Below are 72,089 nucleotides of genomic sequence, written 5' to 3' on the forward strand. Positions count from 1 at the left end.
GAGGCCTATAAAATACCGCCTCATTTAATATGTAATGTATTGAAATATATAAGTAATTTCTTCTTCACATTATAGGATCTTCTACTCAGATGAATGCATAGATTACAATGAACAATTGCACACTACAGACTGGGGCAAACGTAGGTTTACAGTTGTTAATACATGTAAAACAGTTTATTCTTGTATGTTTCTTTCTGATTGCTGAGAACAGCTTGGCAAGGGGTGTGCTTAAAGGAAGGTGCTGCAGGACTTTAGAAAAACACAAGACACAGCATGGAGAAAAGATGGGTACAGGGGACTCCCAGCCTCTAGGACTGAGGCACAGATCTCTGCAGCCTCATCGTATTTATTCGTTTCTTTACTCATCAAGGAAATTACAGGACCCTGGGTTAAAGTAGCAGAGCACGGATTCTGGCACAGAGGATGATCAACTAATAGTGTCAGGTATGCAGTAAATGGTATAAGGATCAGTTCTTCCTTTAAACAATCTTTTAAAATTATCAACTTTTAGGAATTCTGTGTTCTGGATACTAGTCTTTTAACAATATAAAATTTTGAATAAATGTGTTGACATTCCATTTATTTCTTTATTTATACCTGCATGCCAGTGGTCCTCTAACTGTCCCACCATCATTTCTTGGAAAGTGTACCTTTCTAAATTGAAGTCTGAAACAGTTGTGTGTATATGATTTGTGCAAGGTTTTTTGTGGGATCTCTGTTCTGTTCTATTTATCTGCACGTTTATGCTTTCACAAGTACTATCAATTATGATACGGCATATAAGTGTTGAAATCTTTTGCTGTGGGCCTTGTACACTGGTTGTTTTTTGTCAAAATTGTTCCTGCTATTTTCAGTGTAAAACCCTGCCAAACACTACCTTTACCAGATCAGCTGTAAGATATTTTGATATTTTCTACCCCTAGTTAATTGTGTGATAGACTTCAGTTCTGAAGTGTCTGTACCAAAATGCATGACCATTCTATAATGAGGTAAATTTAGTACAACTCTAAAGATGGATTAATATACAAAATACCTCATCAGTACTCCTGAAATTAATTGAGAACATCATTGAGAAAAATGTGACAAGGAAATGGTCATAGAATAGAGAAAATCATAGAAAAATGGTATCTAAATATAATATTGTGGGTTAAATTGTGCAAAAGAAAATGAATGGTAGTGTAAATACTTGTGAAATCAGTAGAACCTGTGATTGGGGTGCATATTATACCAATGTTCATTTCTCAATTTCACAAATGCACCGTGGTGATATAAAAAGTTCACGTGATGGGAAGCTAAATGAACGTACAATATATGTGATGTTGTTCTAGTAGTCCTTAATGACTTCTATATAAATAAGAAATTTTCCCAAGAGAAGGTTTATTATGAATAGGTTTAACCTATGCAAGTTATATCTTAATAAAATTGAAAAATGAACCAGTTATGATCTAATTTTATTTTACCTTCTCATAAACATTTTCCTATTACAAGATGTTTATGCATAGCTGTATGTAAGTAATTATAAGTGGGTGTAATAAATTATGGGTGGACAGGTAGGAAGTTAACTAGAGTCATATAAAGGTATGCATTAACAGAAGGTGTGCATTAAAGTGGAGGGACACATGGAAGCTCTTTCTGAAGCTTGCTGCTGCCTTTCCCCACCCCTTCTTATTCCTCTCAAGGTGTCTCTCTCTGTGTTCCTAAACTCCCAAGATCCCCCTTTCTTTTTTGCCTCTGTAACTTGTTTCCTGAAGTCCATTGTTTTGATGGCTTACTTCTACCTCTGTTTTTTTCTAAATAAACCTTTTCTAGGCCCTTGTCAGTTTGCTCAGATAGTTAAGAGCATTGTGAAGAGGGTGAGTGCATCTGGGCCCAGAGGAAATGTACCAGTCACTGAATTTTCTCCTCAATCCACAGGTCCTGACTCCCTGGAGCAATAAAATCACTAGGATCTAAAAGACACAGAATTGGGTGTTAGCATCTCTGGCAACACATTCAACTGAAGACAGGTTTCTGAGTTGAAACTTAGAGCAGACTCACAAAACACCAACAGAAACACTGTCTATTGCAAGGTTTTTTCCAACAATAGAAGAAAATGATCCTGGCTCAGGTGATTTTGGGTTTTTTCCTTCTCTTTATTTTTATTGATTTTAATTTGTGTTTACATAGATTCTCGTTTAGCCTCGTATGCATCCCCCCTCTACAGTATTTCCCTCAACATCTCCCGAGTCTCTCCCCGTTGCGCCCTCCCCCCTTCTCTTCTGGTTTATCTCATCCTATCATTTCTTCTCTTGAGAGAGAGAGGGGGCATAGAATAGACAGGAAGGATAAGAGATGAGAAGCATCCACTTGTAGTTGAGACAGTTTAGCTGTTTATTGATTACTTCTCATAATTACCTAGTCCATAAAGAAGGTCTTAATCCAAGCCAGTTACCTTCTGCTCAGGTCAACGATCTTAAACTCAAGTCAGGAACCTTGGGCTTTAAGCCAGCAGCCATGAAATCATTTCAATGATCTTACAGGCTGGCTACCCCACACCAGAACTGGTGAGCATGGGTGCTGAAAGCAGAGACCTGAGAATTTTGAACCTGAATCCACAGGTCTCAGGTTGATGTTATCTCCACTCCTTCACTGCCTAAGTACGCATTTGTGTTTATCCTTTTTTTTCTTAATGGATTGTAGAGGTGTATAAAAAACTATGTCACAGTACACAATCTTGTGATCAGATAAATCCATAGATGACTGCACAATTGCAGACTACAGAGTTTGGCAAATATAAGTTGCAGTTGTTATGTGTGAAACAATTTATTCTTGTATGATTTTTTATGATTGTATTTTTGATATGCACAATTGGAAACCAACTTTTACCCCAACTTGTAACTTACTAGGCATGTGATTATTCAGTTGTATAATAAAATGAAATTTCTTTCACTCTACAGATGCATAATATGAAGTGAAAATGGGAAATAACATTTATTTTACCCATCAAAAGCATATCACAACTTTAAACAGCACAGTGTTGTTTCAGGAATGCCTGACTTTTCACGATGTGGCCGTGAACTTCACCTGGGAGGAGTGGCAGCTCCTGGACCTCAATCAGAAGGACCTGTTCCGGGACGTGATGTTGGAGAACTACAGCAACCTGGTGTCAGTGGGTGAGGACAGCTCCCCTGTGTCACTTATAAGTTGCCTTTTGGTGGCTGTTATCCCTTAGTTGCTTAACTCTTCTGAATAACTACAGTTCTCTGAAAAGGAAGAACCTTAGATTCTTCCATTACCTCAGACAAGAAGATATAACATTCTGCTTCCTGAGACAAAAGGCTTTGTGTTACAGGTGTGAATCATGTTCATTTCTTAAAGTGTAACATTCTTCATTCATCTTGACAGACCACAGCCCACTTCAGTATGTTTAACTCTTCTGTCATTTTTTCCTCTGAGCAGGGCATCAATCCGCCAAACCAGATGCACTTTCCAAGTTGGAGCGAGGGGAAGAAGCATGGACAGTAGGTGATGAACCACAGCAAGTAGTCTGTCCAGGTAAGTGACAAGCACCCAGGGGGTTGGAGGCTTAATGGTTGGAAGTCATACTCTAGTCACAGGACACATCAGACCTTTAACATTGGATGAAGAAACCAAACCACCCCTTCACCTATGGGAATCCTTTTTATTTGTAGAAATTTAGAGGGAAACATATCCCTTTTTTCTCATTGAGTACATAAAATAGGTGTCATTTCTCAAATGACACCTATTTTATGTACATCTTAGTTTTCTTTGTGTACTTTTTTTTAATAGCACTCCATATTTTACTCTCTGGCCATGCCCACTGGGTCTCAGCTTGTGTTACACCCTCTTCCTCTGTGAAATTCCATGTTTTGGGCCACTTTGGAATGACAGAACTATGAATTCATCACAGTTTTGTTACTACTGCCTTGTATGGAGATAGTGATTTTCTTCTATAAAATCCATCCACATGTTGGAAGCTGTGTCGCCATGATAGTCGGGTTTTCATTGTGCATTTATGTCATTTTTCGCCTCCCTTCTCCAGCTTTTTTCATACTCAGTTCTCATCACTGTTAAACCTTTCCTCAGTTCCCATCATTGAACCTATTTCTGTTCCCGTGAAATGGACTCACATTCTGTCGTAACCCTCGTTGTTGTCTAATGTGCGCTTCCTTCCTGTGCATTCTACTCACTGTCATGGCAGCCAGCCTCCAACTTCCCATTTTCTGTGAGAGTGAGAATCACCATCCCTTCATCCTTTTTGAACTTTAGAATTCAACACTAGACTTTTTAAATTTCATGTTCTAGCATCACCTAGGATGTTTGCTACATTCTGAGCTTGTTTTGTTTTACTTATGTTTTTCTGTGTAGCTCTCTTTTATATTCCTGTAACATTTCATATAATGAACATGAATAGACCTTGTTAACATGCCACATGAGGTCTTGCTCAAACTAGTACAACTTATTTGTGCTTCAAGTGCCATCCTTCCCAGGTTTCCTAAATCAGATTTCTTCATGAGATTTTTTTTGCTGCCTTTGTTTTCCTAAAGCTTCTGATTTTACATCAGATTTAAGGGTTTTATTTATTTTAATTCACCTGTGAATCGATTTAGCCCCTTAAATAAATAGCTAATTAGTTTTTACTTTATTCATTTAGTTGTACAACCATCACTGTTATAACAGTCAATTTTTGGACTTTTTCTGTACACATTTTCATGGTGCTTTTTTATATTTATAGTTTTGTAGCAGCTTTCAAAATTGGAAAGAGTGAATTCTCTGAGTCTGTTCTTATCTTTCAAGATCATTTTGAGGCCCTGGCCGGTTGACTCAGAGGTAGAGCATCGCCCCGGCATGTGAAGGTCCTGGGTTCCATTCTTTCTCAGGGCACACAAGAGAAGCATCCATCATCTTCTCCACCCTTCCCCCTTTCCTTTTTCTCTCTCTTTTTCCCTCCCACAGCCAAGGCTCCATTGCAGCATGTGGTCCCGGGTGCTGAGGATTGCTCCCTGGCTTCCACCTCAGGTGTTAGAATTGCTCTAGTTGCAAAGGAGCAATCTCCCAGGGGGGCAGAGCATTGCTCCCTACTGGGCATTCCACGTGGATCCTGGTCAGGCACATGCAGGAGTCTGTCTCTCTGCCTCCTTAATTCCCACTTCAGAAAAGTACAAAAAATATATACAGATCATTTAAACATCTGGGTTTTTCTTCATTTTCAATAAAAAATTTTAAATCAGCTTGTCAATTTCTGCAAAACTAACCAGCTAGTGTTTCAATAGTGATTACATCTGTCTCATTCTGTAGTAATTTTTTCTGCAACATACTCTTCATACTAATCCAGGATTATGAGGTGTTCTTTTGTTTAATTACATCTTTGATTACTTCCAAGATCAGTTTGTTAGTTTTAGAATAAAATATTTTAGCCTTTATTTATTTTTGTATATGTGTGACAGAGACAGAAAGCTAGAGTGACAGATAAAAACATCCAGGCAGAAAGGGAGAGAGATGAGATGCATCAACTCATTGTGCAGCTCCTTAGTTATTTATTGATTGCTTTCTGGAATGTGCCTGGACTTGGAGGCTGCAGCAGAGCAAGTGACTCCTTGCTATGGACATACACCATGGGCTCAAACCAGCTTCCCTGGTGTCATGTCTGTGATACCATTTTCAAGCCAGTGACCTCACTAAAAACATTGGCGTTTTGAACCTAGGTCCTTGGTGTTCCATTTCAACGCTCTATTTCCTCACCACTGTCTTGTCAGGCTAGCCTTTTCTAAATCGCACACCTGTGTGATTTTCTTCTTTGTTATGCAGAAATTGGAATTGTTTTCTTAATTTAATTTATTATTGCTGGAATTTTAAAATAATATTACCTTCCCATCAATTTCTGATAACACTAAGTGCCCGATAATTACTTCCAAGTTTCCTGTCATATAAAATGGCAGCTTCACCTGCAGTGACCTTTGTGATATACTGTCATCTTGATTAGACAGTTTGTCGTCTTCTAAAAGACTTTAATATGTTTCATAACTGTGATTTCTGCCTGTATGATATGATTGCTTTATGGTTTGTTTGTTTTTTTACAATGACAGAGAATCAGAGAGAGGCATAGATAGGGACAGACAGGAACAGAGAGAGATGAGAAGCATCAGTCATCAGTTTTTCATTTCAACACCTTAGTTGTTCATTGATTGCTTTCTTATACGTGTCTTGACCATGGGCTTTCAACAGACCGAGTAACTTCTTGCTCAAGCCAGCGACCTTGGGTCCAAGCTTGTGAGCTTTGCTCAAACCAGGTCTTCTGCATCCCAGTCCAATGTTCTATCCACTGTGCCACTGTGTAGTCAGGCTGTTTTATGTTTTTAAACTTGAGTTTTCACTGACCAGGCGATTATGCAGTGATTAGAGCATCGAACTGGGACACAGAGGACCCAGGTTTGAGAACCCAAGGTTGCCAGCTTGAGCATGGGTTCATCTGGTGTTAGCAAAACTCAACAGCTTTAAACTAAGATTACTGGCTTGAGCAAGGGGTCACTCGATCTGCTATAGTCCCTCGTTCAGTGCATAGATGAGAAAGCAATCACTGAAAAACTACGGTGTTGCAATGAAGAATTGATGCTTCTTATCTCTCTGCCTTCCTGTCTGTCTGTCCCTATATATCCCTTTCTCTGACTCTATCTCTGCTTCTTTAGGAAAAAAACCCAAATAACTTGAATTTTGAGCCTCACCTGTGGTGTCCCACTAGGTAAAGCCCCCACCAGGAACACTAAGGTTGCCAGCTGGTAAACCGCAGGGTTGACTGGTCAACTTGTGCAAGTTGATGCTCCCTGCTCCTCACACGTCTCTGTCTCTCCCTCTTCTCTAAAATGCATTAAGTCTAAAAATAAAATATAAACCTGTGTTTACAGCCTGACCTGTCGTGATTCAATGGATAGAGAAGTGATGTAGAATGCAGAGGTTGCCAATTTGAAGCCCTGGAGTTGCAGGATTAAGGGAGAAGTGGCAAGGAATAAAAAACTAAAGTTAAGCAACTATTAGTCAATACTTTTTGCCTCACACTAGCTCTCATCTCTCTATGTCCTATGAGAGACATATCTTTTTTTTAATCTCAATTTAATAAGAGGAGGGGAAGCAGAGACAGACTCCCACATGCACCCCAAATGGTGATCCATGTGGCAAGCCCACTAGGGGGTGATGCTCTCTACACCTGGAACCCTTGCTCTCTTGTCATCAGAGCCATTTTTTAGTGCCCAAGGTGAAAGTCATGGAGTCATCCTCAGTGCCCCAGGCCAACTTGCTCCAATCGAGCCATGGCTGTAGGAAAGGAGGGAAAGAGAGAATAAAGTGAGAGGGGAAGGTGGATGGATGGAAAAGCAGATGGGCACTTCACCTGTGTACCCTGATCTGGAATGGCACCCAGGATATTCACACACCTGGCTGATGCTGTAACACTGAACCAACCAGCCAGTGTTATTCTTACATTATTATTTATATATCTTCCCATAATAGCAGTTGTAAACCTAATTTTGCCCCACCCATATTTTCTGATAATCTCCACTGTTTAGGTTTCCATTGTATCTTTTTTTACTATTTTTCATAGACTGATTGCCTTTACTTCCTAGCTTCAGGTTTCTTCCTCTAGGTAGTTACTAAACTGGGTGTCCTCAAAATTAATTCAGTTATGATACTATGTACTGAGAACTAGTGTTAGAACCTATGAGTTAAGAATTAAGTTCCACAAGACGTCTTCACTTTTTACGTCAATTTCTGTGTCTGCATTATAACCTGTGCTTCTGACCAGTTGGATAAGTTGGAGGTTCTAAAAACCCTTCCTTGAATTCAGTTAATTTCCAGAGCAGTGCTAATATTTTCTCATTTATTTTAAAGGAGATATATGAATTAGTACGTAAGTCAAGGTCTGAAGTATTCCTGAATACAGGAGTTTCTCTGTCCATGGAACTGAGATGAGCCATACATCAGACAAAAGAATGTATTCACTAACCCAAAAGCTGATCAGATATTAAAATGATTTTCGTAAACCTTGTTGCTCTAGGCCATCTATTCTGTCCTAGAAGACAGTTGATGGGGCTGAAGGTAAACATTCCACACTGTGGTCCTTCTGGTAACTAGTTGCATGCTGAGGCCATGTAGAAACTTGTGCTTAGTCTCCTCAGTAGCATACACCCAGCTTTTTTTGAAATATTCTTTTATGGAGAATAAATATAATCTTCTTACTTCTGAAATTACGAGGGTTATACAAACTCAGTGTCCGGAAAAAATTCACCTTGTCTTCACTAATCCCAATAAAAAGACCAGTGTCCCGACATTCTGTGTCCTGCAATCTTATTCTCATCAGACTAGCACATTCTGTATCCTGGTTGCATCCAGGTTGGTTCTGTATTTAGCCTTGGAATCCATATGGATGCCAGTAGTAGGTCCGCCTGTGTGACTTTTTAGGATTCCATGGCTGGTTGTAGAATTTGTGAATGAATGAGGTGGCCACATTTTCAAAGCAAGAGAACAGCCACGTGAAGGCATTTCTTTTCCCTAGTACCATCTTGAGGATATGTTAAAATCCTGTAGTAATACCCCTCACTAGCATAATCTCAGCAGTTATCAAAAGGAATTGTTTTGGCCCTGGCTGGTGACCCAGTGGATAGTGTTGGCCCAGCATATGCATGCCCCAATTCGATTCCTGGTCAGGGCACACATGAGAAGTAACCATCTGCTTCCCTTCCCCATCCTCTACTCCTTTTGTCCTTTCTCTTTCCCTTTCACAGGCAGTGTCTCAGTTTGTTCCAGCATGGCCCCAGGAGTTCAGGATGACTTTGTCAGTGAGCATTTCCCTGAGATACTAAAAATAGCTCCTTACTTTGACATCGGATTCACATGCGGTTGCCATGTGGATCCATGTCAGAGCACATGCAAGTATATCTCATTTTTTTCATGTCTTACCCTAAAATAAGTAACAGAAAAAAATAATGATGAAACAAGTTTTTAAAACAAAATATGCTTTTATTACTTAGGAAATGTAGAGATTTACAGGCTGTGTCTAGAATGTGGATGACTCTTAAGTTAATTTCCTTTATTTTACAACCCGTGGGGTATCACTAGAATACTTTACAATGTTATAACTAATTTTAATTTCAAACTAAGATTGTGAAAGATTATAGAATAATTTACTGTTCTCTTTCCTAGAATTCAAGAAAGTTAATGTGCCTTTGCAAAGTCCCTTTCAAAGCCCACCCATTGCAAAGAGTGAAGAAGAATACTATGAACATGATATGTTTGCAAATATTGTTAATCAAAGACAAAGCCAGTCTATATTGAGGCAACACTGCGATACGTTGGAGATATATGGAAAACCTTTAAAATCAAAGTTAAGGTTTAAAAACCAAACAGGAAATTTCAATTTAAAGAACTCTGATTTCTTCCATGCTGATGGGACATCTATTCCATGTCATAACCATGAACTAATTTACACTAAAATTGGGTTGCATTCCAGTCCCAAATCCATTGAAAATATGTCTCAGGTCACTCAGCAACAAAGAACTGACAATGAAGAGGAAGCCCTCACATGCACTGAATGTGGGATAACTATTGTCGAGATGGCTCAGCTCACTGATTATCAGAGAGTTCTTAGTGGAGATAAATCTTATAAATGCAGTCTGTGTCAGAAAGCCTTCTCCAGAAAATCCAGTCAGAAAGTTCATACAGGTCTAAATCAGAGTGAATACAATATATGTAATAAAACTTTCAGTAAATCACAGCTGAATATATATCAGAAAACTCATGCAGGAAAGAAACCTTACACATATAATGAATGTAGGAAAGGTTACATTTACAAGTGTCAGCTCAGCAATCCTCAGAGAACTCATACCGGAGAGAAGCCATATGTATGCAGGGAGTGTGAGAAAGGCTTTATAGAGAAGAGAAATCTGATTATACATCAAAGGACTCATACAGGTCAAAAGCCATATGTATGCAGTGAATGTGGGAAAGCCTTTACAGTGAATAGTCAGCTGATTACACATCAAAAGACTCATACCAGAGAGAAACCATATGTATGCAGTGATTGTGGAAAAAGCTTTCCAGGGAAGAGAAATCTGATTATACATCAAAGGACTCATACCAGAGAGAAGCCTTATGTATGCAATGAATGTGGGAAAGGCTGTACAATGAAGAGTCAACTGATTATACATCAAAGGACTCATACTGGAGAGAAGCCATATGTATGCAGTGAGTGTGAAAAAAGCTTTTCAGAGAAGAGAAATATGATTATACATCAAAGGACTCATACTGGAGAAAAGCCTTATGTATGCAGTGAATGTATGAAAGGTTTTACAGTGAAGACTCAACTGATTATACATCAAAGAACTCATACCGGAGAGAAGCCTTATGTATGCACTGACTGTAGGAAAGGCTTTACAGTCAAGAGTCAACTGATAAAACATCAAAGTACTCATACCGGTGACAAGCCTTATGTATGCAGTGACTGTGGGAAAGGCTTTACAGTCAAGAGTCAACTGATAAAACATCAAAGGACTCATACTGGTGACAAGCCTTATGTATGCAGTGACTGTGGGAAAGGCTTTACAGTCAAGAGTCAACTGATAAAACATCAAAGGACTCATACTGGAGAGAAGCCATATGTATGCAGTGAGTGTGGAAAAGGCTTTTTAGAGAAGAGCAATCTGGTTATACATCAAAGGACTCATACTGGAGAGAAGCCATATGTATGTAGTGCATGTGGGAAAGCGTTTACAGTTAAGAGTAACCTGATTATACATCAAAGGACTCATACAGGAGAGAAGCCGTATGTATGCAGTGAATGTGGGAAAGGCTTTATAGTGAAGAGTCGCCTGATTAGACATCAAAGAACTCATACCAGAGAGAAGGCATATGTATGCAGTGAGTGTGGAAAAGGCTTTCCAGAGAAGAGGAATCTGAGTATACATCAAAAGACCCATACTGGAGAGAAGCCTTATGTATGCAGTGACTGTGGGAAGGGCTTTACACTGAATTGTTACCTGATTAGACATCAAAGGACTCATACCAGAGTGAAGCCTTATCTATGCAGTGAATGTGGAAAAGGCTTTACAGTGAAGACTCAATTGATTATACATCAAAGGAATCATACTGGAGAGAAGCCATATGTATGCAGTGAGTGTGGAAAAGGCTTTCCAGAGACGAGGAAGCTGATTCTACATCAAAGGACTCATAGAAGAGAGGGACCTTATGTATGCAGTGAGTATGGGAAAGGCTGTACAATGAAGAGGCAACTGATTGTACATCAAAGGTCTCATACCGGAGAGAAGCCATCTGTATGCCGTGAGTGTGGAAAAGGCTTTCCAGAGAAGAATAATCTGATTAAACACCAGCGGACTCATACAGGAGAGAAGCCATATGTATGTAGTGAGTGTGGAAAAGGCTTTCTAGAGAAGGGGAATCTGATTATACATCAAAGGACTCATACTGGAGAGAAGCCTTATGTATGCAATGAGTGTGGGAAAGGCTTTACACTGAATTGTCACCTGGTTATACATCAGAGGACTCATACCGGTGAGAAGCCATATGTATGCAGTGAGTGTGGAAAAGGCTTTCCAGAGAAGAGGAGTCTGATTAAACACCAGCGGACTCATACAGGAGAGAAGCCATATGTATGCAGTGAGTGTGGAAAAGGCTTTTCACAGAAGGGGAATCTGATTAGACATCAAGGGACTCATACAGGAGAGAAGCACTACGCGTCCAGTGAATGTGGAAAAGATTTCTGAGTGTAGTGCAAACTGATTGTATATTAAAGGACTCATACAGAATAGAATTTCTATGTATGCAGTGTATGTAGGGAAGGTTTTTCTAAGAAGAGTACTCTCACTGGATATCAGCAAGTTCATTTATTTATTTATTTTATTTTTTTTCATTTTTTTCTGAAGCTGGAAACAGGGAGAGACAGTCAGACAGACTCCCGCATGCGCCCGACCGGGATCCACCTGGCACACCCATCATGGGGCGACGCTCTGCCCACCAGGGGGCGATGCTCTGCCCATCCTGGGTGTCGCCATATTGCGACCAGAGCCACTCTATCTAGCGCCTGAGGCAGAGGCCACAGAGCCATCCCCAGCGCCCGGGCCATCTTTGCTCCAATGGAGCCTTGGCTGCGGGAGGGGAAGAGAGAGACAGAGAGGAAAGTGCGGCGGAGGGGTGGAGAAGCAAATGGGCGCTTCTCCTGTGTGCCCTGGCCGGGAATCGAACCCGGGTCCTCCGCACGCTAGGCCGACGCTCTACCGCTGAGCCAACCGGCCAGGGCAGCAAGTTCATTTATTAATAAAACAATTACTCTGCACGAAAAGTGGAAAAGGCTTCCCCATATAGACTATATATACATGTATCCAAGTTCAAGCAGAGGAGCTATGCAGATGCAGTGATTATCATGAAGCCTTTTTAAAAAAAGATTTTAGTGTTTTGAATCACATAGTGATTAGCTGTGCTAGAGTGGAGTCAGAAACTAACTTCTAGCAGTTTCTTATATGTGCCAGAAAAAGCCATACCAGGGCTTTCAAACCAGCATTCTTATTATCTCTGCTTCCTGAATTTCTCATAGTTGTCTCTGCTTCTGTTTTCTGTGTATCCATAAATACCTGTAGGTACTGGGGCTTCAAACTGTACATATGAAACCTTTTATGGAATCAGGAGGCAGTGTTCCCTAGTTCGTCAGTGCACTTTATCTGGTCTCAGAGTAGTTCCTGTCTTAACACCAGGTTCTTGTAACCATCACAACAAGAGAAATTTTTAAAGGCTTTTTTTTTTCAGCAAAAACCTTCATATTTTTCATTCATGGTAACATTCTTTTGGCAGGTATCCTTTTTAGATTATCAGTATTACCTAGTGAAATACACTAAATACATTCATAGGACTCTCTGTCTCCTGTTTCTGGCACAGCTCCTGACACCTTTATCAATTCCTAAGTGACAAAAGAACCAATAGCATCTTTTGTTATATTGAGGTGACTGATTTGAATTTAAAGCTCTACCACACACATCCAGAGGGGCAGGTGTCTAGAAATAGCGTAAATAAATTATACCTATTGAGAAGCCACCAGAAAATAAAGACCCTAGAAGAGGGATTTCATAGAGCTTCTAGGTGGGTGAACACATCCCAGAGGTGGAAGTGTAATGTACCCAAACCACATTGGGAGACAAGCTCCTGTCCTTGGGACCTCCCAGACCTTGAGCTGTATATCACTTCATGTTGCTGTTCACCTATAATTTTTATGATCCCCTTTAATAAAGATAATACATTATTGATTTTGTTTAGTGATGAGGGTCACTCTGGGAAATCAGTTGAACCAGAGGAGGGATTGTTGGAACATCCATTTGAAACCGGATCAAAAGTTGTAGGTGACTTGGAGAGCTACTTGATTTCTTTTGCTTCTGAAGTGACCTGGAAGCAGTGTGTACACTGAGCCATTTCCTATGGGATTTCATACTATTGGGTAACAATGTAAATTTTATGGCACACAGGTGGTGTGTAAATTTTTAATGTGGAGCATCCCTTTACCCGAAGAAACACATGTTGGGTGACCAGGAGTATTGTGAGTGTGGCAGTAGTGAGAGTAGAGAAACCAAAAAGGAGGACTGCACTGCATGTGTTTTAATAGTGGACCTCAATTAATTTTAAACTAGCATCCAGCCCAAAGGTCTTTGGATTCTTTTTTTTTTTTTTTTTTTTTGTGGCAGTGACAGTCAAAGGGAGGGACAGATAGGGACAAACAGGAAGGGAGAGTGATGAAAAACAACTTATTTGTTTCGGTTTCTTAGTTGTCCATTCATTGATTTCTCATATGTGCTTAGACTGAGGGTGGGGGGCTACAGAAGTCCGAGTGACCCCTTGCTCAAACCAGCTACCTTGAGTTTTCAACCCGAGTACTCTACATCCCAATCCTATGCTTTATCTACTGTTCCACCACCTGGTCAGGCAGTCTTTGGCTTTTTATGTGACATACAGACATCCTCAGACCTTATGGAAATGATTCACCCTTGCTTCTCCCGTGTAATATTTATATTGTCAACTATTCTTTTTAACTAAAGTGATGGACAAAATGCATTCCCTGCCATGTTGCCCTTGGATATATTCCAGCCTGTAATAATTTAAGAAGTTCCTCTGTGCTTGTGACCACCCCATGGGAAGAAAAGTATTTGGAGCCTCAAAGACATTTGTTTTATTTCACCTGACAGTTATAACAAATGTGGTCACACCCATCAAGAAGTTTTTAATACATTCTATGACATCATGAAATTTGTTTCAGGCCAGAACTTGGAATTCCAGAATAGAGCCTGAGACATGGCTACACTGTTCTTCTAGTAACAGGCAAGGAAAAATTTGGAGACAGAGCAACGGATTGGAAGTAGTTATGTACTAGTGTTCAGTTTCTAGGTGCTGCCAATGAGGCTTCAGAACCTCGATGTCTTGTGAGCAGGAGTCACTGGATCCTCAGTGAAGGGCCTGTGAGTTTGGTGAAGTAGGAATACATATGAATTGTCATTTGGGGATTTATGTGGATTTAGACTCTGAAGAGCTAGGCATCAGTGTGTTTCTTGATTAAGCCGTATTCTGCAGAGATTAACAACTGAACATTTGAAGGTCAAGGCTTAAGGTCTCCATGTCAATTATGTTTAGGCTTGTTGATGGAAAACTGCCATGTGTGTAGCATGAACCCTGTTTGTCTAAGAAATGAATCTAATTTCATTTGTTTGAGGAGTGTCAATGTACAAGAATTTGGTAAATTTCAGATTGAATTTGATAACACTGGAGTACAAGGTGTGTTTGTGTTTCATGACTTTTTAAAATTTTTTATTTTTAGTGTGGAGAGAAAGAGCGATTCAGAGGAGGGCAGGAGAAGCAGGAAGCATCAACTCCCATATGTGCCTTGACTGGGAAAGCCCAGGGATTCCAAAGTGTAACCTCAGCTTTCCTTGTTGATGCTTTCTCCACTGAGACACCATAGGTCAGGCCTTCAGATCTTAGGAGTCTGAAAGTTTTAGGTTCTATAGCCCTGGAATAGTGGGAGTTTTAAAATATTTTTTTTATCTTTCAGGAAAGTTTCCTTTTCGACATTTTTTTTAAATGAGAGTAGGGATGTTAGAAAGATATACTTCTACGTTCACCACACCAGGATTCACTGTTTGTTGCAATAGTGAAGAGGATAGTTTCCTTAATTTTTCTTTCACACAGATTATTGTTGGTGTACAAAAATGCCTCTGATTTCTGAGTATTAATTTTTTATCCTGCCACCTTGCTGAATCATTTATTGGGTGCAGTATTTTTTTCACTGCGACTTTAGAATTTCCTATGTACAGTATCACATCATCAAGAAATAATGATAGTTTTACTTTTTTTTTCCAATTTGGATGTGTTTCATTTATTCTTGTCTGGTTGCTGATCTCCACATAGACTTCCAGAACTATGTTGAATAAGAGTGGTGAAAGGGGAAAACGCTGTCTTGTTCTGATCTTAAGGGAATTGCTTTTTAATTTTGCCCATTGAGTATGATGTTGACTGAGTCTGTGATAGATGGCCTTTATCATGTTGAGGTATGTTCCCTATATTCTCACTTTGCTGAGAGTTTTGATCATAAGTGGGTGCTGGATTTTATCAAATGCTTTTTCTGCATCTATTGATATTATCATGTGGTTTTCTCCTTCCTTTTGTTTATGGGATGAATGACATTGATTGATTTGCAAATATTGTAACACCCTTGCCTCTACAGAATAAATCACACTTGATCATGATGTATGATTTTTTTCATATATTATTGGATCTGGTTTACTAATATTTTGTTGAGAATTTTAGCATTAAATTCATCAGAGATATTAGTCTGTAGTTTTCTTTCTTTGTGTTGGCTTTGCCTGTTTTTGAATCAGAATTATGCTCGCCTCATAAAAGCAGCTTGTAAGTTTTTGCTCCACTTGAATTTTTTGAAAAAGCTTGAGAACAATAGGAGTTAGTTCTTTGAATGTTGGGTAGAATTTGCCTATGAAGCCATTTGGCCCAGGGCTTTTGTTTGTTGGGAGTTTTTTGATAACTGTTTTAATCTCATTTGTTGAAATCCATCTATTTAGGTTTTCTGATTCTTCCAGATTGATTTTTGAAAGATTTTTCAAAGAATTTGTCCATTTCTCTTAGGTTGTCTAATTTTTTGTCATACACGTCTTCATAGTACTTTCTTACAACTCTTTGTATTTCTGCTGTGTCCATTGTTACTTTTCCACTCTCATTTCTAATTTTATTTATTTGAGTCCTCTTTTTTTTCTTGGTGAGTCTGGCTAAGGGTTCATTGATCTTGTTTACCTTTTCAAAGAACCAGCTCTTAGTTTCATTCATCTTCTGTATTGTTTTTTTTAGACTCTGTCATTTATTTTTATTCTAATCTTTATTATTTCCTTCCTTCTACTTACTCTGGGCTTTACTTGCCATGTTTTTTCTAGTTCTTTTAGTTGCAGGGTTAAGATGTTTATTTGAGCTTTTTCTAGCTCCATAAGGTATACCTGTAATGCTATAAACTTTTTTCTCAGGACTGCTTTTGCTGTGTCCCACAGATTTTAAATTGTTGTATGCTCATTTTCATTTGTTTCAAGGGTATTTTTTATTTCTTTTGTGATCTCAGTGTTAAACCATTTGTTATTTAATAACATGTTGCTTAGTTTCAAATTGTTTGAGTGTTGTTCAGTTTTTCTATTGTAGTTTTCTAGTTTCATGCCATTTTGGTCAGAGAAGATGCTTGATATGATTTCAGTCTTTTAAAATTTGTTGTGACTCATTTTATGCCCTAATATTTGGTCTATCCTAGAGAATATACCGTGAGAACTTGAAAAGAATGTATGTTTTGCTGCTTTAGGGTGAAAGGTTCTGAAGATACCTATTAAATCCAATTCATCTAGTGTGAACCTTAATTCTGCTGTTTGTTTGTTAATTTTCTTTCTTGAGGATTTATCTAGTGATGTTAGTGGGATAGTGAAATCCCTACTATTATAATATTGCTGTTGATCTCATCCTTTATGTTCATCAAAGTCTGCTTTATATACTTAGGTGCTGTTATATTAGGTGCATAGACATTTGTAATGGTTATCTCTTCCTGTTGGATGGATTGCTCCCTTTATCATTATGTAGTGATCTTTTTATTCCTTACTATGGTCTTTTTTTTTTTTTTAGTCTGTTTTGTCACAGATAATTATTGCTACCTCAGTATTTTATTTAATTTTTTTATTTTCTTTGTTCATTTTAGAGAGGAGAGAGAGAGGAAAGAGAGAAAGGGGGAGGAGCAGGAAGCATCAACTCTCATATGTGCTTTGACCAGACAAGTGCGGGGTTTTGAACTGGCGTCCTCAGTGTTTCAGGTTGATGCTTTATCCTCTGTGCCACCTTAGGTCAGGCTACCTCCAGATTTTTAAATTTGTTTTCATTGGTAGGATATATTTTTTCATTTTTTTACTTTCAGTCTATGTGTATATTTGTTTTAGGTGGGCCTCTTTTAGACAGCATATGTACAGGTCCTGTTTTTTTTTTTTTATCCATTCAGCTACCCTGTGTCTTTAGATTGGAGCATTTAATCCATTTACATTTAAGGTTATTGATACGTAGTTTATTGCCATTTTTTTCTTTAAATCTACATTCCTCTTTTACTAGGTCCCCCCCCCTGCTTTGTTCTGTCTATAGCAGGCTTCTTCACATTTCTTGTAGGACTGATTTGGTTTGATTAAATCCTTGAGGTTTGGTTTTGTTTTTTGTTTTTTTGTTTTTTGTCTGGAAAGCTTTGTATTTCTCCTTCAATTTTTTTTTCTTTATTCATTTTTAGAGAGGAGAGAGAGAGGGAAATAGAGAGAGACAGAGAGAGAGAAGGGGGGAGGAGCTGGAAGCATCAACTCCCATATGTGCCTTGACCAGGCAAGCCCAGGGTTTCGAACCGGCGACCTCAGCATTTCCAGGTCGATGCGTTATCCACTGCGCCACCACAGGTCAGGCTCTCCTTCAATTTTAAACAATAGCCTTGCTGGATAAACAATTCATGGTTGTAGGTTCTTGTTCTGTATACCACTGAATATTTACCATTTCCTTCTGGCATTAAGTGTTTCTGTTGAAAAGTTGTATATCATCCTTATAGGGTTTCTGTTGTAGGAGATTGACTATTTTTCTCATACAACTTGTAGTATTCTTTCTTTATCTTTTAGCTTTGGTATTTTGATTATGATGTATCTTGGTGTGGGTCTCTTGGTTCTTTTTTAATGTTTTTTTCCTGCTTTTTGAACCTGTGTGACTCTTTCCTGCAACAATATAGTGAAATTTTCATCTATAATTTCTTCAAACAGGTTCTCTATTTCTTGGTCTTTATCTTCTCCTTCAGGAACCACCTTATGCAGATATTGTTTCTCTTCATGTTACCACAGAGCTCTGTTACAGTTTTCTCAGACTTTTTGATCCTCTTTTATTTTTGCTGTTCTGCTTTTGTGGTTTCACTTATCTTGACTTTTAAGTCACTGATTTGATCATCTGCTTCATCCAGCATCCTGCTTTTAATTCCTTCTAGTGTAGTCTTCATTTCTGATATTATGTTTGTCATTTCTGGTTCTTCTTTATGATTTCTGTGTACTTTTTGATTCTTACGGTTTCTTTATTTAAGTGTTCATTAAGTCCATCCATTGTTGCTTTAAAATCCTTAAGCATCCTAACAATTATTATTTTATACTTTGCATACGTAACTTCATTACTTTCATGTCATCCAGATCTTTTTCTGGGGATTTGTCTTGTTGATTCATATGACTTAAGTTTTTCTGTCTTTTTATTGTTTCTGTTTGTGGCTTGCAGGCTTGTTTCAGTTGTGGTCTCCTTACCTACTACAGCCACTCTGAAGTCTTGATTTGTTTTTTTTCAGTTTACTTTACTCAGCAGTGGGCTTGTTTACTGATCTCAGCAGAGGGCTTATTTGAAATTGTATCCAGGAACACAATGAGTGTGACCTCTGGGAATCTGAAGGTGGGTTTTGCCTGCTGCTCTCCAGGGCCTGGTGCATTCTCAGCTTCAGTAGGGGGAGGTGTATCTCAGATCTTTCTGGAGATCTGAGTTACTGCCCCTACACCCCACTTCCTGCTTTCAGCTCTTTTGCGCTGATTGGAGGTGGAGAGCTTTCTTGAGGTGGCTCACCCAGAACTACTTTAGGCTTCTGTTGTGTGAAGGGATCAACCCCTCCCTCAGCTATGGCCGCCTCCGCACTGAATGAGTCAGCTTTTGAGATCATCCAAGGCATTCCACTGCCAATCACCGTCTGTTTCTCTCTACATTCCTAGTGAAAGATTAGCCAGTCCTCTCAACCCTCCTTGCCCCTGGGGCCCCAGGCAAGTGGCTGTGATATTTCCTGCTCTCCTTTTAAGGAAGGCACTTCCCACACGGAGAACTTTGCTCTTCTCTCCTCTCAATGCTTTTTGTCTCCTCCAGTCCCTTGATTTCTAGGCTGGGTCTCCGGTTCTGAGACTGAGGGTTTCTGTCTCAGGGTCTCTCTCTTTAATGACAGCCCTACTGGACTCTCAGCCTCCCTTTACTTCTGGAAGCAGGGGAGCCCCCACCATGCCCTAACACTCCCTACCAGGATTAGTGTATATTCTTCTTTGCTTCTTGGTTTTTGAGACCTGTTCTTTTGGTCCAAAGTTGATTTTTCACAATGATTCTTCCTAAATTAATTTGTAATCGAGTTTGGTGGTGTGAGCTATAAGTCTCTGCATCTGCCTACTTTGCTGCCATCTTGGAATCCCCAAGATTCTTTGATAAAAGGAAGAACAAATGAAAGAAGAAAGGTCAGGAAACTATTTCTGCCAATGGATCTTGTTTCCAATACAGGATTTGGGGACATTTTGCTAGAAGCTGCCTTGTTCCCCCCAAATATCATCCTCAGCCTCCTTTTCAAGCCTGAGTAGCTCCTAAGTCTCTGAATCAGTGCTCTCACTGTAGGAGAGGGAAACATTGGGCAAATGAATGTAAATCTGAATATAGTGCCAAAGGACAGGTGATTCAGAGAGACCACGGTGGCAATAGTGGTGGTGGCTGGGTCAGGCCCTAACAGGTGGCAGCTGCAGCTGAGGGTCAGGTGATTCGGGGAGGTAGACAAAAAAGCCTTTCCTGCCTGCGTCATCTAAGTTTGCTGCTGGGCTAGAGATAAGATGGAGAGGTCTTGGCGTTGTCAGTTTGGGCTGCCAGTTGCAGCAGCTATTAGAATTTGAGAATGAATAGAAGACTTAGGTATTTGGAAAGTTGCAGTTTTTCTTGTTATTGTCTAATTTTATTTGATATTTTAGCTACACTATCATATTGTCCCCTATTCTTTGTCTGAAAATTGAGGTGGGAGACACCTGTTGAATGTAGCTAAACAAAATTTATGTGGCTGCTTTGAGATTTTTCTGGAGATAATATTGTCTATTCTCATCCTCCTTCTGTCTCTCTCAAAAATGGCCTTACTAAAATCAAGCACGCATCTTTCTAACATGGTTCTCTGAAATCCCAGGTTTGTCTCTAATTTGTCTGATTCTTGTTTGTGTTTAATCTTTGTTTAATGTTGTCTAAAATGTTATTTTTTTAAAACCTGAATTAAGTTCTTGCATGCAAAAATTGGAAATGTCGGCTCTAATATTAAAAAAAAAAAAGAATAAAATGGTGGATTCTAAGACTTGCTAATTTCCCAAACAGCTGCAAACTGCAAGCTGCTCCAAGGTGCAAACTGCTGCAAACCGTCAAGCAGGGTGAACTTGATTAACAAAAGTGTAAAATTTTTTTTTTGCAATGGGAAAATAATTAAAGTCATACTGGATTTTTTCAGCCTTAGTGTACTCCCTTGATTGCCTGTTAATTAATGGGGTAGAAATGTTTTTAAAAATATAGAAATCTTATTTGGAAAAGCATTTACTATTTCTTGTTAAAATTTAAATAAAGACAGGTATTTCCTTACAATCCTCAGGGTCAAGGTATTATAAAGTGTACCCAGCAAATGCTTAAAGTTTAATTGTAAAAAATATAAAAAGGAGAGCATATCCTGAAAGTCCTGCAACTTTACTTTATCATGCTTTTTATTTTAAAACCATTTTTGAATGCTTTTGTTCAGGGCCATTCAGCAACCGAAAGACTCTGGAATTCTACAAGGAGTGCCAAACCTATTTCTCCTGCAAACTCCTACCATCCTTCATTTGATCCAGTTAATAACGCTGTCCTGTCTTTCCCATAGCTCCAGATATACAAAGAAAGTTTATATAGGTGGAGGAGGGCCCTCAAACCCCACAGCCAGATCTTCTGATCATGACTTTTAAGTTCTATAATGACCAAGAGGAACAGGAAAAGGAAGACAGAGCCCAAAGAGATCAGGCAAAATACCAGCTTTTGGCATACACCCTTAAAAACTCCCAACGCCCCTATAGACCCTCATAAGCCTCCATCAGAACCTTGTTTCATTAGTGGAAAGGAAGGTCATTGGGTTAAAGCCTGGCTTATCGGCCTCCACCAGGGCCATGCCCTTGCTGTGAAAAAAAGAGACACAGGAAGGTAGGCTGTCCCCTCACTCCTCCAAGGGAGGGTTCAGTCTCTTCCAGCCTATTCCAGCCACCTGTGTCCTAAACTTGCCCAGCCTGCTGAGACTTGCTACTGAAGACTAAAGGTGCCCAGGGCCATTAGCCCCTTCTCACATCACCACAGACGAGCCTAGGATAATTTTGCAAGTAGCAGGTAAGGCAATCACAGTTCTTACAGACATGAGGTCCACTTACTCTCCCTTTCCTGAATATTCGGGTTGTGCCCATCCCTCAAAGATCTCTGTTATGGGTGTTGATGGCATTATTTTTTTCTCCCCATTTGCCATGGATCCACTGCCTTGTTTAATACATGCAGGCATCCCCAAACTACGGCCCACGGGCCGCATGTGGCCCCCTGAAACCATGTATACAGCTCCCGCTGCACTTCCAGAAAGGGGCACCTCTTTCACTGGTGGTCAGTGAGAGGAGCACTGTATGTGGCGGCCCCCCAACGGTCTGAGGGACAGTGAACTGGCCCCCTGTGTAAAAAGTTTGGGGACCCCTGAAGTGTCTCCTGCCTCAATGCCCCATGGGGCTGGGACATTCTCCTAATTTACATCACCTCCCTCTCTCTCTCTTTCTCTCTTTCCTTTTTGCCCACTTCTGTTACAAATTTACCTCTTACCCCCAGCAGTGTATCCCAAGGTTCTCCTCACCACCACATGGCTGGAAAGTTCCAGGGAAGGGCCTGTTGGGTTTATCTCTCCGTATTAAAGGAAACAGAAGCTTCATCTAAATACATGCTGCAGATGGCCCTTTCAGTCTACTTGAATCATTGCCAGCTAGAAGCAGTGGTCACTGGGACTTGGATTCTAGCTGTAGAGTGTGGAATGTGACCACAGTTCCAGTGCGTTGCAGACTTTTCCTGAATGTATGTGACTTTTGCTCCTTGGGACAGTTCTCAGACTGAAGTGGGGTTGGGTTATATTTATAAATAATGTAGAGCAGTGATGGTGTCAACATGGACCTGGTAAAATTACATTAACATATTAAGGACATACAAAACTACAAAGATTTTATTTTAGATCTTGCTGTATTAGCTAAGACATTGCTTGATAATCTAATAGGCATAATTCACTTCATAGTATTGAGACACTTGTTTTTTTTATTTTTATTTTTTTATTTTTTTACAGAGGCAGAGATAGACAGGGACAGACAGACAGGAACGGAGAGAGATGAGAAGCATCAATCATCAGTTTCTCATTGCGCGTTGCGACTTCTTAGTTGTTCATTGATTGCGTTCTCACATGTGCCTTGACCGCGGGCCTTCAGCAGACCGAGTAACCCCCTGCTGGAGCCAGCGACCTTGGGTCCAAGCTGGTGAGCTCTTTGCTCAAGCCAGATGAGCCCGCGCTCAAGCTGGCGACCTCGGGGTCTCGAACCTGGGTCCTTCCGCATCCCAGTCCGACGCTCCATCCACTGCGCCACCGCCTGGTCAGGCGAGACACTTGTTTTATTATCAGTTAGTAATGGCTATTTTAACTTTGTTGTTTATTTTATATTTTTCCAGTTTTTCTCTGAATCGGAACATGGAAATCAGATGAGTATAAATCCCAATACATGAATCAAAGTTTAAAATAATATAAAAGGGTGATATATCTGGGACCAAAAAATGAACAGGGTTTTGCAGTTAGATTTTGAGGGAACAGAGGTGCTGGGAACTGGCTTTTCCCCAACTCCCCATGTTGCTTACAAAAATGCTAAGCCTTCCCCACACCTCCATGTGATGATTGGCTTTCTCCCACCCTCATATTCTCCAGAAAAGACTGCAAGCAAATTTCCTCTTTATCTAAAGTTAGGATGTTAAGTATTGGTGGGGGGTTTTTGCACTCAGTAATTCTAAGGTTGCCTTGGAAACTATAATCAGAAAAGTCATTGAATTGCTAATGGCCCACTTTGCCCTGTAAATAAAGGAAAATGTGGTTTCTTGAGGCAAACTTGTTTTTCTGCTACAGCGGTGTTTCTGCCAGCAGTATTTACAGAGCACTCCCGAACCCATCTTTTAATTCTTTAAGTCTATTTTCTTTAATTCTGCATTGTTCTTGCTCGGGACCTGAATATACTCATCACATGGATCTGCAACAATTCACCTGGCACCTTCCGTCTAGAGCTGATGCTTCAACAACATGAGCTGTTTTTAGCTCCTGAGGCTGATATACTCAGACCAACCAAGCTACCTCGGCACTAGGGCTGATGTACGAATGAACTGAACTAAAGGCTGAATTGAGCCACATGCTGCAAAAGAGGAATTGAGAGAGCAGAGAGAGAGGATGGTGCAGAGAAGCAAATAGTTACTTCTCTTGTAGCCCTGACCAGGAATCAAACCTAGGATGTCCCTATACATGGTCGATGCTCTACTGAGCCAACCACTCAGGGCCTCTTTGATATTTTTGTTCAGGTTTTTGAACATAAGTAAATACAAGCATTCTTCTAAATTCTACTTATTAGTGAAACTACTTCATTAAAATAATTTTTTTTCCTGACCTGTGGTGGCACAGTGGATAAAGCGATGACCTGGAATGGTGAGGTCACTGGTTCAAAACCCTAGGCTTACCCGGTGAAGGCACATATGTGTGTTGATGCTTCCTGATCATCCCACCTTCTCTCTCTTTCTCTCTCTCTGCCCTTTCTATAAATGAACAAAATCTTTTAAAGAATAAATTTTTAGACAAACTTAATAAATTAAAATCAACGGTGTGCATTTAAGAGTCTGCCATTGCTCACCGGTTGCCTCAGTGGTAGAGTGTCAGCCTGGTGTGTAGATGTCCCAGGTTCAATTTCCTTCAGGGCACACAGGAGAAAAGCCTATCAGATTATCTCCCCACTCCCCTCGCAGTTGCTTCTCTCTCTCTCTCTCTCTTTCTCTCTTTTTCTCTTTCTCCCCATTTTGCAGCCATCGATCCATTGGATTGAGTTGGTCTTGGGTGCAGAGGATGGCTCTATGGCATCCACCTAAGGTGCTAAGAAACGCTTGGTTGATGAGCAAGAGAGTAGTGCCCCAGATGGGCAGAGCATTCCACCCTAGTGGCTTTCTGGGTATTTTCTGGTGAGGGTGCATGCAGGAGACTGTCTCTGCCTCCTCTCCTCTCAGTAAATAGAACAAAAAAACAATGAGCCTATTTTCCTAACTGATGTACTCTTTGCATTGTCTATGTCAAATAAAAATTTCTTTTTCTATCCTTATCACTGTTTTAGGAATTCTACAGCTGTGTTCTTTTATCAATCACTTCATTGTGCTAAATAGTAAATTTCTCGTAACAATGTTGACCACTTTTGATACATTCACTTGCCATCTGATTATCTTTGAAAGTGTCTGTTCAAGATCCTTTCATGTTTTTAAAATTGTGGACTTTTAGAAATTTTATGATGTGGATACCAGTCTTCCTTCCGCACTTTCCACAGAGATAAAGAAGGAGGAATAAACAAGAACAGGTAGAAAGGGAGAGAGATGAGAAGCATCAATTCTTCCTTGTGGCATTTTCGTTGTTCATTGATTGCTTTCTCATATGTGTCTTCACTGGGGGGCTACAGCACAGTGAGTGACCCTTTGCTCAAGCCAGAGCTAGCTTGCCCTCAAGCCTGTGACCTTCATCTTCAAGCCAGTGTCTTTTGGCTCAAGCCAACAACCCCACACTCAAGACTGGTGAGTCAGCACTCAATTCAACTACCTCAGGAACTTGAACCTGAGTTCTCTGCATCCCAGTCCAATTCAAATTGCACTGCCCCACCGCCTGGCCAGGCTGAATACCAGTGTTTAAACAGATAAAACTTGTGAGGTATGTGTTGAGATTCCTTGTACGTATTAATATTTACTTACTCATGCATGCCAATGGTCCTCTAAGTGTTCCAACATCATTTGTTGGAAAGAATATGCGTTCACAGTCAAAGCCTTTGTTTCTTTCTCAAACAGTTGAGTGTATTTGATTTGTGCAGGTCTTTTAGTGGGATCTCTATTATGTTCCATTTATCTATATTATGCTTTCACAAATATTGCCAATACAAATACTACATATAAGTTTTAAAATCTTTTGATATAAACCCTGTAGGCTGGTTATTTTTAGTTAGAATTTGTTCTTCCTATATTAAGTGTAGAAACCCAGCAAATATTATCTTTACCAAAAAAATCAATGGTAAGACATTTTATATTGTCTACCCCTAATTAGTGGTGTGGTAAGAGACTTCAATTTTGAGGTGTCTGTTCTAAAAAATATTGCCAGTATTTAACAGGAGGAACTTAGTACAACCCAAAAGATGGATTAAGATGCAAAATACCTCATCATTACTCCTTAAATTAATTGATGACATAAATGGGAAAAATACATCAGAGAAATGGTCACAAAACAGAGAAAATCGAGAAAATATGATGTCTTAAACTGATATTGTATTGTGGGTTGAGTACTACAACTTTGGAAAAATCAGTGGAAAATTTTGTGAACTTAGAGATTTCTCAGTTTGACAGATGTACCATAGTTATATAAAATGTTCACATGATAGGAACTTGAAGTATCCTGCTTGAGAGCAGACTCCTCTGGCTGTGCACACCCTCACCAGCTTGAGTGTGGATGGCCTGCTTTGCATGGAATTATACACATGACCCCACGGTCGCTAACTTGAGCCCAACATCACTGGCATGTGCAGGATTTCACTAGCTCCACTGAAGGCTTCCCCACCCGTCAAGGTCCATATGAGAAAGCAATCAATGAACAACCTAAACCACCCAAATCTCTCCCTTCCTCTGTCTCTTTTGTCAATTAAGAAAAAAGCTGGAAAGAAACAATTGTGATCTAATATTATTTTCCTTCTCATAAAAAATTTCTGTATTATAACATTTATGTATATCTACATGTAATTAATAGTAAGTGGGTATAGAAAAATTACGGGTGAAATAGTAGGATGATAACTCAAGTTGCCAAAAAACTATGCATTAAAAAATTGTATGGCCATGCTCAGGTGGTTAGAGCATTGTTCTGAATTGCCAGTGTTGCCAATTGCGACCCCAAGTCAGAGCATATACAGGAACAGATTGGTGTTCCTGTCACTCTCTCCTTCCTCTCTCTCTAAAATACACTAATAAAATAAACAGTATAGAAAATAGGTATACATTTATGAGGGGTACACATGATGGCACTATTTTTAGCATGCCGGCTTTTTCTACCCCCTTCTTATACCTTTCAAGATTTATGTCTCTTTGTCCTAAGCTCCAAGGTCCCATGTTTTCCTCTGTAACTTGTTACTGAAAGTTATTTGACAGCTCACTTCTTTGACCTCTGTTTTTCCCTTAATAAATGTCTTAGAAAGAAAGGGGTATACTTGAAAAACATATTTATGTTTGTTTCTAATATTATAAAAATTTTACAACTCAAATAATTAATTTATGGTTCATTTATATTATAATGCCCTCATTTTCCAAATCTTTAAAAATTTTGTTCACTGATTACAAACAGTAAGTGGGGGCGAGAAGAAATACCAGTTCTTGTCTGACATATTATTTATGCATTTATTGGTTGATTCTCCACCAGAACTCAAACTCAAAACCTTGATGAAACAGGATGACGCTCAAACAATCTGAGCTATCCATCCTAAGCTCATTATTCAAATTCTTACTTTCTTCCATGATTTGTTAGAACCTTTCTTTTTGGAATTAAGGGTCTTTTTTTATTTTTACACCACTAAAGATATAATTATGCCGACATCTTTTGTTGAAAACGTGTTGCAACTCTGAGTTGATGCTTCTCATCCCTCTCTTTTTTTGTCTGGCAGTCCCTGTCTGTCCTTTTATTGCTCACTTTAAAAAAAAGTACATACATATTAAATTTTAATGTCCTATACATACTGATTCACCTTAAATCCTAGGTAGTTTATATTATAATTTTGCAATGATACTTGGAGTCATTTAAAAATTAAACCATACCCTACAAAAAATTTTAAATTATACTTCATTTTTACAGCTTTACATCTATAATTTATATTGATATATAACATTTATTATACATAGTAATTTTGAAAGTTATTGACGTTTAGTAAGTTTACACTTCTGACATGAAAATCCAGTTTCTAGAAAACTTCATGACCTCATACATAAAGTAATTAAGTGGTTGTAGTATTTTTGTTATGTTTTATAGATCTTTTCTATATTTGAAATACAATCCTTTACCAAATACTTGTGTAAATATTTTCTTCCAAACTCAGGCTCTAGGCTGCAACTATGAGTTGATGCTTCTCATCTCTATCCCTTTCTGTCTGTTTGTCCCTGTCTGTACTTTTTTATTGCTGACCAAAAAAAGTACAAATGTATTAAATTATAATTTAGTAAAATTTTTTATATTTTTTATGATTCATCCTTTATTTTCTTTCCCCACAGCTCTGCATAAGTCAGGTTCAAAAAGTTTCTCCCATTTACTTTGATAAGTTTTATATTTTCACTTTTTACACTTTGATCTGTGATCTATTTTGACTTAATTTTTGTTTAGGGCTTGAGTTACGGGTCTTAATTTATACATGTGCCACTAGAGATACAAATATGGTTTGTATCTTTTGGTTAAAAAGACGTACTACTCTGGCTCCCAGGTATTCTGGAGGAAACAGGTGACTGCCTGTCTTTAGTTTGAGTAGCGTTGGGGTCAAATAGCATCTAAGGGTCTGTAGACAGCAACTACCATGTCCCGACTGTCCTAGTCTTTGCGGGTCACATACTATGTAACAGATGAAGGCATTTAGTATAATCGTGGTGTCAGGATCAGGTTCGGGATATAAAGGACTCAGGATGGTCCTCATGTGAGGATGGCTGGTCCCGCTGTGGGAATAATAAGGGTGTGTGGTCAGTGTCTGAGGTGCAGACGGTGTCGTCAGGTTGCAGTTTTGAAGGCCCAGGCCCCCAGGGTGGTGATGGGCATGAGGTTCCAACCTCTGCAGTTGGGATAGAAAGGAATCCATAGCCTTGCACCGCTTGAGTATACATGACAGTTTTCCCTATTGTTAAACTTCTGTTGTTTGCACTTGGGCTTCTTATGAATAATGCTGCTGTGAAAATTCTTATACGTACATTCTGGGTCAGATATACCTTTATTGGCTAGGGCAGTAGTCCCCAATTTTGGTGGGGGCCAAGGACTGGTTTAATGTCAGGAAATATTTTCACAGACCGGCCTTTAGGGTGGGACAGATAAATGTATCACGTGACCGAGACAAGCATCAAGACTGAGTCTTAGACGGATGTAACGGAATCTGGTCATTTTTCAAAAATAAAACATCGTTCAGACTTAAATATAAATAAAACAAATAATGTAAGTTATTTATTCTTTCTCTGCGGACCAGTACCAAATGGCCCACAGATTGGTACTGGTCCGTGGCCTGGGGGTTGGAGACCACTGGGCTAGGGGATAGATATAGCTTAGATAAAATGTCAGAAAAGGTGGTCAAGCCCAGGGCAAGCAGTTAGATGCCCTCTGTGTTTTAGCCTTTCATACAGGGGCCACCTAACTGCAGTGCAGAGCACACCCATTGGTCATTTTTGGTTGACACTTTTGCACTGCAAAGGCAGAACTGATTCCCACAACCCTATACCTATGGTCCTCAATGCCAAAAATATATATGTGTTCCTTTGCAGAAAATATTTGCAAACACCTGCTCTTAGCTTTTAATATGTAGCAACAGACACTTTTTTTTTTTAATTTATTCATTTTAGAGAGAGAGAGAGAGAGAGAGAGAGAGAGAGAGAAGGTGGGGAGGAGCTGGAAGCATCAACTCCCATATGTGCCTTGACCAGGCAAGCCCAGGGTTTCGAACCGGCGACCTCAGCATTTCCAGGTCGACGCTTTATCCACTGTGCCACCACAGGTCAGGCCCAACAGACACTTTTTAATTTCATTACCCACACATGTTCTTATTTGCTGACATAATCTTCATTTTATTTATTATCCATCCCCGACAAAGTGACCTATATGAAGTGTATAAATTAAGTCCTGCTGTCTCTTAGTCAAACATGGTGGCCTCAGTTCACATCGATATTGCAATGTAGGAGTTCCAGGCTGGGGATGTCAACCTGGTAATTGGATAATCTGAAAATACCACCAGGCAGCAGAGGGAGAAGATCTAACTGTTTATTACTTATGAAGCGTGCTGGTGCCCCAGGGGGGAACCACCACTAAGTAGCTCACTGCCTCCTCTTTCTGTACCTCCTTGGGAGCTGAAAGCCACAGTAATAACAGCAGAAAACACTGGCTTGTATATTGGAAAGTCTTATTTTTCCTCATACACTTTCTCGGAACTTCTAGGGACCAGGCTGTGTTTCTTCAACACTCACCCTCTAAACTCACAGGTCTCCAAACCTTACATTTTAGCCTTTTGTTTTTTATGGAAAAGGGATGAAGGTCTTATTATTTTCCATAACTGCTTCCTGCTACTTAGGGTCAGTGAAGTATTTATGGGGCAGGGGATAAACGAGAGTCCTCAGACCCGGACTGGTTGGACAATGTCCTTAGGTAGTCACTTGCTGGGGAAGTCGTTGGTATTGGTGTTGGTGTGCAGCCTGGAGGAGGAAAATGTAATGGTGGTTTCTGTACCCGGCGGACTGAGTCAAACTCTATATACAACCTCTGGTGCACAGGGTGCAGAAGCAGCCTGCAGGAATGAACACTTCAGTGACAATTATAAGGGAGGTTAGGACAGAAGAAGTGGCTACTTCTCCTGAACCTGTCCCAATTCCCAAAATTATTTTGAGGGTTTACCAAGAGAGGGATGAGCTGCACTGCCCTTCTGTGCCAGAGTTGCTGAATCCCTGGAATGGGTACACTGGTTGTTGAGGGCTACATCACCATTGGGAGAGAGGTATGTTAAAGCACAGGCTCCCGCCCAGGTAGTAGGAAGGCCAACGTACCGTCCTCCCCGCAGAGGAACAACATTCCCTGTTGTGTCAGGCAGGAAGGGAGATGAATTGAGAAGAGGTGAGAAAGAGGGTAGGGAGGTGTGCTTTTTTCTTGGGGTTCTGCTGTCCAGACTGATAATGTAGATGCTATTCTTGCTCCAATAAGGGGAGAGAGATGGGTAGTTGCTTGTTGGGTGCAGTGAAAATGAGGGGGACACCAGAGTGGGAGGTGATCCAGGAATAAAGGGAGAGGGAGGGATAAGAGGAATTAAAAGAAGGGGCTTGTAATGTAGGAAAGGAAGGAAACTGGACTGGATGGAGTAAGCAGCCGTTTATCTCAGGAGGGACCTGGTGTCTATTTGCTGAGACAACGGTGTGGTTGTTAACTGTAGAGTGACAGTGATGTTGCATGTTGTGTTGGCAGAGGCCACCTGGAGTGTTCCTGATGTTTTGGTGAAGCATCAGGGGGCTTGACTTACCCTGTGCTCTCCATATGGAGCACTTTCAGGATTTTATTTATAATTTTTTCATGCATTTAATTGGTCTAAATCTATTTTTAAAGATTTTATTTATTTATTTTTAGAGACAGAGAAAGAGAGAGAAGGCAAAGAAGAGCAGGCAGCATCAACTCCCATGTGTGCCTCAACCAGGCAAGCCCAGGGTTTCAAACCAGAGACCTCAGCATTCTAGGTTGATGCTTTGTCTGCTGCACTGTCACAAGTGAGGAATCATTCTCAATCTTTATACTGTATTTAATTGTGCCTAATTTTTTTGTATCACATAATCATACATTTTTTATGTCAGGCTTCTTTTGCTTAATTTGAATGTGATGGGCGATTTTTTCCTTTTTATTTTTTATTTTTTTATTTTTATTTATTCATTCTTAGAGAGGAAGAGAGAGAGACAGAGAGGAAGAGAGAGAGACAGAGAGGGAGAGAGAAAGAAGGGGGGAGGAGCCAGAAGCATCAACTCCCATATGTGCCTTGACCAGGCAAGCCCAGGGTTTCGAACCGGCGACCTCAGCATTTCCAGGTCGACGCTTTATCCAGTGCGCCACCACAGGTCAGGCGATTTTTTCCTTTTTTAATGTGTGTGTATATGTAATAAATGTCAGGTAAACTTATTCTGTAATGCTTACACAGTAAATATTTTGGAATTGCAAGCCATGAAAGACTTATTCCATGTGCTTCACAAAGGAAGGTGTTTTTTGGTCTGAACAGGCAGTGGTGCAGTGGCTGTATCATCTACCTGAGCCTGAGGACTCAGGTTTAAAACCCTGAGATTGCTGGCTTGAGCACAGGGTAGTCAGCTTCAGGGTGGGATCATAGACCTGAGCCCAAGGTTTGAGGAAGGCGTCACCGGCTCAGCTGAATCGCCCTAGTCGAGACACATATGAGAATGATATCAGTGAACAACAAAAAGTGCTGCAGCTACAAGTTCATGCTTCTCATCTCCCTTTTTGTTTGTCTGTTTGTCTTTCTCACTTAAAAAAAGTGTTTTTCTTTTACCAGCCTTTAGAAATATTAAAGGAGACAAGGTGGTATTTTTCCCGTAGCATGCCGTAGTCTGAGTGCATGGCAGTTGTTCCTACCGATAACTGAACTTGTGTTGTTTGCAGTCCAGGTGGTTAGGATCCAGCTGCCATGAAAATTCTTGTACTTCTGTTTCAGCAGTGCACTTTTTGTGTGTGTGTTTCGGGGAGTTTTATGGGGAAAAATACATAATTTAGACATTTAGCTGAGGGTGACAGTGCTGTATGTTAGTGTGTTTATAACTTCAGTCTGAACAGATGATACGGAAATGTTTTCCACAGTAAATGAACCCTTTACATTTCCTCCAGCTACAGACCATTAGTGTACAGTGTGGTTTATGTGCCTGTTAAAATCTCTTCATAGATTATCACTTTGAGGAATTTTCTCATGTCGTTTTTATTTATATTTATTTTCTTATTTCCTGATTTGGGGGAGAGGACAGGAGAGAGCGAGAGACAGAAATATCATTCAGTTCCTGTGTGAGCCCTTACGAGGGATCAAACTGCCAACCCTGTGCATCGAGACGACACTGACCAGCCAGGCTCTCTAGCCAGGGCCCAATTCTTATTTTTATTTAAAAACTTTTATTCATTGATCTGTGAGAGGGAAACATTGATTCATTGTTTCTCCCATCCCTGCATTCACTTGGTGATTCCTATGTGTGCTGTGACTGGAAATCAAACCTGAAATCCTGCCCTGGCTCATTGACTCAGTTGTGAAGTGTTGGCCCATAGTGTATATGACCTGGGATTGATTACCCAACAGGGCACAGAGGAGCAATGCCCAATTGGTAAGCCACCCCTGCCGCTCTCGCTCGCGATCTCTCTCTTACCTCATACAGCCATGGCTTGATTGGAGCCAGTTGGTTCCAGGCACCCATGATGGCTTTATGGCCTCCACCTCAGACTCTAAAAGTTGCTGAGCCACAGAAAAACAACCCAGATGGGCAAAGCATGGCCCCCTAGGAGGGTTGCCAGGTGGATTCCTTTTGTGTCACATACAGAAGTCTGTTACTCCCTCCTGTTCTGTCACTGAAAAACAAGCCTGCAACCTTGGCATATCAGGACAGTGCTACAACCTGCTGAGGTATTTGGCCTTGTTTCAGGTATCTGAAAGTTGTTTTTTTTGTTGTTGTTGTTTTTCTGAAGCTGGAAACGGGGAGAGACAGTCAGACAGACTCCCGCATGCGCCCGACCGGGATCCACCCGGCACGCCCACCAGGGGCAACGCTCTGCCCACCAGGGGGCGATGCTCTGCCCCTCCGGGGCGTCGCTTTGCCGTGACCAGAGCCACTCCAGCGCCTGGGGCAGAGGCCAAGGAGCCATCCCCAGCACCCGGGCCATCCTTGCTCCAATGGAGCCTTGGCTGCGGGAGGGGAAGAGAGAGACAGAGAGGAAGGAGGGGGTGGGGGGTGGAGAAGCAAATGGGCGCTTATGTGCCCTGGCTGGGAATCGAACCCGGGTCCCCCTCACGCCAGGCTGACGCTCTACCGCTGAGCCAACCGGCCAGGGCGTATCTGAAAGTTTTATGTACTGCTCCATTTAGAGCCATCTGCAAAATGATGTTTCTCTGTGTCTCAGACAGGTTTTCATCTTCTTCTTGTCCGCCCACTTCTAGCATGGAAGTCTTATTGTCCCAGAACCATTTTTATTTAAAAAGCCATTCTTATCCCCTTCCCTGCAGAACTTCCATTGCCATCACATGCTGTCTATGCATGAGTCTGTGCACAGGCATTTTTTTATACATACCTTTGTCTGGTTTGTCTATTGTACTGTCTTAATTATAATGACTTGAAGCTCTCACTAACTGATAGAAAAACTCTCTCAACTTTAAAAAAAATGTAAATAGATACCAGTTTCGGATTTTTGTTGGTATTTCACTGGGTCTATATATACATTTGGGAGACTTGACATATTTATTTATTTATTTATTTATTTAGACAGAGTGCAGAAGAGAGAGAAGAGAGAAACATCAACTTGTTCCACTTAGTTGTGCACCCAGTGATTGCTTTTCATATGTTACATGTCCCTCCTGGAGCTCTTGTGGTGACCTAAGGATTGAGCTGGCAACTTCAGGACTGAACCGGCGACACGGCTGCTCCAGGGAGTCATTCTATTCACTGAACCACCAGCCAGGGTGTAGACATGACATCTTTACAATGCTTTCACAGTCAAGTTTTCCATTTATTTCAGGCTGTTAACATTTCCCTCCAGCTCTTCCTGGCTAGCTCGGTGAGTTAGAGATCAACCCGAAGCACCAGAGGTTGCTGAATCAATGTCCAGGCGGGGCACATACAAGAACTGATCGATGTTCGTGACTCTCTCTCTGTCTCTCTCTCTCTGTCTCTCTGTTTCTAACTCTCTTTTGGCTAAAATCCATAAAAAAATTTAGAGTTTCTTCTCTTTCTTTTTTTTTAACCCAAAATGTATTTATTTAATATAGTCACCACAAGGGCTCAACCAGAGACTTAATTAAAAAAATAAAACAAAAATGACACCACTGCTGAAGATACAGAGTCCTATACAGAAATCAAGGTAAGGACAGACCATCTAAGGAAAAAAAAGCACAGGGACAGAGACCAGACAGCCCGGGTCAGGTATCGTGTGGAGACCTACTTGTTTTGCGTTGGTTTCTTGCAGGTACTTCTTAAAGGCTGTGGGGCTTTTCAGAGCTCGGCAGCTTGTGTGTTCACTGGGCTGTCAGGGTTGGGTTCTCCTAGCAGGCTCTGGATGGAAAGCGGGATGGTCCTCACGTCATACAGGGCAGACCACTTGTTCTTTAGGATATCCAGGCAGAAGTTACCCTGGGTGTCCACATTGGGGTGGTAGCAGGGCGTGAGAAACTTTACTGTGGGTGCGCTGTATGGGTAGCCCCTGGGGAACGCTAGAAGGAGCTTACATCTCAAGTCTTCATACTGTGCCAGCTGCTCCATGGATTGTGCCCACCCATTTGAAAAGGTTGTCTGATTCTGGGAAGGCAGAAATTCCTTTGTCACCAGACTTCATGAGGCTCATCACCTCCTGCTATGTGAACTCTTGCACCCAGGGCCCTGGAGCAGCGACTCCATTGGACTCGGTGGGCTCTTTTCTGAGTTTCAGCAATGCTGGCAGCAGCTGGGTCAGGGTTCTTTGAGCAGTGCTGACAAATACACAGGAAGTCCAGGAGCATGACTGTAACTGCATATTTTTTTTAGTAAAAAATGATTTAAAAAATTTATTTTTTGTGACAGAAAGAGGGACAAATAAGGTCAGACTGGATGGAAGATGAGAGGCATCAATTCTTTGTTGCGGCACCTTAGTTTCATTGGTTGATTTCTCATATGTGCCCTGATTGGGGCGGGGGGAGCTACAGCAGACAGAGTGACCCCTTGCTCAAACCAATGACCGTGGCCTCAGGTGATTTTTTGCTCAAACCAGAGGAGCCTGCATGCAAACTGGCAACCTCGGGGTTTTGAACCTGGGTTTTCCATGTCCCAGTCAGACACTACATTCACTGCACCACTGCACTACCACCTGGTCAGGCTGATTTTAAAATTTTTTAAATTTTATTTAATAAAAGCATTGTCCAACAGTGTGGATGTCCTGGGTTTGATTCCAGGCCACCACACAGAAGAAGCATGCATCCACTTCTTCACCCTTTCCCCTCTATTCACTCTCATTCTCTCTCTTTCTCTCCCACAGCCAAGGCTCCACTGGAGCAAAGTAGCCCAGTTGCTGCTGAGGAAGGCTCCATGACCTTTATTTCAGGTGCTAGAATGGCTCCAGTGCAACTGAACAATGCCCCCAATGGGCAGAGCATCTCCCCCTAGTGGGCTTGCCGAGTAGATCCCAGTTGGGTGCATGTGGGATTCTGTCCCTCTGCTTTCCCACTTCTTAGTCCAGGGGGAAAATTTTTTTTCCTATTGAATTAATAGTGATAGGAAGGAAGAAAGAAATAAAAAAAAAAAAAGATATATATTTTGTTCCACTTATTTTTGCATTCTTTGGTTGCTTGTGTGTGTTCTGACCAGGAATAAAACCCACAACCATGTCTTCTCTGAAAGATGCTCTAACCAACTTAGCTAACTGACCAGGGCTTGGATGAGTATTTGAAATGTTTTTCCAGCCTAACCAGACCATCAGCCTAGGATGCAGAGGATCCAGGTTTGAGTCCCCGAGGGCGCCAGCATAATCTCAGGCTCATCTGGTATGAGCAGGGCTCTCAAGCTTGATCCCAAAGTCGCTGGTTTGACCAAGAGGTTACTGATCTGCTGCTGTTCCCCAGTCAGGGCACATGAAAAACCAATCAATGAACAACTAAGGTGCCACAACAAAGAATTGATGCTTCTCATCTCTCTCCCTTCCTGTCTGTCTATCCCTATGTGTTTATTTCTCTGTTTCTGTGGGAAAAAAATTTCCATTGATTTGAGAGAGAGGAAGAGAAATACAGAGCAGGAGAGAAGCCATTTTGTCATTGTTCCACTTAGTTCCATTTTAGTTGTGCACTCACTGCTAGCTTCTCATATATGCTCAGTGTGATGTAATAATGCTCTATCCACATAGCTACCCAGCCATGCCTTAACATAATTTTATTTTAAATTATATCTTTCTTTCTGTAATCATGGGAATTGTGTACTTTGACACAACTGTTAGTTTTCATCCTTTATTGTGCTCTCTGAGAACTCTGGCTAATTTGGGTTTAGGAAGATTATTTCCCATATGCTTTTATAAGTTTTATACTTTCTCATATTATACTTAAAACTGTGATCTATTCAGACTTAATTTTTCTTTATGACTAGAGTTAAGGGTCTTAATTTATTATCCTGCCACTAGGTATACAATTATCCCAGCATTTTCTGATAAAAGACTTAACCTGTTGGCTTATTTTGGTACCTTAATGAAAAAGTAATTGATGGTAATGCATTTAGATTCTCAATTCTGGTGATGCCTTTCTCATTGCTGCAGAAAAATGAAGCCTCACTTTACTGGCTTTACTTTCACTGCCTTTCCTCAAGATCTGGTACCAATGTCAATTGTAGATTATCTAGGCTGCTCTTCCTCTCTGGTTGGTAATTGCCAGACTCACTCGGTACCCATTTCTCCAAATCTCTTTCTAGTCTAAAAAATTTTAAGAATATTCCTGCTAGCAGTTTCCATTTGGTGTTCCTTTACAGCAGGGGTCCCCAAACTACGGCCCGCAGGCCGCATGTGGCCCCCTGAGGCCATTTATCTGGCCCCCCGCCGCACTTCCAGAAGAGGCATCTCTTTCATTGGTGGTGAGAGGAGCATAGTTCCCGTTGAAATACTGGTCAGATTGATGATTTAAATTTACTTATTTTCAATATTGTATTTGTTCCTATTTTGTTTTTTTACTTTAAAATAAGATATGTGCAGTGTGCATAGGGATTTGTTCATAGTTTTTTTTATAGTCCGGCCCTCCAATGGTCTGAGGGACAGTGAACTGGCCCCCTGTGTAAAAAGTTTGGGGACCCCTGCTTTACAGCAATGGTCCCCTTCTCCCAGGCTGCGGACTGGTACCGGTTCGTGGGCCATTTGGTACCGGTCCGCAGAGGAAAAAATAAATAACTTACATTATTTCCGTTTTATTTATATTTATGTCTGAACGATATTTTATTTTTTTTTATTTATTTTTTTATTTATTTTATTTTTTATTTTTTAGAGAGACAGAGAATGAGTCACAGAGAAGGATAGACAGGGACAGACAGGAACGGAGAGAGATGAGAAGCATCAATCATTAGTTTTTCATTGCGCGTTGCAACACCTTAGTTGTTCATTGATTGCTTTCTCATATGTGCCTTGACCGCGGGCCTTCAGCAGACCGAGTAACCCCTTGCTGGAGCCATGGACCTTGGGTTCAAGCCAGTGGGCCTTTCCTCAAACCAGATGAGCCCGCACTCAAGCTGGTGACCTCGGGGTCGCGAACCCGGGTCTTCTGCATCCCAGTCCGACGCTCTATCCACTGCGCCACCGCCTGGTCAGGCGATATTTTATTTTTTAAAAATGACCAGATTTCCTCTGTTACATCCATCTAAGAATCACTCTTGATGCTTGTTTCGGTTACATAATACATTTATCCATCCCACTCTAAAGGCCGGTCTGTGAAAATATTTTCTGACATTAAACTGGTCTGTGGCCCACAAAATGTTGGGGACCACTGCTTTACAGGATGTATGACCTCGACTCTGTAGAGTATCATTCTCCTCTGTTACACAACCTCTAAACTCTTGACCATTTCAAAAATTTTAAAAGAACTAACTTTTTAAAAATACAAACTTCAAACAAACTGCTGTGGCCTTGTATTTCTGCTGAACCACTGAACAAAGCTCACTTCTTATTTTGCCTCTGGAAGCTACAGTCTCTGAAAATACACTCGTTTCCACAAACAGTCATAGTGCCAAGAAAACGGAGAGTTTGAGGACCGTCCCACCATCCAGCCACCTCAGATGACAAGCCCCAATATTGCAGCTTTTTTTACATCTAGTTTAAATTTCCCCAAATGGCGGCCTCCAATGCGGCTTTTCTGAGCCAGGGAGTATTGACAGGTCGCCTTCAAAAGAAGTGCAGGAAATGCAGGAAATCGCCTCTGTCTCTTCTAACGCTTCAGTTCCTCGTTGGCCACAGTAACAGGCTTATATCGGGATGACGCTTTCAGGCGCCAAGTTAGTTTGTGGAAGTGTGAATTTTATATTCCTCGTGGGCTCCAGAAAACCAGATCAGTGTGTTCTCCTTTGAAATGTTCCGAAATGTTTTATTTGGTAGGAGATTGTGTCTGATATCTCAGAGTAACTGACAAAACAGAGTAGAAGTGGTGCAGTGTGGACCCCTGGAATTATGGTGGTGGGAGGAGTCGTGTGGAAGAAGCTCCAATGTATTGCCAAGGAAGAAGGTGACTGCCTGTGGTTTGCGTACTGTTGGGCAAATAAGCTTTACAAATGTTTAAGTTTTCTTGCTTATATTTTGCATTGGCCTGGGCAGCAATTGTGTGTAGTCTGTGGAAGGCTGTGGTGTTTGCCCTCAGGGTGGCAGATTGTAAACTGCAGATTGCCTTTTTGTCAGAGGGGACATTGTATTTCTAATGTTTTCTGGAAAAGGGTTTTTCCCCCCCTTAGCCACCCACCATGGCTGTCATGTACATCATCCTATGCTCAAGGCAGTGACCACGGGGTTTGGAACCTTGGTTCTCAGCATCCCAGGCTAATGCTCTATCCACTGCATGACCGCTTGGTCAGGTATTTTTTCAATATTTTATGTATTTATTTTAGAAATAGGGGAGAGAAGGAGATGAAAGGCAGAGTGTAGGACCCAGAAGCATCAACTTGTAGTTGCTCCTTATATGTGCCTTGACTGGGCAAGCCTGGGGCTTCAAACCAGCACCCTGAGCATTCCGGTTTGATGCTCTATCCACAGCGTCACTACAGGTCAAGCCTGATGAGGTTTATAAGAAATTTATTGAAGCATCTGCCAACAGATGGGCTGAGTGCAAAATGTCATCAGCATTGAGTGCCAGGGAATTTAAGCTTTTATAGATTCAGTGAGGAATGCTAGCAAGATTAATTTTGGTGGGGAATTTTGGGACGGGGTGGTAAGAGGGGATCACTTAATGAGAAAATTGCCCTAGTGGGGGTGTGGGTTAGGTAGTGAGGAGAAGTGAAATATCATTTTTTTCCCAGGTGGAAAATTAAGGAAACGCCCTTGTGCCAGATTACTTAAATCTGACTAGTAGCCTGACCAGGTGGTGGCGCAGTGGATAGAGCGTCGGACTGGGATGTGAAAGACCCAGGTTCGAGACCCCGAGCTCACCAGCTTGAGCGAGGGCTCATCTGGTTTGAGCAAAAGCTCACCAGCTTGAGCCCAAGGTCACTGGCTCAAGCAAGGGGTTACTTGGTCTGCTGAAGGCCCGCAGTCAAGGCACATATGAGAGAGCAATCAATGAACAACTAAGGTGTTGCAACGCGCAATGAAGGACTGATGATTGATGCTTCTCATCTCTCTGTTCCTGTCTGTCCCTGTCTATCCCTCTCTCTGACTCACTCTCTGTCTCTGTAAAAAATAAGTAAATAAATCTGACTAGTAGAGGATTTTTGGTAAGGGGCCCCAGATCCAAACGTAACAGGTATAGAGCTACTTTTTGAAGGAAAAGAAACTAAATTATTCTAGAAGCTAGTATTTTTTGAATTGTTAGATTTCTGTAAGGTGCAGAAGTTTTGTGCAAGGGGAAGAAACAAAAAGAGAAGGACTGATGAAGTAAACAGATTAAAAAAAAAAAGGAGGGGGGACTGTTCTAAAACCTTAAATAAGCAGAAAGCAGAGAAGATTTAGATGAGCGTCCCCATATACCTCAAGAGAAAAAGACAAAAAAGAGGCTGGAATGTTGACACATCTCACCTACTGCTGAAAGCTTGTAAATTCTTGTAGGACAAAATCTGCTTTCTGCTATTTTTCTTCACTAACTCATGCTGCTGTTGTTTTTCAGAAAGTCATGACCGAGAACACAGACCAGGATGTGCTAATCTGAGCACACTAGAGGCACCAATCCCCATGTCAGCAGATGCGGGGGGCAGCAGCCCCTAGTTCCTGTAGTTAATAGTCCATCCAGTCCCTCTCAGTTGAAGCTACACTATCCACTGTGCCATCGCCTGGTCAGGCTTAAAAAACCATTCTTACCTTTTTCTCTGCAGAGCCTGCTGTGCCATCAGGTCTCTATCTGTGCAGGAGTCTGCTCATCAGCATTCTATTTACTTCCTGTGACTTATTTGTCTATAGTACTATTATTGTACTGTTATAATTAAATAACATTAAGTCTCATAACTGATAGAGCATGTATTTCCATTTTGTTATTAAAGCTGTGTATAGCTGTTAGTTTAGGAATCGAATCTGGGACTCCTGCACGCCAGGCTAACACTTTACCACTGAGCCAACTGGCCAGGGCCATTAAAAGATATTTCTAAATTTTCTAGTGTTTGCCATTCCTTTGTTTAGAGATATATATACATTAATTACATGCCTTCAGGAGGGGAGGGGTAGTTTCCATTGTGCTAGGGGATAAAATACCTGCAAATGGCTCATCAAATAAGAAAAGGATTTTTTCAATCTTTCTCTTTTTGCACTTGCCTAGCTATTTAAACCTCCTTTCTTAGAGATGTGTGTGTGGGGGGGAGAGGATGGGAATCTAAATCTCCTTTCCCTCTTCATTTACATTACAATGCTATTGGCCATCCTGAGTTGGTGCTAAAAACACAAGTATAAAAATCACATCTACAAAATCTCTCTGTACGCCTAGCTCAAATTAATAAAATGTTCTTTAAGCTTCCTAAATTATTAATATTAATTCTGTAGCTTTTGGCACCTTACTACATTCCCCCTGGTTTTATATCCTAAGTGAAATTTTTTACTTAATGATAGATGTGAGGCTGTTGAGTAGGAGTATTAGCTTATAACATGTAGTAGATATTTAGCAGACAGCATTAATAGCAATACAGTTCACTAAAGAAACATGTTACTGATTAATTCCCTATAAACTGCACAAATCTTTTGCAACTTACCTAAAATGAACTGGCTTTTGTTTTTCCCTAGTTTTTCTTTCTCACAAGGTCTGATTAAAAGAGAGTTCTTAGTTTTTTCATTCTTTAGCCATACGTACACCAACCAGCTTCCAATTTGTGCTTGTAGTAGGGCTGTGAAGGCAAACCTTTTTATGAAAACCACCCACTTTTGCAGTGCTGATCAACCTGGTCTCTCCTGCCCATTAATGGGCATTCCAGCTTTCATAGTGGGCCAATTGCGGTGCTGTTTGGTTGCTCCACTACGAAAGCTCAAATGCCCCCTAGTGGGCGGGAGGGACCAAGTTGACAAGCACTGCAAAAGTGTGTGGTTTTTATAAAGAAGTTCACCATCATGGGAGTAGGGCATGCCTTCTGCCTTGGCAGCAGTGGTAGTGGTCAGGATCATGGTGTGTGGACCTGTCCATGTGGGAGTCAGTCCTTGGGTGATGTACTGGATCACCTGGCAATGCTGAAAGCGCCTCTCAGACAGTCTTTTGAACAGTTTGTTGAGTAATCTGCAAACCCTGCCAGTACTTAAGGAAGGAGTGGTTACATTTTCTTTACGATTTGATTTATGCATTTTATTTGCCCTGAACTTTTTTGGGCCTGTGGGCAATGTAACTTCAAATTAGTTTCTAATTAATATTGGGTTTCCTTCCTACCAGCTTTGAGACTGTGGACACAAATGTAGGCCCAATACTAGAATGGGCAGCTAAACCTGGAAAGAATTTTATATAGTAATTTTCTAACAATTGTCACTGTACCTTATTTTTAGAAGGAAAAACTTTTATCTATTTGTTAATTATTTTATTAAAGTCAATTTCTAAATATGTATCTGGGAAAGACCCTTTTCCCCCTGTTTCTTTTTACAATTTTCTTATTTGCTTTGTATTTTCTTGGACACAAATTAAATACTCAGATATTATGCCATCTGTAATAAATCCTAAGTCTGGCTTTTCTAATTATTCTTTTTCTGTTGGAAATAAGGGTCCCATAGCCCCACTGGTTTGGGGTGGCATCTTCCTACTGATTTGTTTGAATTCCTATGTTCCAATTTTTAGGCAGACTAGAAAAATATAAAATAAACAAAATTAAAATAGCTAATGCTAACAAATATTATAACAAGTGTCATAATATACAATAAAATGACCAAAGCCTACTAGATTATTAAACGTCTTAACCAACATAACAGGATTCAAAATAAAAATTTTACACCCTTAAGTGTCCTTAACATGTTAATGTAATTTTACTAAGTCTGTGTTGACCCCATTACTGCTTCATATTATTTGTAAATGTAACCCAATTCCTACTTAAGTCTGAGAAATGTCCCAAAGAGCAGAAGTCACACATATTCAGAAAAAGTCCACAAAGCACTGGAATGGTGGTCACATTTCTACACTGTAATTGGAGTCTAAGTCCCAATGACTATTGCTTCCAGCTGAAATTAGGAGCAGGTCCCAGCCTAAAATAGGCATGGGCATTGAGAATAGAGGAATAAAGGAGACACTATACATTAAACAAAGCAGCAGAAAATAGGATTATCAGTACCCACAATAGAGATCTTCAAGGGATAAATATAACTCGAATATTAGGCAAGATATAGTCAATGGCCCTTGTGTTTACAAGAAATGAGATCAGTTTACCTGCTACTTGGGAGAAATACCCTAGGCTTATTCATGGTGACATGAATTGGGGCCAATGACCCTGGGCACCTTTAACCTTCATTGTCAAGTCCCAGTAACCTGGACATGGTCAGGTCTCAGGTGGCTGAATTAGGGCTGGAAGAGACTGAACCCTTCTTTGTAAAAGCAAAGGGCAGCTTACCTTCCAGTGTCCCTTTTTTTCACAGCAAAGGCATGTCCCTGGTGGGGGCTGAGAAGCCTGGCAGGCCTCAGCTCAATGACCTTCCTTTCCATCTTGAAGCAGAGCACTGATGGAGTCCTATGAAGCCCCTTTGGGGCGTTGGAGCCTTTAAGGGCATATTCTAAGAGCTAGTATTTTTCTGATCTCTTTTGGGTTCTATTTGCCTTTTTTGTCTTTTTCTTGGTTATTATAGACCTTAAAAGTCATGCTCAGAAGATTCTGCTGAAGGGCTCAAGGGTTCATATCTGTCTATATAAACTTTTGGAAAAAAAACAAAACCAGCATTATTAGCTGGATCAAATAAAAGAGGTTAAAGTTTGCAAGAGGAACAGATTCGGTGTCTCATTTAGGATTCCAGAGTTTCTCTGCTGCTGAATAAGTCAGCATATAGTATTTTAAAAGACATTTTTAAGCAAAGAGCATGATAAAAATAGATTTGCTGGAGTTCCAGGATATGACTCCCTTTCTTATATTACCTAGCAATGAACAATATTGTTTCAAAATGATAATAAACAACATTATATAAAAAGACATTAATAATCATATTTTTAATATCAAAACTAAGATTTTAATATTACAGGGCTATGAGACAGCAAATAAAAGGAATTAACAAAAGACCTTTGAAATAATATATATATATATATATATACATACACATATATTTCTAACATGGGAAATACTTTTTCACACATTAGTGGGGAATAATAAGTCATTATTCCTAACCCAGTGGTCGGAAAACTTATTAGTTAATAGAGCCAATTATTAACAATACAATAACTGAAATTTCTTTTGAGAGCCAAATTTAAAATTTTAAATTATATAGGTAGGCATATTTCCTACTGAGGCAGATCCCACATATGGCACTCTATTGGAGAGCTATACCCAAAGGAGCAAAAGGCCTTATGTGGTCCACAAGCTGTTTACGAGCGGCAGTTTGCCAACCAGGGTTCTTAGAAAAGGGGGAAAAAGAAGAGGCATCCAATGGGCCTGTCCCTTTTTATGAAACCCTAGGCCTAGCTGAACCCTAGCCTGGCCAAGCACAGGATGGCAGCAGCAGCGAGGATCTGGGCTTGGTTGCAAGGTAGCGCCTAATCTACCCAGGGCTCCCGTTCCCTTTTCTCTCACCGCTGTTTTAGGAACGCAGCTGCCACAGGAGAGGTGACGCAGGCAGGCGGCTGTTTGGACCTGGAATTTTCAAGAACTAAGCTGACTTATTTCCTCCCCACCCCTGGCCGCTGTCTAGCTTTATTTTTTACAACAAATGCAACAAATTAAAATATAATTTTTACAAATTTACCTTCCTAACAGTGGGCTGCTTTAGTCCACATGAGGTTTCCAATTTTCCTGCAATATCCTGAAAATTCTTTTTATAATTTTTACTATTATAGCTAAAGTAGTGGGTCTCCCCCATGACTCCCATGCCTGCCTCATTCGATAACAATTATGCCACACAAAGGAACTGAGAGACTTGGAGGGGACCCAACACCTGCCTTACCCTGTGGGAGAGAGTTGGAACCTTTCTATAATTTTTACACTAGTGGAGGGCTACAAGCCTCCTCCCCTTAACTCACGGAGGGCCTGTCTTTGATAATTCTATATTTTATGCTACTATTATTCATATTTCTATTATTATTTCTGGAGCTTCAATTTAAATAAAGAAACTGACAAGTAGCAAGGTCTACACCCATGTTTTGTTAATTTCTAAATCCTTTTTGTTTTCTGTAAGATTTTTCTAAAGCAAAGTTCTAATTTTTAATACTATTCCTACCCTGTATTTTCGAAATGGGCAAAATTTCTTTTGGTCAGTAGGTGGATATCTGAACCTAGTTTTTACTCTATACTTTTTCTAGCTACCTTACCATTACTCCAGCCCCCTCGCCCTCCCCCCCTGCTGTTCCACACACAGCATGTCCCAGCCCTGCCTTCTGCTTTTCTCTTACTCAAACTGTTTACTTGCCAGCCCTTCAGCTCCAGAGGCTGGAGAAACACTTTCAATTTGGGGGCTCCACTTTTCTCTCACCCCCTTGGCTACTTGTAATATTGGACATCTAATTTTCTAATGCCCTTCTTTCTTACAACAGGCACACTGATTCTTTCCTAGCAGAGTCCTAGTTTTTCTTGAATTGTTTCCTTTCTCTCCTTCTCTATTTCACTCCTTTGGGGGTTCCTTATCCTTAAAAGAGTTTGTCTCTTGGAGTGCTGCTACTATTGCTTTAGTTATTCTTTTTTTTCTGTTTTTGACTCAAATTTGGCTTGACTAAGAAGCCGTGGCACCTGCTCTGTATCAAGTATGTTTTAAACCACTGTGGCAGATTCATTGTTAAACTTAGCTATTGATCAATGTATTATAGAGGTATTAATTATTACATAAGACAAAGGGAAGAAGCCAACAGAAAAGAATAATTTTTTCAGGAGAGAAGTCTAACAGGGTGTCCTGAAGCCAGAGGTCCTGAATCCAAGAAAAGATATGTAGTGGAGCAGGGGACAGGAGTCCAAACCATGAAATGCTACAAGAAATTTCTCAAAGGAACAAAGAAAATCTACAGTATACACTAATCACCATTTAATATTACTTTCTAGTCAGAAACTTCCAATTTTTGACACAAAAACTCATGCCAGACCTTAAAAACAGACACATTTATACATTAAACAAAGACTTTATATACAAATATTAATCGACTTACAACCTATGCAACTTATGACCATTCAACTTTACTACCATAATTGCTACCCACTCCTGCTCCACGTCTGTCAGTGCAAGCATTGCTCAGTTGGGTGCATGACAGTGCAAACCAGCTTCCAGCAGCACTACCGTCTTTGCGTGCACCATTCCAACTGTTATCCCATACTCAGTACAGCAGTTTGTGTTTTGTGTCTTGGATACTTTTCATCAAACCCCTCCCAAGCTGTCTATCAAGAGGAAATTGTGTTTCTAAATATTAAACCAGTTGTACTGGTAATGCAGTGTTTTACTTAAACCTGGTGAATATAAAAATAAGAAACAAAATGGTGTAGAGATGATACAAATGGCATAAAATTAACAAAGAAAATTATGATATATACTAATGAAAGAAAATTATGATAAAATATGACTTAAAGATTTTTATAACATCAGCCTGACCAGGCGGTGGCGCAGCGGGTAGAGCATCGGACTGGGATGTGGAAGGACCCAGGTTCGAGACCCTGAGGTCTCCAGCTTGAGCGTGGGCTCATCTGGTTTGAGCAAAGCTCACCAGCTTTGACCCCAGGTCGCTGGCTCAAGCAGTGGGTTGCTCGGTCTGCTGAAGGCCCACAGTCAAGGCACATATGAGAAAGCAATCAATGAACAATTAAGGTGTCACAACGAAAAAACTAATAATTGATGCTTCTCATCTCTCTGTTCCTGCCTGTCTGTCCCTATCTATCCCTCTCTCTGACTCTCTCTCTGTCTCTGTAAAATAAATAAATAAACAAAAAAATTAGAGAATGATGTCAGAGTAATGGCGGGATAGGAAGCGATACCAATAAATCTCCCCCAAAACTCAACAAGATCTTCAACCAGAAACAGAAAAACCTATCCTTGGAGCCTCCAGATGTTTCGCAATACACCCGAAGGTATGATCAAGCGAAAAATTGGCTAAATATATAACCAAACCCTGAAGGAAATAGGGAGTAAAAAATGCTCCACCTTCCTCACTAACCTAAATAGGGCGGCTTTCACTGGAAACTGAGAATACAGAAACTAAGGCGGGCAAAGGGGATGAATAGATCCAGGCTGCGGCACAAACGGCCGAACCAGGCTGTGGCACGGAGATCCAAGCAGAGGAAAAATTGTTCCTGTGACAACCCGGGCAATACAGCTAACACTCGCGCCAAACCCAGACAAAGAAAGACAAGCGGGGCAGCCATTTTCCCCGATCTCCTGGTAGGCGTGCACAGATAGTGGGTGAAAGGTTCCTTCCAAAGCCCCAGGAGTGTGCGCCATGTTGTCCCACAGAGAGGCAGAGTCAGAGGCATTTGTGTGGGCTGAAAGTGGAATCTCTGGGCCACCCCAGTGCTCTGGGGGAGCCACGCACGGGGAGGGAGCGAGAACTAATTCCAACGCTGGAACTTTTCCGTGTGGGAGGAGGTTTCACTCAGAGGGTGTGGCCACTGGTCTGATATCCTGGTCTGCATGTGCAGATAGTGAGCAAGAGATTCCTCCGAGTGCCTCGGCAGTGTGCGCCTGTGTTACCCCACAGAGAGGCAGAGTCAGGGGCCTTTGTGTGGGCCAAAAGCGGAATCTCGGGCCGCCCCAGTGCCCTGAGGGAACCGCGCACGGGAAGGGAGTGAGAACTAATTCCAACGCTGGAACTTGTCCATGCGGGAGGGGTTTCACTCAGAGGGTGAGGCGGCTGGCCTGATATCCTGGTCAGCGCACACGGAGAGTGGGCAAAATGGATTGTAATACATGAGAATGTTTTATATTTTTAACGTTATGATTTTTTTATTAAAGATTTGTCTGTGAGCCATACAAAGTCATTTAAGAATGACTCCCTAAGAGTCATTCTTAGTAGGGAAGAGTCTAAGCTGTTTACAGTACATCTTGACTTTGATGTAGTGTTTCTTTTCAACATGAAGCATTTATTTAGAAACTAATTAATAGAATAGCTATGGTCCTTTATTTTATAGATACCTGTTTTCACATGTGATCAGGATATTAAACCAAAAATATATATTATAGGGTATACAATATATAACATTTATTAACATTTATAATGCCCTGGTGGGCGTCCCGGGTGGATCCTGGTCGGGCGCATGCGGGAGTCTGTCTGACTGTCTTTCCCCATTTCCAGCTTCAGAAAAAAAAAAACAAAAACAAAACAAAAAAAACAATCACCTGGGGCTTCTGGGGATGGGGGGGGAGAGGAGAGGACCACAGTAACAGGAAGAGAGTGTAATCTAGGAGGCATAGGGAGAAACATTTTGGGAGATAGCCACCCTAACCCCTGGGAAGAGTCACTCCCCAAAGCTGAAGTGAATATTTCCCCTGGAAACAGCAATACCAGCAAAGGGAAGCAGGAGAGCAGCCAAACAAGCTCCCCCGCGGCATTCAGAGCAGAGTCGCATAGAAGGAGGGAGCTTTTGAGTCTACAGTAGTGAGTCTTAGGGTCCGAGCTGCAATGCCCCCACCCACGCAGCTGAGGGCGCACCGGAGAGCGGGCGGCAGTGGGAGACAAAAGCGCGGTTCTGCTGGCAGGAGCGGAAGCTGGCTGGCCACCACTGGGCTCAGGTGTGAGCTAAATCTTGCCTGGCTGGGGGGAAGGGGGTGTGCAAAAGCGGTCAAGCTCAGCTGCCGGCAGCCTGTAATCCAGCCTCCGGGAGAAGGGTGGGAACCCCGGAAAGGGTGGAGACCAGCCCCGGAGCAAGGGCAGAGGAGCACAGCCCTGCCCCGCCCATGCAACTCAGGCTTTTGGTCTGACTTGGTAGCTGGCTCCTCCCACGGGGGTGGAGCCAAAAGCCCAGAAGAGGCGGAGTTCCGCTATGGAGCTGAGCTTGGGCACTCAGCCCTGCCCAGCAGTAGAGCCAAGGCTAGCAGCTGTTCCTTGAGTGGGATCCTCCTGCAAGGGCAGGGCGAAAGCTCGGAAACAGGTGGAGACCCGCAGCTGAGCAAAGGTGCTCGCCAGTGCCCTCAGAACCGAGCATAACGCCACACATGGGGGCGGGGCAAAGGCCAAGGCCACCAACCCTTGTGCACCCAAGCACGTGATCACAGCCACTCCCGTGAAGAGAAAATGCGGAGGCAGAGAAATACAACACAAATAAACCAAGAGAAATCCCCAGAAAAGGACCTAAGTGAATCAGATATAACCAAATTACCAGATGCAGAGTTTAAAATAACGATTGTTAGGATGCTCAAAGATATTAGAACAACCATGGATGGCCATTACGAAAACCTAAATAAAGAGATAACAAATATAAAAAAGGACATTGAAATAATAAAAACAACTGACCTTAAATATTGTCACTATAATAAAAATTGTAATTATGTGAAATGATACCTATGTGAATTAACACATTGCAGTAATGATTTAGAATACGCACATGCATTGAATCAACACAAAGTACCCTTTAAATTTACACTATATTAATAGAAACATAATATGTCTAGTAAAAAATAAAAACAGAAAAGAGTGCAGATAGAAATCGTGGCTAAAGTGATTTTAAAAAATAATAATAATAAAAAAAAAACAATAATACCAAAAAAATTTTTCAGAAAAACAAAAGAAAGCCAATCCAAACAACAGGGGAAAAAAGAGGTTACCGAGTAGCAATATGGAGCATGAAAACATATACACACAATGCACAAAACTAAGAGTCAGCTCCTTGAAGAATTCAACACAGTAGACAAACTACTAACTAGATTGCTAAGAACTAAAGAAAAAAGACAAGATCACAAATAAAAGATGGGATATTACAACTGTTTATAACTGAATGTACAGAAATTACAGCCATGATTCTAAATAGAATGAGTATTTTTATGTCTAAATATTGAACAATCTAGCCTGACCTGTGGTGGTGCAGTGGATAAAGTGTCAACCTGAAACATCGAGGTTGCCAGTTCAAAACCTTGCACTTGTCTGGTCAAGGCACATATAAGAGTTGATGCTTCCTGCTCCTCCCCCTTTTCTCTCTCTCTCTCTCTCTCTCTCTTCTCTCTAAAATAAATAAATGTTGGACAATCTATAAGAAATAAATTCCTAGAAAAACACATCTGTAAAGCCAGTAGCCATGGCCACTATCACAGCCGCTAGACCCATGCAGGTTCGCATTAGATTTGGACACGTTCACATTAGATTTGGATAGATGGTAATGAAACAATGGAGCCAAGAACTGGTGGACTATTAGCTTTAATCCTAGCTTGCACCCAGCGGGCAAGTAAAAACACACACTGGGCTCCAAAACCCACTCATTCAGTGCTCACAAAGCCACTGACTTATCCGAGTTTCCTAGAATCAAAAGTTTCTAGCTCACCAGACTTATTCATCTCTGTTCCCCATCTCCTTCCTTCTCCCTACACAAACTCGACACAAACTGGCTTGTCCCTCAGCACTCCACCATCTAGGCTGCTTCTCCTGGCCTCCTCCACGTGGCCTTCTCTGCTCTCCTCTCCAATGTTAATACCAGAAATGAAGAGAGAGCAAGCTCCAGGTCTGCCCCCATTTTATAATGTTGAAATCAAAACCTTTAATCAAATATATAAAATAGGAAAGTCTCTAATACAAAGTCACTTACCTGAGGCATAATGGGATTGTACCACCCACATCAAAAAGGGTGGGAAAAGCTTAGTCCTAAAACCAAGGCCCAGGCTACAAGGATCCTGCCTGCCCACAGCCCACCCTCAACACACATTAATATCACCTGGGCGACATGCTTCTATGTGGCCAGCGCCATCTTTAACTAAGTGAGCATAATATATTTTATCTACCCAACAGTGTCTTTATGTAAACTTGCGGAATTGAGGTACGGGTAGTTTACAACATTTGATGTCCAACGTGGGGCTTCAGTGTTTTGTGTCACCTGACAGAGACACCCCGAATCGAAGGGTCTTTCCAAGGAGCTGCCCGACCCCACTTGAGTCTTGAGGAGAGGCACCACCTGAGATATTTTCAGGACTCCCGGTTTTCCTGTGGGTCCAGACAGTTCTTCAGTAGATGCCTTCCAGTTCCCAAATTTGATAGTTTGGACAATTCGGCAGGGAAATCAAGGAGGTAGGTGAAGCAACTCTTTTGCTTTATTGAATTCTAGCTTTCCTCTGAATTCTTGCTTTCACTTTTCTGTTTGAAACTCTTACTGGTCAAATTTGTTTGGGACTAGGTTGTAGGTAAGGTAGATTTGTGGCATTGCTAATTTTTAACTCCAGAAATATGTAGGTGGGGTAAATCTTTTGTTTTGCTGATTTAAAACTCTGAAAATTTGTAGGTAAAGCAAGTCTTTTGCTTTACTAATTTGTAACTTCAGAAGTGTGTAAGTGGAACAGATCTTCTGCCTTGCTGATTTGAAGCTCCGGAGGTATAGGTAGAGCCACTCTTCTACTTGCTATTTGGAACTAGTCTGTCTGGATCTGGGACTCTCCAAAGACTGAGATGTTGGTAAGAAGTCTGTTGTTCCTGCCTTAGAATTCTCTGGGATGCATCTGGTTGTACTCTGGAAAGCAGGCTTCTGGAGATGTCCATTTCTGTTTGCAGATTCAGTCGTACTCTAGAAAGAAAATTAGTGGGAACTGAGTTGACCAGGTCCACCAGTTCTCTCTCGGGCTTTCATAGAGGTCTATTTTTGTTTGCACATTTGTACATTTGTTCATGCTCTAGGAAGACAATGAAGGGGGACTGAGTTGAGACCCCAAATTTCCAGAGGCATCTAATTGTGTTATACTCTCAGAGAAAGACCTAAGTGGGTATATTTGATGGTGGCACATTACATTTGATGGTGCCCTCGGGAAGAAACCTGAGTAGGGACTGAGTTGATACGGAGCTGATCGGTTCTGTCTCAGGATTTTCAGGGACATCTTTGTATTAGTTAAGATCTCATTCTTTGCTTTCATTGTTTGTCTGAAACCCCTGAGTTTGAGTCTCAAGTCCTTTCAGGGACCTGACATGTGTGCACCTAAAAGGCCACTAGGAGGAAACCTTCCCTCATCTATGAAGCTCTGTCTTTGTTTGTCAAAAAAATATTTGTTATAATTATAATTTAAATAAAGCACACTAATTTAAATTTGTTAATTTATGATTTGTATACAGCTAGTGCTCATCTTATGACCATGATTGGTTCTGACAAACTGGTCATAACATGATTTGGTCATAAGTTGAGTAGGCTTTATGTACAGTACTGTGAAATGATGTTATAAAAATCTTTTTTTTTTAATTTTTTTTTCATAATTTTATTTTTTTAATGGGGCGACATCAATAAATCAGGATACATATATTCAAAGATAACAAGTCCAGGTTTTCTTGTCTCTCAATTATGTTGCATAACCATCACCCAAAGTCAGATTGTCCTCTGTCATCTTCTATCTAGTTTTCTTTGTGCCCTTCCCCCTCCCCTTTCCCTCTCCCTTTCCCCCCTCCCCCCGTAACCACCACACTCTTATCAATGTCTCTTAGTTTCACTTTTATGTCCCACCTACGTATGGAATAATGCAGTTCCTGTTTTTATCTGATTTACTTATTTCACTTCATATAATGTTATCAAGATCCCACCATTTTGCTGTAAATGATCCGATGTCATCGTTTCTTATGGCTGAGTAGTATTCCATAGTGTATATGTGCCACATCTTCTTTATCCAGTCATCTATTGACGGGCTTTTTGATTGTTTCCATGTCCTGGCCACTGTGAACAATGCTGCAATGAACATGGGGCTGCATGTGTCTTTACGTATCAATGTTTCTAAGTTTTTGGGGTATATACCCAGTAGAGGGATTGCTGGGTCATAAGGTAGTTCTATTTTCAGTTTTTTGAGGAACCATCATACTTTCTTCCATAATGGTTGTACTACTTTACATTCCCACCAACAGTGGATGAGGGTTCCTTTTTCTCCACAGCCTCTCCAACATTTGCTATTACCTGTCTTGTTAATAATAGCTAATCTAACAGGTGTGAGGTGGTATCTCCTTGCAGTTTTGATTTGCATTTCTCTAATAACTAAAGAAGATGAGCATCTTTTCATATATCTGTTGGCCATTTGTACTTCTTCCTGGGAGAAGTGTCTGGTCATGTCCTCTTTCAATTTTTTTATTGGATTGTTTGTTTGTTTGTTGTTGAGTTTTATGAGTTCTTTGTATATTTTGGATATTAGGCCCTTATCTGAACATGAATGTTATAATATATTTAGAAAATAGTTTTGTTTTAAAGAATATTTTACTGATTTTTTTACTGGGAATGGCTAAGGGGACACTGAATCAAGAAGACATAACAATTCTTAATATATATGCACCAAACCAAAAATATATGAGAGCCATCCCCAGCACCCAGGCCATCTTTGCTCCAATGGAGCCTTGGCGGTGAGAGGGTAAGAGAGAGACAGAGAGGAAGGAGGGGGCAAGGGTGGAGAAGCAAATGGGCGCTTCTCCTATGTGCCCTGGCCGGGAATCGAACCCGAGTCCCCCGCCCGCCAGGCCGACGCTCTACCACTGTGCCAACCGGCCAGGGTCAGGTGATTGTTTTTGAGAGAGATGTTCTGCACAGTCCCTTTAAGAAGGATCCTGGGTCTGAGAAATCAGACTCTCTCACAAACAGTATCCTGACTTGTTTCCAGCTAAATACTATCCTTACGCCTCTTCTAGGCTCTGGGGCTGCAGGCTGGGGCTTTGTTCCTGGAGCTCAGGACCCTTTCCCCTCTGCTAAACTCACTTCCCGCCACGCGAGTCTCTCCCTCCTGCCATTCGCTCCGAGGAGCTGGGCAGCCCTCTCCACGTTTCTGCCTTTTCTACCAGTCTTGGTGTGGCTTCTTCAGTATTCCTTGGTTGAAGAGTCCTCTTAGTTTAGTCCAAAGTTGGTTTTTCCAGATGATAGTTCATAAAATTAGTTTGTAATCCACTTTGGTTCTGGGAGGTAGATTCTGGTACTCAGCCTACTCCAGCGCCATCTTGTCTCTCCAAGGTCAGTTGTTTTAACAACTTTGAAATATATTATTCAGTATTGTTAATTATAGTAGCCATAGTGTACATTAGCTTCCCATAATGTATTTGTGTTATATCTAGAAGATTATACTCTCTGATTGTCATCTCCTCATTTTTGCCACTCACTGCCCAAGACATCCACTGTTTCTACTGTCCTTTTTATCATATAGGCTTTTGTTTTAGGTTGACATATAATTTTTTTAAATGAGATCATACACTCTATCTCATCTCTGACTTATTTCACTTAGTGTAATACACTTACAGTTTATATATCTTGGTACACAAAGCAGAGTTTTCTTGAATTGTTAAATAATACATCTTTTATTTTGTTTCTTTATATGTTACATATTATTTAGTCATTGATCTGTTGTTGGACACTTAGGTTATTATTGATTTTTTTTTGTTTTTTTCTGAAGTGAGAATCAGGAAGGCAGAGAGACAGACTCCCATACACCCCCTACTAGGATCCACCGGGCATGCCCACTAGGGGGCAGTGCTTTGCCTATCTGGGGTGGTGACCTGTTGCAACTGAAGCCATTCTAGTGCCTGAGGCGGAGGCTAGTGAGCCATCCTCAGTGCATGGGCCAAATTTGCTCCAGTGGAGTCTTGGCTGCTGGAGGGGAACAGGGAGATAGAAAGTAGAAGAGGAAGAGTGGAGAAGAAGATGGGTGGTTCTCTTGTGTGCCCTGGCTGGAAATCAAACCCAAGACTTACACACGCTGGGTCAGTGCTCTACCACTGAGCCAAATGGCCACAGCAGGTTGTTTTTTATGATTTGGAGTTTGACATAGTGTAACTTTATTTTTTAAGTGAGAGGTCGAGAAATAAAGAGACAGACACCCACATGCGCCTTGATGGGGATTCACTGGCAACCCCTATCCAGGACCTTTGCTTTGCCCTTCTGGATCCATGCTCTCAACTGAGCTATTTTTGTTTTTTTGTTTGTTTTTTTTTTTTTAATTTTTTATTTATTTATTTATTTTTAAAGAGGCAGAGATAGACAGGGACAGACAGACAGGAACGGAGAGAGATGAGAAGCATCAATCATCAGTTTCTCGTTGCGCGTTGCGACTTCTTAGTTGTTCATTGATTGCTTTCTCACATGTGCCTTGACCGCGGGCCTTCAGCAGACCGAGTAACCCCCTGCTGGAGCCAGCGACCTTGGGTCCAAGCTGGTGAGCTCTTTGCTCAAGCCATATGAGCCCGCGCTCAAGCTGGCCACCTTGGGGTCTCGAACCTGGGTCCTTCCGCATCCCAGTCCGACGCTCTATCCACTGCGCCACCACCTGGTCAGGCTCAACTGAGCTATTTTTAGTGCCTGAGGCAGAGGCTGGACAGAGTCATCATCAGCGCCCAGGGCTGATATGGTCAAACCAAGCAATCCGTGGCTGAGGGAGAGGGGTGGCTGGGGTGGGAAAAAAGCAGCCAGTCGCCTCTCCTGTGTTCCTTGACTAGGAATTAATCCCAGGACTTCCACATGCTGGGTCAACACTCTACCAGAGAGGCAACTGACCAGGGCCACAATATTATTTTCATTAACTTATAGTTTATTATATAGATGATGGTATTTCATCATGTCTTGTATGGTAAAATGAACTTGCACCATTTGATGTTCTAAAATGTTTGTATTTTGTGGGTTTACATAATATGAACCCACAAAATATAAAATGAATATATTAACATTCATTTTAGAGAGGAGAGGTCAATCATTGAAAGAGCAGCTTTTTTCCTTGGATTGAGATCCCTTCTGGGCTCTCAGCCTCACCACCCTCTCTGTTCCTGTAAACAGTGGAGATTCAAGCACTCCCTACCAGGTTTGTTGTGGCTTCTTCTTTGCTCCTTGGTTTTTGAGAGCTGTTCTTGTAGTCCAGATTCGGTTTTTCATGCTGATTGTTCATAAATTAGTTTATAATCCAGTTCGGTGGTTTGAGCTGGGAGTCTGTGCATCTGCCTACTCCACTGCCATCTTCAGGTCTCATTATTTTTTAAGACAGAAATATTTTATTTACTGATTTATTAGAGGAGAGAGAAAGAAAATGGGGGAAGAAAAGGAAGCAGCAGCCCATAGTAGCTGCTTTTTCTATGTGCCTAGACCAGGAAGCCCAGGGCTGAAATCAGTGTAAGGTATTTTTCCCCGCTGAGGAAGAAGGAAGGGCATAGCCACAAAGTGTGGATAAGCAAAAGATTTATTTAGTACAGTGCTTCCTGTACTAAATCTCATTATATTAAGGTCATTATATACCCTTAATTCCAAACTGGAATACAAATCAATTTAGGAAAAATCAGCATGAAAAACCAACTGTGAACTGCAAGAACAGCTCTCAAAAACCAAGGAGCAAAGAAGAAGCCATAATCCTGGTAGGGAGCACCTGAATCTCCTCTGCTTACAGGAATGGAGGGGGGGGTGAGGCTGAGAGCCCAGAGAGGATCTTACATAGGGAAAAGAGCAGAAACTACTGCTCACAGCCACGTACCTGGCGACCAGGGAGCGCAGTGTGTTGAAAAGAACAGCTTATCTCCCAAGTGGAAAGGACAGGGAGAGGGACAGACTGTGAGGGGCTAAGGAATGCAGAAAATGAACTAAAAAAGCTGACTCATCGTGCTGGAGGCTGCCATAGCTGGGGGAGGGACTGAACCTTTCACAAAACAGAGCTGAATTGCTTCCGGATCAGAGATCTCCGGACATCTATCCAGCTCTAATCAGCGCAACAAGACACAGCTGAAAACAAGAAGTGGGGAGGAGGGGCAGTAACTCAGGTCTCCATGGAGATCTGAGATACACCTCCCCCTACTGAAGCTGAGAAAACACCCTGCCTCAGTGAGATTAGCTGGCTAAAGAGGCCTTCAGAGTCTCAGGTTAAACCTATCACATTCCTGGATACAGTTTCAAGGAAGCCCCCTGCTGAGATCAGTAAACAAGACTATCACCTGTTAAGAAAACAAACAAATCAAGACTTCAAAGCTGCCCAAATCCAAAAGTGGATTACAGATAACAGCTGATACCAACCCAAGAAGACCTAGAAATAACACAACTGAAAACTGGAGGCAGACAACACCAAGCCTAGACTCAACCAACTCTACAAATAAAACATGAGAAGACAAAAAAGTGCAATCCAAATGAAACCACAAGTGACACCTTCAGGAGATGAACTGAATGATATGGAAATAATCAAACTTCCAGATGTGGAGTTCAAAATAATGATTGTAAGGATGCTTAGGGATCTTAGAACAACAATGGATGGTGACTATGAACACCTAAATAAAGAAATAGCAAGTATAGGCCCTGGCCGGTTGGCTCAGCAGTAGAGCGTCGGCCTGGTGTGCGGGGGACCTGGGTTCGATTCTCGGCCAGGGCACATAGGAGAAGCGCCCATTTGCTTCTCCACCCCGCCCCCCTCCTTCCTTTCTGTCTCTCTCTTCCCCTCCTGCAGCCAAGGCTCCATTGGAGCAAAGATGGCCCAGGCACTGGGGATGGCTCCTTGGCCTCTGCCCCAGGCGCTAGAGTGGCTCTGGTCGCAGCAGAGCGACCCCCCGAAGGGGCAGAGCATTGCCCCCTGGTGGGCAGAGCGTGGCCCCTGGTGGGCGTGCCGGGTGGATCCCGGTCGGGCGCATGCGGGAGTCTGTCTGACTGTCTCTCCCCGCTTCCGGCTTCAGAAAAAAAAAGAAAAAGAAAAAGAAATAGCAAGTATAAAAAAGAATCAGTTGGAGATGACAAATACAATATCAGAAATAAAGACCACAATGGAAGGAATTAAAAACAGGATAGATAGAGCAGAGGATCGAATCAGTGAATTAGAGGACAACTGGAACGAAGGCATGAAAACAGAGAAGAAAAGAGAAAAGAGACTCAAAAAGTCAGAGGAAACCCTTAGAGAACTCTGTGACAACATGAAGAGAAATAACATCCGCATCATAGGGGTTCCTGAAGAAGAAGAAAAAGAACAAGGAATAGAGATGTTGTTCAATCATATCATATCTGAAAACTTCCCTAAGTTAATGCAAGAGAAACTCTCACAAGTCCAAGAAGCACAGAGGACTCCATTAAAGAGAAACCCAAAGAAACCTACACCAAGACACATCATAATTAAAATACCAAAGCTAAGCGATAAAGAGAAAATATTAAAAGCTGCAAGAGAAAAAAAAGTTATCACCTACAAAGGAGCCCCCATAAGGATGACATCTGACTTCTCAACAGAAACACTTGAGGCCAGAAGGGAATGGCAAGAAATATTCAAAGTAATGCAGAACAAGAACCTACAACCAAGACTACTTTATCCAGCAAGGCTATTGTTTAAAATCGAAGGAGAAATAAAAAGCTTCCCAGACAAAAAACAACTCAAGGAATTCATTACAACCAAACCAATGCTGCAGGAAATGTTAAGGGGCCTGTTGTAAACAGATCAAAGTGGGAAAAGAATATAGCCAAAAAGGAATACACCTTTAAAGAAGAAAATGGCAATAAACAACTACATATCAATAATAACCTTAAATGTAAATGGATTAAATGATTCAATCAAAAGACATAGGGTAGCTGCATGGATAAGAAAACAGGACCCATACATATGTTGTCTACAAGAGACACACCTTAGAACAAAAGACACACATAGATTGAAGGTAAAAGGATGGAAAAAAATATTTCATGCAAACGGAAATGAAAAAAAAGCTGGGGTAGCAATACTTATATCAGGCAAATTGGACGTTAAAACAAAGGATATAGTAAGAGATAAAAAAAGGCCACTACATAATGATAAAGGGAGTAATCCAACAGGAATATATAATAAATATTATAAATATCTATGCACCTAATATAGGAGCACCCAAATATATAAAGCAGACTTTGATGGATTTAAAGGGCGAGATCCACAGCAATACTATAATAGTAGGGGATTTCAATACCCCACTAACATCACTAGATAGATCCTCAAGAAAGAAAATTAACAAAGAAACAGCAGACTTATTGGAAACACTAGATCAACTCGATTTAATAGATATCTTCAGAACCTTTCACCCTAAAGCAGCACAATATACATTCTTTTCAAGTGCTCATGGTACATTCTCTAGGATAGACCACATGTTAGGGCACAAAAGTGCTCTCAACAAATTTAAGAAGACTGAAATCATATCAAGCACTTTCTCCGATCACAACGGCATGAAACTAGAAATGAATCACAACAGAAAAGCTCAAAAATTCTCAAACACATGAAAACTAAATAGCAGGGTGTTAAATAATGAATGAATTAAGAATGAGATCAAAGAAGAAATAAAAAAATTCCTAGAAACGAATGATAATGAGCATACAACAACTCAAAATTTATGGGACACAGCAAAAGCAGTACTGAGAGGAAAGATCATAGCACTACAGGCACACTTTAAGAAGCTAGAAAAAGCTCAAATAAACAACTTAACCCTGCATCTAAAAGAACTAGACAAAGAACAGCAAGTAGAGCCCAAATGTAGTAGAAGGAAGGAAATAATAAAGAGCAGAATAGGAAGAGACAAGATGGCGCTGGAGTAGGCGAACGTACCAGCATCTACCTCCCAGAACCAATGTGGATTACAAACTAATTTTATGAACTATCAACTGGAAAAACCAACTTTGGACTAAACTAAAAGGACTCTTCAACCCAGGAACGCTGAAGAAGCCACCCAGAGACTGGTAGGAAAAGCGGAAACGCGGAGAGGGCTGCCCAGCTTCTCCGAGCGAACGGCAGCAGGGAGAGACTCGCGTGGCGGGAAGTGAGTTTAGCAGAGGGGAAAGGGCCCTGAGCCCCAGGAACAAAGCCCCAGCCTGCAGCCCCAGAGCCCAGAAGAAGCATAAGGACAGTATTTAGCTTGAAACAAGTCAGGATACTGTTTGTGAGAGAGTCTGATTTCTCAGACCCAGGATCCTTTTTAAAGGGACCACGCAGAACATCTCTCTCACAAACACTCACCCGGGGCTCCTGGAGACGGAGGGAGAGGGGAGAGAACCACAGTAACAGGAAGAGAGTGCAATCTAGGAGGCATAGGGAGAAACATTTTTGGGAGATAGCCACTCTAACCCCTGGGACGAGTCACTCCCCAAAGCTGAAGTGAATATTTCCCCCGGAAACAGCAATACCAGCAAAGGGAAGCAGGAGAGCAGCCAAACAAGCTCCCCTGCGGCATTCAGAGCAGAGTCGCATAGAAGGAGGGAGCTTTCGGGTCTACGGTAGTGAGTCTTAGGGTCCGAGCTGCAACGCCCCCACCCACACGGCTGAGGGCGCACTGGAGAGCAGGCGGCAGCGGGAGACAAAAGCGCAGTTCTGCTGGCAGGGGCGGAAGCCGGCTGGCCACCAGTGGGCTCAGGTGTGAGCTCAATCTTGCCCGGCTAGGGAGAAGCGGGCGTGCAAAAGCGGCTAAGCTCAGCTGCCGGCAGACTGTAATCCAGCCTCCGGGAGAAGGGCGGGAAACCCAGAAAGGGTAGAAACCAGCCCCAGAGCAAGGGCAGAGGAGCACATCCCTGCCCCGCCTGTGCAACCCAGGCTTGCGGTCTGACTTGGTAGCAGGCTCCTCCCACGGGGGTGGAGCCAAAAGCCCAGAAGAGGCGGAGTTCCGCTACGAAGCTGAGCTTGGGCACGCAGCCTTTCCTGGTGGTAGAGCCAAGGCTAGCAGCTGTTCCTTGAGTGGGATCATCCTGCAAGGGCAGGGCGAAAGCTCGGAAACAGGTGGAGACCCGCAGCTGAGCAAAGGTGCTCGCCAGTGCCCTCAGGACCGAGCATAACATCACACACGGGGGCGGGGCAAAGGCCAAGGCCACCAACCCTTGTGCACCCGAGCACGTGATCACAGCCACTCTCGTGAAGAGAAAATGCGGAGGCAGAGAAATACAACACAAATAAACCAAGAGAAATCCCCAGAAAAGGACCTAAGTGAATCAGATATAACCAAATTACCAGATGCAGAGTTTAAAATAACGATTGTTAGGATGCTCAAAGATATTAGAACCACCATAGATGGCCATTACGAAAACCTAAATAAAGAGATAACAAATATAAAAAAGGACATTGAAATAATAAAGAATCAGACAGAAATGACAAATACAATATCTGAAATAAAGAATACAATGGAAGGAATTAAAAGCAGGATGGATGAAGCAGAGAATCGAATCAGTGAGTTAGAGGACACAATAAATAAAGGCATGGAAGCAGAGCAGAAAAAAGAAAAGAGACTCAAAAAGTCTGAGGAAACTTTAAGAGAGCTCTGTGACAACATGAAGAGAAATAACATCCGCATCATAGGGGTTCCTGAAGAAGAAGAGAAAGAACAAGGGATAGAGACTTTGTTCAAACATATTATAGCGGAAAACTTCCCCCAATTAAGGCAGGAAAATATTTCACATGTTCAGGAAGCACAGAGAACTCCATTAAGGAGAAATCCAAAGAAACCAACACCAAGACACAGCATAATTAAATTACCAAAGCTAAATGATAAAGAGAAAATATTAAAAGCTGCTAGAGAAAAAAAGACAATCACCTACAAAGGAGCCCCCATAAGGATGACTTCTGACTTCTCAACAGAAACACTTGAGGCCAGAAGGGAATGGCAAGAAATATTCAAAGTAATGCAGAACAAGAACCTACAACCAAGACTACTTTATCCAGCAAGGCTATCATTTAAAATTGAAGGAGAAATAAAAAGCTTTACAGACAAAAAAAAACTAAAGGATTTCACTACAACAAAACCAAGGCTGCAAGAAATGCTAAGGGACCTGTTGTAAACAGATCAAAGGAAAAAAAGAATATAGCAAAAGAGAAAAACAGTTTTAAAGAAAAAAAATGGCAATAAACAATTACATATCAGTAATAACCTTAAATGTTAATGGATTAAATGATCCGATCAAGAGACATAGGGTAGCTGCGTGGATAAGAAAACAGGACCCATACATATGCTGTCTACAAGAGACACACCTTAAATCAAAAGATGCACACAGACTGAAGATAAAAGGATGGAAAAAAAATATTTCACGCAAATGGAAATGAAAAAAAAGCTGGGGTAGCAATACTTATATCAGACAAAATGGACTTTAGAACAAAGACCATAGTTAGAGATAAAGAAGGTCACTACATAATGATAAAGGGAGCAATACAAAAGGAAGATATAACCATTATAAATATCTACGCACCTAATATAGGAGCACCTAAATATATAAAGCAGACTTTGATAGACTTAAAGGGCGAGATCAACAGCAATACTATAATAGTAGGAGATTTCAATACCCCATTAACATCATTAGATAGGTCCTCAAGAAAGAAAATTAGCCTGACCTGTGGTGGTGCAGTGGATAAAGCGTCGACCTGGAAATGCTGAGGTCGCCAGTTCGAAACCCTGGGCTTGCCTAGTCAAGGCACATATGGGAGTTTATGCTTCCAGCTCCTTCCCCCTACTCTTTCTCTGTCTCTCTCCTCTCTAAAAATGAATAAATAAAATAAAATTAAAAAAAAAAGCTGTGAAAAGAAAGAAAATTAACAAAGAAACAGCAGACTTAAAGGACATATTAGATGAACTCGATTTAATAGATATCTTCAGAACCTTTCACCCTAAAAGAGCAGAATATACATTCTTTTCAAGCGCTCATGGGACATTCTCTAGAATAGACCACATGTTAGGGCACAAAAGCGGGCTCAACAAATTTAAGAAGATTGAAATCATATCGAACACTTTCTCTGATCACAATGGCATTAAACTAGAAATCAACCACAATAGAAAAATTGAAAAACATTCAAACACTTGGAAACTAAATAGCATGTTATTAAACAATGAATGGGTTAACATTGAGATCAAAGAAGAAATTTAAAAATTCCTAAAAACAAACGATAATGAGCATACATCAACTCAAAATTTATGGGACACAGCAAAAGCAGTCCTGAGAGGGAAGTTTATAGCATTACAGGCATACCTCAAGAAGCTAGAAAAAGCTCAAATTAACAACTTAACCCTGCATCTAAAAGAACTAGAAAAAGAACAGCAAGTAAAGCCCAGAGCTAGTAGAAGGAAGGAAATAATAAAGATCAGAGCAGAAATAAGTGACATAGAGGCTAAAGAAACAATACAGAGGATCAATGAAACCAGGAGCTGGTTCTTTGAAAAGGTAAACAAGATTGATGAACTTTTTTTTTTTTTTTTTTTTTTCATTTTTCTGAAGCTGGAAACAGGGAGAGACAGTCAGACAGACTCCCGCATGCGCCCGACCGGGATCCACCCGGCACGCCCACCAGGGGCGACGCTCTGCCCACCAGGGGGCGATGCTCTGCCCATCCTGGGCGTCGCCATGTTGCGACCAGAGCCACTCTAGCGCCTGAGGCAGAGGCCACAGAGCCATCCCCAGCGCCCGGGCCATCTTTGCTCCAATGGAGCCTTGGCTGCGGGAGGGGAAGAGAGAGACAGAGAGGAAAGCGTGGCGGAGGGGTGGAGAAGCAAATGGGCGCTTCTCCTGTGTACCCTGGCCGGGAATCGAACCCGGGTCCTCCGCACGCTAGGCCGACGCTCTACCGCTGAGCCAACCGGCCAGGGCTCGATGAACCTTTAACAAGACTCACCAAGACAAAAAGAGAGAGGACTCAAATAAATAAAATTAGAAACGAGAGTGGAGAAATAACAACTGACACAACAGAAATACAAAATATTGTAAGAAAATACTATGAAGAACTGTACGCCAAAAAACTAGACAACCTAGATGAAATGGACAAATTCCTTGAATCATATAATCTTCCAAAAATCAATCTGGAAGAATCAGAAAACCTAAACAGACCAATTACAACAAATGAGATTGAAACAGCTATCAAAAAACTCCCAAAAAAGAAAAGTCCTGGGCCTGATGGCTTCACAAGTGAATTCTACCAAATATTCAAAGAAGAACTAACTCCTATCCTTCTCAAGCTATTTCAAAAAATTCAAGAGGAAGGAAGACTTCCAAACTCCTTTTATGAGGTGAGCATAATTCTGATTCCAAAACCAGGCAAAGACAACACAAAAAAAGAAAATTATAGGCCAATATCCCTGATGAACTTAGATGCAAAAATCCTCAATAAAATATTAGCAAACCGGATCCAGCAATATATGGAAAAAATCATACACCATGATCAAGTAGGATTTATTCTTGGGAGGCAAGGCTGGTACAGTATTCACAAATCAATCAATGTGATTCATCACATAAACAAAAGAAAGGAGAAAAACCACATGATAATTTCAATAGATGCAGAAAAAACATTTGATAAAGTCCAGCACCCATTCATGATCAAAACTCTCAGCAAAGTGGGAATACAGGGAACATACCTCAACATGATAAAGGCCATCTATGACAAACCCATAGCCAACATAATACTCAATGGGCAAAAATTAAAAGCTATCCCCTTAAGATCAGGAACAAGGCAGGGTTGCCCCCTTTCACCACTCTTATTCAACATAGTTCTGGAAGTCCTCGCCACAGCAATCAGACAAGAAAAAGAAATAAAAGGCATCCAAATTGGAAAAGAAGAAGTAAAACTATCATTATTTGCAGATGACATGATATTGTATATAGAAAACCCTAAAGTTTCAGTCAAAAAACTACTAGACCTGATAAAAGAATTTGGCAAGGTGGCAGGATATAAAATCAATACTCAGAAATCAGAGGCATTTTTATACACTAATAATGAACTGTCAGAAAGAGAAATCAGGGAATCAATCCCCTTTACCATTGCAACCAAAAAAATAAAGTACCTAGGAATAAATCTAACCAAGGAGATTAAAGACTTGTACTCAGAAAATTATAAAACATTGATAAAAGAAATCAGGGAAGATACGAATAAGTGGAGGCATATACCGTGCTCATGGTTAGGAAGAATAAACATCATTAAAATGTCTATATTACCCAAAGCAATTTATAAATTCAATGCAATACCAATGAAAATACCAATGACTTACTTCAAAGACATAGAACACATATTCCAAAAATTTATATGGAACCAAAAAAGAACACGAATAGCCTCAGCAATCCTGAAAAGGAAGAAAAAAGCGGGAGGTATCACACTTCCAGATATCAAGTTATATTATAAGGCCATTGTACTCAAAACAGCATGGTACTGGCATAAGAACAGGCACATAGATCAATGGAACAGAACAGAGAACTCAGAAATAAACCCACAGCTCTATGGACAACTGATATTTGACAAAGGAGGTAAGACAATACAATGGAGTAAAGACAGCCTCTTCAACAAATGGTGTTGGGAAAACTAAACAGCTACCTGCAAAAAAATGAAACTAGACCACCAACTTACACCACTCACAAAAATAAACTCAAAATGGATAAAAGACTTGAATGTAAGCCATGAAACCATAAGCATTTTAGAAGAAAACATAGGCAGTAAGCTCTCTGACATCTCTCGCAGCAATATATTTGCTGATTTGTCTCCACAGGCAAGTGAAATAAAAGACAGGATAAACAAATGGGACTTTATCAAACTAAAAAGCTTCTGCACAGCTGAAGACAATAAGAACAGAATAAAAAGACAAACTACACAATGGGAGAATATATTTGACATAGCGTCTGATAAGGGGTTAATAACCAAAATTTATAAAGAACTTGTAAAACTTAATACCAGGAAGACAAACAATCCAATCAAAAAATGGGCAAAAGAAATGAATAGACATTTCTCCAAAGAGGACACACAGATGGCCAATAGGCATATGAAAAAATGTTCAACATCATTAATGATTAGAGAAATGCAAATTAAAACCACAATGAGATATCACCTCACACCAGTCAGAATGGCGCTCATCAATAAAACAACACAGAATAAGTGCTGGCGAGGATGTGGAGAAAAGGGAACCCTCCTGCACTGCTGGTGGGAATGCAGACTGGTGCAGCCACTGTGGAAAACAGTATGGAGATACCTCAAGAAATTAAAAATCGAACTGCCTTTTGACCCAGCTATACCACTGTTGGGAATATACCCCAAGAACACCATAGCACTGTTTGAAAAGAAGAAATGCACCCCCATGTTTATGGCAGCATTGTTCACAATAGCAAAGATTTGGAAACAGCCCAAGTGTCCATCAGAGGATGAGTGGATTAAAAGCTTTGGTATATATATACTATGGAATACTACTCAGCCATAAGAAATGATGACATAGGATCTTTTACAACAACATGGATGGGCCTTGATAACATTATACTGAGTGAAAGAAGTAAATCAGAAAAAACTAAGAACTATATGTTTCCACACATAGGTGGGACATAAAGATGAGACTCAGAGACATGAACAACAGTGTTGGGGTTACAGGGTGGGGGGAGGAGAGGGAGGGGGTTGGGGGAGGGGAGGGGCACAAAGATCATGGCTTTTCAGCATTGGCCATATTCCCCCCTTAATCTATAGACAGACAGCAAATATTTACGTATGGTGTTCCCACTATAAAGACTGCTGTCTTAGGGACAAATGCTGACAAACTATTTCAGCAGTTCCTCCTTCTTCAAAGACTTATATGTAAACATAGAGCTCCATGTTTCATAGGACATACTCAAGCTCACTCCATGCTTCCTGGTGCTTTAGCACAAGGGAATGCCCCCCCCCTTTTTTTTTTTTTTTTTGTAGTTTTTCTTTTATTTATTTATTTTTTGTATATTTCTGAGGATGGGGATGGGGAGGCAAGCAGACAGACTCCTGCATGCGCCTGACTGGGATCCACCTGGCATGCCTACCGGGGGGAATGCTCTGCCCATCTGGGATGTTGCTCTGTTACAACCGGAGTCATTCTAGCAACTAGGGCGGAGGCCATGGGGCCATCCTTAGTGCCCAGGGTGGATTTGCTCCGGTGGAGCCTTGGCTGTGGGCGGGAGGAGAGGGACCGGGAGGGGGGAGAGGGGGAGGGGTGGAGAGGTAGATGGGCGCTTCTCCTGTGTGCTCTGGCCGGGAATCGAACCCGGGAATCCTGCACACCAGGCCAATGACTCCGACGGGTCTACCATATCATGCTTTTTACTTAAAAAAAAAAATTTACATTTCTTTTGAAAGCTGATGAACAGGAGACACCAAATCTACCTTCTTTATTAGATCTAGCTAATAACACTGTTCTGTCTTTTTTCCAAATAGCTCCAGATATATGGAAAAGATTTATATAGGTGGATGGGGATCCTCAAACCCCTCAGCGAGATCTTCTGAGAATGGCTTTTAAGATACCTAGAGGCAGAAAAAGCCCAATAGAGATCAGGGGGAACTACCAGCTTTTAGGATACACCCTTAAAGGCTCCAGCACCCCAAAGGGGTCTCATAGGATGCCATCTGGGTCCTGCTTCAATAGTGGAAAGGAAGGTCATTGAGCTAAAGCCTGCCAGGCTTACACACCTCTACTGTGAGGAAACAGGGACACTGGAAGGTGGGCTTCCCCCTCGCTCCTCTAAGGGAGGGTTCAGTCTCTTCCAGGCCTGCTCCAGCCACCTGTGACCTAACCTTGCCCAGAATGCTGGGGTTTGCCACTGAAGGCTGAAGGTGCCCAGGGCCATCGACCCCATCTACGACACTGTGGACGAGCCTAGGGTATTTCTTCCAAGAAGCAGGTAAACTGATCTCATTTGCACAAGGGCCACTTAACTATGTTTTGCCTGAATAGTCAGGTTCTTTATTCTTCCCTCAAAGATCTCTGTTGTGGGTGTTGATAGTCCTATTTTCTGCTGCGTTGCTTAATATATAGTGTTTCCTTTATTCCTCCTACCTCAATGCCCCACTCATATTTCAGGCTGGGACCTACTCTTAATTTAGAGCTCTCTTTCCTCCTTTTGCCAACATGTATTATGAATTTACCTTTGCCACCCAGCTTAGTGTATCCCAAGGTTCTCTTTACCAGGCCACAGTCACAGAGCTCCAGGGAAAAGCAACCTGGTCTCAACTCTCCAGGCAGAGGAGAACAGAAGCTCCATATCCACGCATGCTGCAAATGGCTTTTTCCAGTCTACCTGAATCATTACCAGCTAGAAGCAGCAGTCATTGGGACTTGGACATGAGCTGCAAAGTATAGAATGGTGACAACAATTCCAGTGCCATACGGACTTTTCCTGTGGGGAACTTTCCTGGACTCCTGCTCCCTGTGACAGCTCCTAACAGACTGAACTGTGGTTGGGTTGCATTTTTCAGGGATTTGGCATGGTGAGGGGGCCAACTTGGACTTGGGGAACATGTTAAGGACACTACTCATTTATGGATTCTTGCTGTATTGGCCAAGAGTTTGCTTAAAGGCTTTTAATCACTGTAAAAAAAATAGAGGACTAGATGAAGAAGATGGGGCACATATACACCATGGTATATTATTCAGCTGGGAGAAATGGTGACATTGGATCACTTATAGCGGAATGGTGGAGTCTTGGTAGCATTGTGCGGAGTGAAATAAGCGAATCAGAAAAAAACAGGAACTGCAGGATTCCATACATTAGTGGGACATAAAAGCGAGACTGAGAGGCATGAACAGGAGTGTGGTGGCTATGGGGGGTGGGGGGAGGGAAGGAGGGAGAGGGGGAGGGGAGGGGGAGGGGTACAGAGAGAACTGGATGGAGGGTGGCAGAGGATGATCTCTCTTTGGGTGATGGGTATGCAACATAACTAAATGACAAGATAACCTGGAAATGTTTTCTTTGAATGTATGTACCCTGATTTATTGATGTCACCCCATTAAAATAAAAATTTATTTATATATAAAAAAAAAGAGCAGAATAAATGACATAGAGACTAAAGAAACAATACAGAAGATCAATGAAACTAGGAGCTGGTTCTTTGAAAAGGTAAACAAGATCGATGAACCTTTAACTAGACTCACCAAGAAAAAGAGATAGAGGACTCAAATAAATAAAATTACAAATGAGAGTGGAGAAATAACAACTGACACAACAGAAATATAAAATACTATAAGAAAATACTATGAAGAACTGTATGGCAAAAAACTAGACAACCTAGATGAAATGGAAAACTTCCTTGAAACATACAATCTTCCAAAAATCAATCTGGAAGAATCAGAAAACCTAAACAGACTGATTACTCCAAATGAGATCAAAACAGTTATCAAAAAACTCCCAAGAAAAAAAAGTCCTGGGCCTGATGGCTTCACAGTAAATTCTACCAAATATTCAAAGAACTAACTCCTATCCTTCTCAAGCTATTTCAAAAAATTGAAGAAGGAGGAAGACTTCCAAGCTCCTATTATGAGGTGAGCATAATTTTGATTCCAAAACCAGGCAAAGGCAACACAAAGAAAGAAAAATTATAGGCCAATATCCCTGATGAATATAGATGCTAAAATCCTCAACAAAAAATTAGCAAACTGGAGAAGACAACATGGCGCTGGAGTAGGCGGACATACCAACATCCACTTCCCAGAACCAAAGTGGATTACAAAATAATTTTAAGAACTATCATTTGGAAAAACCAACTTTGGACTAAACTAAGAAGACTCTTCAACCAAGGAACACTGAAGAAGCCACACCGAGACTGGTCAGAGTACCCCAAGGTTCTCTTTACCAAACCACAGTCACAGAGCTCCAGGGAAAAGCAACCTGGTCTCATCTCTCCAGGCAGAGGAGAACAGAAGCTCCATCTCCACACATGCTGCAGATGGCTTTTCCAGTCTACCTGAATCATTACCAGCTAGAAGCAGCGGTCATTGGGACTTGGACGTGAACTGCAAAGTATAGAATTGTGACAATTCCAGTGCCATGCAGACTTTTTCTGGATGTGGACTTTTCCTGGACTCCTGCTCCTTGTGACAGCTCCTAACAGACTGAACTTGGGTTGGATTGTATTGTTCAGGGACTTGGCATGGTGTTGGGGCCAACTTGGACTTGGTGAACATGTTAAGGACACTAATCTTTTATGGATTCTTGCTGTATTGGCCAAGAGTTTGCTTAAAGGCTTTAATCACTGTAAAAAAATATAGAAGACTGGGTAAAGAAGATGTGGCACATATACACCATGGTATACTATTCAGCCATAAGAAATGATGGTATCCAGGCCCTGGCCGGTTGGCTCAGCGGTAGAGCGTCGGCCTGGCATGCGGGGGACCCGGGTTTGATTCCCGGCCAGGGCACACAGGAGAAGCGCCCATTTGCTTCTCCACCCCCACTCCTTCGTCTCTGTCTCTCTCTTCCCCTCCCACAGCCAAGGCTCCATAGGAGCAAAGATGGCCCGGGCGCTGGGGATGGCTCCTTGGCCTCTGCCCCAGGTGCTAGAGTGGCTCTGGTCACGGCAGAGCAACGCCCCAGAGGGGCAGAGCATCGCCCCCTGGTGGGCAGAGCGTCACCCCTGGTGGGCCTGCCGGGTGGATCCCGGTCGGGCGCATGCGGGAATCTGTCTGACTCTCTCTCCCCATTTCTAGCTTCAGAAAAAAAATAAATAAATAAAATAAATAAAGAAATGATGGCATCAGATCACTTACAACAAAATGGTGGGATCTTGATAACAGTATACGGAGTGAAATAAGTAAATCAGAAAAAAAAAAAAAAAAAACAAGAACTGCAGGATTCCATATATTGGTGGGACATAAAAACAAGACTAAGAGACATGGAAAGAGCCTGACCAGGAGGTGGCGCAGTGGATAGAGCGTTGGACTGGGATGTGGAAGGACCCAGGTTCGAGACCCCAAGGTCGCCAGCTTGAGTGCAGACTCATCTGGTTTGAGCAAGGCTCACCAGCTTGGACCCAAGGCCGCTGGCTCAAGCAAGGGGTTACTCGGTCTGCTGAAGGCCCACGGTCAAGGCACATATGAGAAAGCAATCAATGAACAACTAAGGTGTCGTAACGCGCAATGAAAAACTAATGATTGATGCTTCTCATCTCTCTCCATTCCTGTCTGTCTGTCCCTCTCTCTGTCTCTGTAAAAAAAAAAAAAAAAAGAGAGAGACATGGAAAGAGAGTGGTGGTTGTGGGGGGCGGAGGAGGGAAGGAGGGAGAGGGGGAGGGGGAAGGGGAGGGGAACAAAGAAAACTAGATAGAAGGTGACAGAGGACAATCTGACTTTGGGGGATGGGTATGCAACAGAATTGAATGACAAGATAACCTGGACATGTTTTCTTTGAATATATGTACCCTGATTTATTGATGTCACCCCATTAAAATTAATAAAAAATTTAAAAAAATTAGCAAACCGAATCCAACAATATATGGAAAATATCATACACCATGATCAAGTGGGATTTATTCTGGGGAGGCAAGGCTGGTACAATATTTACAAATCAATCAATGTGATTCATCACATAAACAAAAGGAAGGAGAAAAACCACATGATAATTTCAATAAATGCAGAAAAAGCATTTGATAAAATCCAGCACCCATTCATGATCAAAACTCTCAACAAAGAGGGAATACTGGGAACATATCTCAACATGATAAAAGCCATCTATGACAAACCCACAGCCAACATCATACTCAATGGGAAAAATTTAAAAGCAATCCCCTTAAGATCAGGAACAAGGCAGGGGTGCCCCCTTTCACCACTCTTATTCAACATAGTCCTGGAATTCCCAGTCACAGAAATCAGACAAGAAGAAATAAAAGGCATTCAATTTGGAAAAGAAGTAAAACTATCATTATTTGCAGATGATATGATATTGTATATAGAAAACCCTAAAGTCTCAGTCAAAAAACTACTGAACCTGATAAATGAATTCAGCAAGGTGGCAGGACATAAAATTAATACTCAGAAATCAGAGGCGTTTTTATACACCAACAATGAACAGTCAGAAAGATAAATTAAGGAAACGATCCCCTTCACTATTACAACCAAAAAAGTAAAGTACTTAGGAGTACATTTAACCAAGGAGACTAAAGACTTGTACTCGGAAAATTCTAAAAGATTGATAAAAGAAATCAAGGAAGATACAAACTAGTGAAAGCATATACCGTGCTCATGGTTAGGAAGAATGAATATCATTAAAATGTCTATATTAACCAAAGCAATTTATAAATTCAATGCAATACCAATTAAAATACCAATGACATACTTTAAAGATATAGATCACATATTCCAAAAATTTATATGAACCAAAAGAGAACACGAATAGCCTCAGCAATCTTAAAAAAGAAGAAT

The 72,089-nt window shown here is 41.3% G+C and overlaps 1 protein-coding gene and 1 pseudogene across 1 annotated transcript; one reads left to right on the top strand and one right to left on the bottom strand.

Annotated features, from left to right (window-relative positions):
• The first annotated feature begins 407 nt into the window (after window positions 1–407).
• Window positions 408–19,107, top strand: LOC136330157 (zinc finger protein 432-like). The gene is given in 6 exon segments (XM_066266660.1): window positions 408–444; window positions 1,915–2,107; window positions 3,026–3,152; window positions 3,439–3,534; window positions 9,193–11,859; window positions 18,920–19,107. Coding segments are annotated over 5 exon segments (3,093 nt in total). The 5' UTR covers window positions 408–444; window positions 1,915–2,092.
• Window positions 19,108–19,117: 10 nt separating this feature from the next.
• LOC136330158 (ubiquitin-conjugating enzyme E2 C pseudogene) lies at window positions 19,118–34,999 on the bottom strand (annotated as a pseudogene).
• Between the last annotated feature and the right edge of the window lie 37,090 nt (window positions 35,000–72,089).

This window comes from Saccopteryx bilineata, chromosome 3 (genome assembly GCF_036850765.1).
Source record: "Saccopteryx bilineata isolate mSacBil1 chromosome 3, mSacBil1_pri_phased_curated, whole genome shotgun sequence".
Taxonomy (NCBI): domain Eukaryota; kingdom Metazoa; phylum Chordata; class Mammalia; order Chiroptera; family Emballonuridae; genus Saccopteryx; species Saccopteryx bilineata.